Source organism: Lissotriton vulgaris, chromosome 1_1 (assembly GCF_964263255.1).
Source record: "Lissotriton vulgaris chromosome 1_1, aLisVul1.2, whole genome shotgun sequence".
In the NCBI taxonomy this organism is placed as follows: domain Eukaryota; kingdom Metazoa; phylum Chordata; class Amphibia; order Caudata; family Salamandridae; genus Lissotriton; species Lissotriton vulgaris.
In genome coordinates, this window is record NC_141685.1 from 2097064272 (window position 1) to 2097136360 (window position 72089).

Below are 72089 nucleotides of genomic sequence, written 5' to 3' on the forward strand. Positions count from 1 at the left end.
GAACCGTACGAATCGTAAACATGCCGTACAACCCGACAAGTATGATCCAGAGCGGGGAATCAGAATGCGATTCGTACGGAAAACGTCGCGTATGAGCAAGCCACACAATCAAATACAAAATGAACCCACACTGAACGAAGCGCACGCAAACCCTGTAAAAACGTCGCGCATGAGCAAGCCACAAAAGCACATACGAATCGAACCCACACTAAATGAAGCGCACGCGAAGCCCGTAAAAACGTCGCGTATGAGCAAGCCACAAAAGCAAATACGGATCGAACCCCCCTGAACGAAGCGCACGCGAACCCCGTAAAAACATCGCGTATGAGCGAGTAACAAAATCAAATACGAGACAAACCCCCCTTGAACGTAGTGCACGCGAACCCCTAAAAACAGCACAAGGATGTAGAAAACGACTTGTGTTGCACACACAAATAAACAGAAGCAAATACAAATAAACGAGCCGTACTGAACCACGCGGACACTGTAAAACCGCACAAGGAGGGTGAAAACGATCACACAACACCACAAAACATGTCTCCAGTGTACAAACCATGGACATGAATGTCCTGGCCAGATCCACACAGGCAAACGGAGGGGCTAACTCAGAAACACCCTTCATAACACACAAACCAAAAATTCAAACTAAGCCCCACCCACAAACTGAGCAATAAAAAGGGCCCACACACACAAACCATGATCCTTTGCAACAGACACAAATAGCAAGACACACTGACAACACACCACCAACTGCACACATCCACCTTCACACATACCCCCAATCACATTCTGACCCACACCGCCCCTTCACATACATACCCACAAACCCACATCCATACACACCGTCACCCCACACCATGTCCTCACAGAAGAATCCAAAGTTCACAAACGAGGAGATGGAGATCCTTGTAGATGAAGTCATCAGAGTCGAGCCACAGCTGTTTAGCACAATGGTCAGACGTACCAGCATAGCTGAGATAACACAGCTGTGGGACAGGATAGTCAATAGGGTGAATGCTGTTGTACCCATCAGATGCACAAGGAAGGAGTGCCAGGCCAGGTGGTACGATCTGCGGAGGATTATCAAGCGGAAGATGGACGTGGAGTTCCAACAGACCCAGCACACTAGAGGTGGTGGTCCCCGCAGACCAGTACAGTACCAGCCCTGGGAGGAGAAGGTGATGGCCCTACTACCGCCGGTGGGAGTACATGGAATTGAAGGAGTCGTAGAGCCTGGTGAGTACACAAACAACTCTTGTAACATGGGGGTAATGGCATCCACACCCCAAGTACAAAAGATGCCTGCACCAACCCCCAAGCACCCACCGACCCACAACTACATCCAAAAACAATGCTAATGCCACCAACATGTGTAAGCCCCATTGAGAAAGAAAACCCATGCTATATCCCATGCTACAGGAAGCACAGACCCAAAAGTGTACGTCCAGTATGCTGGGAGGGTGGGTGTCACAAAATGCATTGTGGGATTACAAATCAGACCCAATGGCATGGGCGTCCGCAGGGGGTTAAGGGAGGGCTCTTGCCGCCCCCTGGATCGCTAGTGCATCTGGTGTGGGCCCAGTCAGGGCCGGACCTAGTCCATCATCCTTTTGAAATGGTGACATTGTTCCAGGTGGCAGCCCCTCCATTGGGTGGGAAGGGTGCAAGGGGGAGGGGGAGAAGGGTGCAAGGGGGAGATGGAGCAGGGTGCAAGGGGGAAGGGGAGAAGGGTACGATGGAAAGGGGGAGAAGGGTGCAAGGCGAAGGGTAGAAGTGTGCAAGGCAGAGGGGAGAAGGGTGCAAGGGGGAGGGCGAGAAGTGTGCAAGGCAGAGGGAAGAAGGGTGCAAGGGGGAAGGGGAGAAGGGTGCAAGGGGGAGGGGGAGCAGGGTGCAAGGGGGAGGGGGAGGCAAAGCAGGGTGCAAGGGAGAGGTGGAGCAGGGTACAAGTGGGAGGTGGAGCAGGGTACCTGGGGGAGGGTGAGAAGGGTGCAAGGGGGAGGGGGAGAAGGGTGCTAGGCAGAGGGGAGAAGTGTGCAAGGCAGAGGGGAGAAGAGTGCAGGGGGAGGGCAAGAAGGGTGCAAGACAGAGGGGAGAAGGGTGAAAGGCGGAGGGGAAAAGTGTGCAAGGCAGAGGGGAGAAGGGTGCAAGGGGGAGGGCGAGAAGTGTGCAAGGCAGAGGGAAGAAGGGTGCAAGGGGAAGGGGAGAAGGGTTCAAGGGGGAGGGGGAGCAGGGTGCAAAGGGGAAGGGGAGGCGGAGCAGGGTGCCAGGGAGAGGTGGAGCAGGGTACAAGTGGGAGGTGGAGCAGGGTACCTGGGGGAGGGTGAGAAGGGTGCAAGGGGGAGGGGGAGAAGGGTGCAAGGCAAAGGGGAGAAGTGTGCAAGGCAGAGGGGAGATGGGTGCAGGGGGAGGGCAAGAAGGGTGCAAGACAGAGGGGAGAAGGGTGAAAGGCGGAGGGGAAAAGCGTGCAAGGCAGAGGGGAGAAGGGTGCAAGGGGGAGGGCGAGAAGTGTGCAAGGCAGAGGGAAGAAGGGTGCAAGGGGGAGGGGGAGGCGGAGCAGGGTGCCAGGGAGAGGTGGAGCAGGGTACAAGTGGGAGGTGGAGCAGGGTACCTGGGGGAGGGTGAGAAGGGTGCAAGGGGGAGGAGGAGAAGGGTGCAAGGGGGAGGGTGAGAAGTGTGCAAGGCAGAGGGAAGAGGGGTGCAAGGGGGAGGGTAAGAAGGGTACAAGGAGGAGGGAAGAAGGGTGCAAGGGGGAGGGGGAGAAGGGTGCAAGGCGGAAGGGAGAAGTTTGCAAGGCAGAGAGGAGAAGGGTGCAAAGGGGAGGGTGAGAAGGATACAAGGCAGAGGGGAGAAGGGTGCAAGGGGGATGGCGAGAAGTGTGCAAGGCAGAGGGAAGAAGGGTGCAAGTGGGAGGGCGAGAAGGGTGAAAGGGGGAAGATGAGAAGTGTGCAAGGCATAGGGGAGAAGGGTGCAAGGGGGATGGTGATGAAGTTAAAAATTTGCACACCCCTATAAACATATCTGTGGATGCTTATGCCCAATTTCCCTCATCCCATATGGGCCAGATACACATCCATGCACCATGCTCAATGCTCAGGGAGTGGTAAAGTATTGACAAGATAGCTGACACTGGGCCCTGGTGTAGGCAGCACAAGGCCCTCCTGTGATCAGTGCAAACACAAACACCAGGACAACAAGGTCAGATATCTTGGACAGGAACTCACAACCACTGTCACGGCAGCATGCCCCATGGGGGACAGCCACACCACAAGGGAGGCCCAGTTACAAATCAGACTCCAACTACCAGCAAGGCCTTTCACACACACCCCTTACACAAACATAGCCTCCTGGGACAGGCAATGGAGTTCCCCACTGTCACAATGGCCATGTAACACAACGAAACCAATACAGATCTGCTGAAGCATCCAAGCAAAAAATGCACGGTCCAGGTTCACAAGCCCCTTGTGCTTCTTTCACGCCGCCCTAGCGTCACGTTTGTGATGCAGCTGCCGTACAAAAGTGGCGCCATGGTGCTGGGTATTTATAAAGCACCTGCTTTATTTTATCTATTAGTGCTTCCTGTTGAAGCAAACCTTCTGCCCTCTGCCCTTCTGCCCTCTGCCCCACTCCTGTTTTATTTTAGGATGGCGCCAGCAAGCTGCCAGCGCCATCCTAAAACAGTTAGTAAGTTATCAGGAAGCACTAATAGATACAATTAAGCAGGTGCACCTGCTTTATGTGATCTATTAGTGCTTCCTGATAACTTAGTAACTGTTTTAGGATGGCGCTGGCAGCTTGCCGGCGCCATCCTAAAATAAAACAGGAGTGGGGCAGAGGGCAGAAGGGCAGAGGGCAGAAGAGAACAAAAAGTAAAACGGAAAAAAAAACCCGCGAACACGCAGAGCGCCCCGCGAACACGCAGAGTGCCCTGCGAACACGCAAAGCACCCCGCGAACACGCAAAAATAAAAGAAATCCGCAAATTCGCACAAATTCGCGAATTTTGCGGATCGGGAATTCGCAAATCCACAAATTCGCGAATCCGCAAAATTTGCCCATGCTTACAAATTTTTAACTTCATCACCATCCCCCTTGCACCCTTCTCCCCTCTGCCTTGCACACTTCTCACCCTCCCCCTTGCACCTTTCTCGCCCTCCCACTTGCACCCTTCTTCCCTCTGCCTTGCACACTTCTCGCCCTCCCCCTTGCACCCTTCTCCCCTCTGCCTTGCACACTTCCCCCCTCCACCTTGCACCCTTCTCCCCTCTGCCTTGCATCCTTCTCACACTCCCCCTTGCACCCTTCTCCTCTCTGCCTTGCACACTTCTCCCTTTTGCCTTGCACCCTTCTCCCCCTCCCCCTTGCACCCTTCTTCCCTCCTCCTTGTACCCTTCTCACCCTCCCCTTTCACCCTTCTTCCCTCTGCCTTGCACACTTCTCACCCTCCCCCTTGCACCCTTCTCCCCTCTGCCTTGCACACTTTTCCCCTCCGCCTTGCACCCTTCTCCCCTCTGTCTTGCACCCTTCTTGCCCTCCCCCTTGCACCCTTCTCCCCTCTGCCTTGCACACTTCTCCCCTCTGCCTTGCACCCTTCTCTCCCCCTTGCACCCTTCTCACCATCCCCCAGGTACCCTGCTCCACCTCCCACTCTTACCCAGCTCCACCTCCCCCTTGCACCCTGCTCCACCTCTGCCTCCCCCTCCCCCTTGCACCCTGCTGCCCCTCCCCCTTGCACCCTTCTCCCCTACCCCTTGCACCCTTCTTCCCTCTGCCTTGCACACTTCTCGCCCTCCCCCTTGCACCCTTCTCCCCTCTGCCTTGCACACTTCTACCCTTCGCCTTGCACCCTTCTCCCCCTTTCCATCGTACCCTTCTCCCCTTCCCCCTTGCACCCTGCTCCACCTCCCCCTTGCACCCTTCTCCCCCTCCCCCTTGCACCCTTCCCACCCAATGGAGTGGCTGCCACCTGGAACAATGTCACCATTTCAAAAGGATGATGGACTAGGTCCGGCCCTGACTCGGCCCACACCAGATGCAATTGCCGGGTGAGGTGAGGCTCACTCCCATAAAAAGCTGGGTGAGTACCTTAAATAGTCAAATTTATCTCATACTATCAGGCGGTTTTTATCATATGGCATTAGGACAATTCCCAATAAACATATTTTTTGTCCTTTTAGTCATTTTTATTCCGGCACAGCAACGCTTCCCAAAAGTGGCAGAGTGAAACTACAAGATTTCACTCAGTCACTTTTAAGCAAATGCTGTGTCAATACCCTGCGCATGCTTGAAGCAGGCGTAAGGATTGACGCTGAAGTGTGCAGATAGGGCCCCACAGAGCATTGTTGGAGATGCGTTGCGCTGGTGACGCAACTCCAGCAATGCTCCACTTCTACGGCACATATGCGTGACGCAGCTGTGCCTTTTTTCCCCCATGGTGCTCCGCATTTTAAATGGGTGGCAACCATGCTGGCATTGCTGTGGTGCACAATGAGTGGTGCATAATGGGTGGAAGAGGTTTGGCGCAGCGGCCAGGGTGACTGACTCCAGAACCCGGGGGCTCATAGTTTGAATCCCGGCGCCGGCGGCAGATTAGCCCAGCACCATGTGACTCTGGGCAATAGCTTGCTTAACCTTCCTGACAGCCCCCCGTGCCTAGAGAACCCGACGGGCGATTGTTCGAGCTTTGCAAATGTGGATTATTATTATTGTTATTATAATGACAGGCAAATCCCTGCTGATATGCAGGGCTGTGCCAGTGATTATAAATATGCCCCCACATGTCAATGACTCCTGAGCACAGATCAATCTGACCCCACAACATACCCATCCACAAGTGAACACTGAGTACAATCCAAAGCATAGACAACTACCAGGTGGAACAGTGCCAACTACAATGTGTATGAAAAATGAATGTTGCATTAAATGACATTAACATTGTCTGCCCCTCACACCCACAGGGCAATGTGCGGAATCTACCCCCAACAATGGGGAAGATGAATCACAGTCCCAGGCTACGCAGGAACCTGATCCCACCAACAGCAACGCCTCTCACCACTCCACGGATGACCCCGACCAACCTGGCACCTCTGGTGCCCAAACCTGTGCAGCAGCTGGATCAGGAACCTCTGTGCCAACCACCACCACCATTCCTGCCAAATCCCAGCAGACATCTTGGAGCCCTGCCCACAGTCAACAACTGAGCCAGTCTGACAATGAGGGACAAGGTTCGCCGGGCTCCCAGGAGGTGGCAGACAACACCACCACTGCCATCCTTCAGGGGTCCCGTCGACCTGTTGTGCCCACAAGGGCAGGCCAGGATCGTATGGCCAGGTGTGGTATGAGTGGCGCCAGGCAAAGGCAAGAACCTGACCAGCCAGCTGGAGGGCCCGGTATGTCTCAACTACACAACATCAAGGAGGCATACGGGCGGGAAACCAGGGAGATCAGCCAGGTAGTGGGGACCCTCACAGAGATGAAAAACCTGCAGGCCGAGCAACACACCAGTCAACAACAACACCAAGGACGGATGGAGGCAAGACGGGCTGAGCTCCTGGCGGTGCAAAGGGACATAAGCCATTCACTCCATCGGATCGCTTACAACATGGAACACCCTCCCTGTGTCACCAGGCAAGAGACTTCGAGGCGAAGACCGCCACCAGGCACAGGGAGGGGGGAAGAGGAGGAATCGTCCAACGGAGCGTCCCGAGCATCATCAAGGCCTGCATATGAGGGTCCCCCCAAGGAAGGTGGGTCGTCCACGGAAAAGACAGTGAGAGGCAGCGGGCCATACTCATCTCCCAGGTCACCTGGTCTGGCATCTTCACTTTGTGTGCAACAGGTTCACCTCATTGACTGTCCTACTCTCCCACATGGACTTGCTGGTTGCAGTCTGAACAATGATGCCAAGCACTGTGGTCTGGACTCTGTTGACTCAAACTGCAAGGCATCACATCTCCCTCTGTGAACTTTAGATTTTCGGCACTTTTGTACAGCACCTATCACTCACTCACGTTTCACTCACAAGACAGATAAAGAAACAAAACAATCACAAGTAAAATTGGTGTTGCAGTCATTTAGCATGAGTCAACAACATACGTGTGGGGATATGTCAAAGTATGCCAGAGAGTGGAACAAACTCAAGCCATCCATACACTGGGATCTGAATCTGGTCGAGGACACATATAGGTCACAATGTATCCATCAAATACATACATGGAGCACAATTCTCACCTGTGATGGTTTCAAGCTGCTGAGAGGGGGGTGGGCTTGCCATACTGCTTGGACAGACAGTTTTGGAAGAGTTTTATGAAGGCGTAGAGGTCATGGGTCATATGGAGGTGCCCAGGGAGGGAGTACCAGGTCTGTTTGGTGAGGTGGGAGAACTATCTCCTGCATGCAGTTGTTCTGTGGATGTGATGAATGGTGCCCAGGGCAAGGTTGGCTGGACGGAGTTGTGGCAATGGGGTGTTGGATGGGAGACTTCCATGTTCGTCTTTGGGGCTGGGGTTGTGGAGTGCCTCCTGAGTGTGGCTGAGGAGTCTGAAAGTGATCCTGCAGTTGGGTGGGCACTGTGTGCTAGTGCGCTGCCCAGGCCGGGGTGATACAAGGAGTTGTCCCAGCTGTAAGGAGACAATCCTCAGATGATGACCTCAGTCTTGTCCAAGTCCAGCCCCAGGTGGCTGATGTTCATCCATTTGTCAAAGCACCCCATGTCCTCTTGAAGGTTGGATCCGGGAGTGGCTGGGTCTCTGGTGAGGAGCAGCTGGGTGTCAATGGCATAGGACAGAATGATGAGGTTGTATGCGCATGTGATGGTGGAGAGGGGGGTCATGGAGACATTGAAGATTGTGACACTGAGAGATGAGCCCTGGGGCATGGGCACGATGACCCCAGTGTACTACGTGCTGAAGGGGGGAGGCGGTCTCCCTGGGACTTGCTGGTGAGGTACTTTGCGATTTCATCCTGGGCCCTCCTCTGGATCCCAGTGTTGGAGATGTGTGATCTGACAGTGTGGTAGCACAAGGTGTAGAATGCCGTTGAGAGGTCGAGGGGGTGAGGGTGGTGGTCTCACCATTGTTGAGCAGATTCCAATATGTTGGTGGTGGCAATGAGGGCTGTTGCAGTGGGGTGATGACTGTGGAAGATGGACTGGGGTGGGTTGCCTTGAGGTGTTTGTTTGGAGGGAGATGGTCAATTTCTCTTTGACTGTCTTCTTGATGACATTTGCCGGGTAGGGAAGCAGGGTGATGTTCCTGGTGATCCTGCAGTACTGCCGTCCATTGTTAAAGAAGGGCCTGGGTCTCTGCTTCCTCCAGCTCCCATGGAATGTGGCATATTCAAAGGAGACATTGATCACGTGCCGGAGGTGGGCTCCAAGGACGGGGCATGCTGTGATTGAGATGTTGTGTGGGAAGGGACCTGAAGGAGAACAAGAGTGGATTGTGTACATGAGCCGGGTGGTGTCTTTGCTGCTGACGGGAGTCCAGGAACTGAGCGGGGGTATATCCTGTGGATAATAGCAATGTCTGCCTCTGTGTGGTGAGGCTGTCATGTACGTCCATGAGCTTGCAGTGGTAGAATGTTGCGAGGGATCCCCTTGGCCTTGCAAAGGGTGGGATGTCTTTTGGATGGCAAGCTGGGGTTAGATAGTTCACACAACATTGCTGATGAGCTCCTTGATGTTGTGTTTGTTGGTGCCTATGTCCTACCTGAAGGATGTCCTCTTGTCCATGCTGATGATATGGTGATGTCTGTGGGTGGCGGGTTTCAGGGCTGAAAGGTAATTGATGGTTGTTTGTTTCGCAAGGTTTGCACGAGAGTCCGGCTAGACCTGTATGAGTCCAGTAGGTCTGCCTTGTCCCAGGTGGCTTAACTGTTGTTGTACTTCACAGGAAAGTCCGCCAATGTGGCAAGCGTGTTGGATCAGTTGCTGATCCAGTGTGTGAGGTTCCAGGGTGTGGCAGTGGCGTTGGTTGGAATGTCCTGGGCAAGGATGCCACACAGCCGTCTGTGGTGACTTAGGTCAAGCATCTCTGGGGGATCTGTTGCGGAGTGTGGGGCAGTGTGTTGCTTGATGGAGAATTTGATGCAAATGTTGATGTACCAATGAAGGATGGTGGTGTGGTTGTCCTCCAGCCAGAAGTTGCTGTCCCCCTGCCACATGTAGTCTGTGTAGGGGAGGGCCTGCGTGTTGATGTAGTTGTTGATGGCTTAGCAGAATTGTGGTTGTAGGCCTGGAGAACTATAGATGAGTGTTAGACTGAGGGTGGTCAAGGGGTTGGTGTGAAACCTGAAATGCAGGTGCTTCACAATGCTGAGTGTGTCCTTCTTGTTGTATGTGACTCTGATGGTGCACTTCTAAATGAATTGCAAATCAGCCTCCTGGATTGTTGGTGTGGTCCCTGCGGGTGATCTTGTATCAGTCTTTGGTGGCAATGTTGAAGTTGTGTGCTGAGGATGCGTTCAAACAGGTTACTGTAATGAAGGTGATGTGTGGGGCTGTTGTGTTGAGGAGATAACAGAGTTTAATGGCGTGCTGGGTGATGGAGCGGGTGTGCAGTAGGAGGCACATGACCTGCTTGTATGGACATGGTCTGTGAGGTGGGGCAGCGTGGTGTAGGCAGTAGGAGTTGCACACAGAGCATATGAAGCTGTCATGTGTGTGCTTAGGGATTGCCTGATAGCAGGTGGTTGATTCTCTGGTTTCATTGTTTGGAGTGTGGCTGGAGCATGAGTCTGTTGTGTTACAAGGGTCATGCAAGGACCAGAGGGTCTAGCACTGTGCATGTTGCAGGCACTGATGGGCGCTAACGGTCCTGCCTTTGGCACGGAGGTGGCGCAACAGTGGCACAGACAAGCCTGCATTAAGAATGTGTAGAGGGAGGAGCATCTGGGAGGCGTGTGGGTTGCAGAATCAGGGCACTCAGTTGTGCGGTGCCGCAGGGGAGGCAGCAGCAGGAATGAGTGAACACCTGTTGGCGGAAGGGGTGAGACACCAGGCAAAAAGTAGCACACAAAGACAAGGAGGTTAGAAAGGCACAGTGTAACAGGTGTATGGAAAGGAAAGTGTCTGGTTACTCATGGGTCACTCAAAGAAAATGGATGAAAAATCACCAAAAAAGACGGGCAGAGGATCAGGCACCAAAAGGCCAAGCTGTGCCCAGGACACACAACGTCAGCAGGTGTTGCCTGCCTGTTGTGGGTAGCAACCTGCACAAATACATACACAACCAAGTACTTCCTGCACAATAGGGATCATTAGCAATGAAGAACTGCATGCATGTTGGCAAAATACACATACTCCCATATGCACAATCTTTGTCAATTATTCCATAGAAAACGCATGCAAAGTGGCAAGAGATCTGCGGTGACAGTGATGAGGCACATTGTACTGTGGTGAATACATTTACTACACAAACAGATCAAGTATGTGTTGAGGCCATGCTGCATGAGCCAATCTCCATGGCCAGTGCCATTGCTCTGAATAAATTAACAGTCATGTAATGAGTTTACCTGTACTGCCGGTGAAACAATGTGCCCAGGACTGACTGTGATTGTCAGGACCTTGAATCCTCAGAAACATGCGATGCTCAAAGTGGTCCATCTCCCGATAGCCCCTTGGTCTGAGTAGAAATGACAGACTCAAAAGGGTGATAAGGCGAGGGAAGGAAAGGAAGGGAACAGCAGGGAGGGAGATCTGAAACAAAGGTAAACAAGCATAAGAATTCAACACTTCTTATCACTGAATCACAGAATACCTCAGGACCTATACTGTAACCGTTACACCTGTAAAGGAAAACAACAGCCACTGTATCCTAGTTGGGATCACAGTAATGAAAGTGCTACTAGATCTGAGGATCAAACAAGGACATAACTACACACTTACTAAGAAGGATGTTCCATACGTTTACATGTGTTTATCCAGCAGTTATCAACATACCCAAAAAAGTCATAACAGCCACGTAACTGAGAAATTTGAGCTTACTTTTGGACGATCTCTACAAGCTCCTGCTTTGAAAACAGAGATGAACAATGCGCATGAATTCATAGCACATGGAAAGGTGATGAAAACCATAACACACCAAAGATTATTTTTTACGAGTTGCAAAAGAAATGGACAATATTATGATCCTGTTCCAAAGATTTTGCAAGTAGCACAGGGATCACAGAAGACACATAAAAGGTAGCAGAGTATTGTAGCAATATGAAGGGGGTATGATGCTCTGCAGGCTGCTTCAAGGCAAGTTAAGCCATGCGGTAATCCTGAAAATAACAGTCTATGAATAAGGTCCAATAAACAGAAATTCAAATGCGCTGCAGCGCGACTTACACAAAGCCAACAATCCGTATGTATCCCAGGGAATCAGTGCGGGTCAAGAATGGAAATTACACATTCCAGCAAGAGCCTTAAGAAGCTTGTCCAACGAGGGAGGGAATTAGGTAAACACAAGGAAGCCTCGCAAGAGCCAGTCTTCGGCTCGTCCAACTGGGCTTTGAAATGCCAAACAGAACAAGCTGCTTGGCCGGAACTCAACAGAGAGAGTAATGAGGAGGAAAGGCACAAAATCACCCCTACCGTGACCAGGATATGCAGCACACCACAAGAGAATCCTGGAATTTACGGCACCTGCCTGGTGCCACGGAAGCATTTACATTTGCTACAGCGTAACATTGTGACGTTATCAGCGCAACGTTCTTGGCTTCATGGGAATAGAAATTTCTTATCAACTTACCGAGAAGGCTTGCAAAGCAGTGTTCTCCACCGGGCCTGAAGAAGCGACGTGACAGTGACATGACATACTTGCACAAAGGGCAATGCATCCATATGACAGACTCAGACTCACAGGATAGTTGACAGAACATGTGGTACATATGCTGGTCCACACCTTCACAACATGTTTGTTGGAAATCAAAATGTACTGGCACACAAGATTAAGTGGATGAGCCAAACACATCCTGCTGCACACAGCGAGGCTGCAATTCCCTATAGGGCCTGTTGTTGTGCTGTCCCACACAATGTCAACACGTGGTATCCGCAATGTGTCAGGGGCAAGATTTACACACATTGATGCCTTCACAAGAGTCCACACTCCACTACAGATGACTGTCAAGAAGGGTGACTTTCATGTCATGGGAGTGGTGCAACATGTAATTTGATCCATGCGGATGAGACATGTATGCATGGTACTACAACAAGCACAGAAACAGTTCCCACATATTCCCAAACCATACCAACACAAAAAAGCCTGTTTGGATCTCTTACCCAAACTGACATTTACACATGTCCGTGCATGGAACGCTGATTCAGCCCCAGGTGCAATCATCATGATGAATAGCGCGAGGACAAAGATGACATGAACAGACACCAGGCACAGCAACCTGGGAATGACAGACACACAGGAGTTCACCGGTAAAAATCTTTGCAAAAGACATGGGCAGTTACGAAACAGGAACTCTGAAGGACACATGCACATTTCAAGGAAAGTCATTGCGCATTACTGTGTGGCATGACATCAGCACTTGTGTGACACATCAGAACACACATCAAAGTCACTTTGCATACAGTCAGGTGGAAACACATTGCAACACATGCCACTCAATGCTACAAGCTTGCTTACTCATTCCCAGTGACTCACAATTATTAGAAGTTGCGTATGAGCTGACTCCGGAGATCATCCTCCTCGTCCTCATCACTTGCATTGTGACAAAGCCCTTGATCCTCAACGGGTGGATGTTCCTGCTCCTTAGGATCCAGGATGAGTGGCACTGCCTTCTCAACTGCCATGTTGTGCAGCATGCAGCACACGATGAAGATTTTACAGACCTTGTCCGGTGCATATGGGAGGGATCCGCCGGTCTTATCGAAGCACCGGGATCGGCTCTTCAGGAGGCCAAACGTCCTCTCAATCACTCGCCTGGTCGGCCCTTGTGCATTATTGTACCGCTGATCTGTAGCTGTTCTCGGGTTGCTGTTAGACCTGGCACCTTGGCGTGAGTCTCCCTTCCACTTTTTGCTGATGTGCCTCAGATATTTTGCTGGTGTTAGCTGCTCAGGGCACTGTGCCACTGTCAATCAGTGCCACGGTGCAAGTGCTCCCTATGAAAAGTGTACATGTAATTGATTTCCATGATTGGCTTATTTGGTTTACTATCAGTCCCCAGTAAAGTGCACCAGGAGTGCCAGGGCTTGTAAATACCAATGTTGCTGGTGGGCCTGCAGCGCTGGTTGCGCCACGACCAGAAGCAGCCTTTTAACATGTGTCTAAGGTCTGCATTGCAGAACCTGCGTGCAGTCTAGTACTGTAATGCTGGCTGGGCAAGTGTACACACTTGCCAGCCTCTAAACCTTCCCTTTACCTCATGTGAGTCACCCTTATGGCAGACCCAAGGGCAGGGTGCATTGTAAGCCTAAGGTCGGACAAGCCCTGGTGTGTGTGGCATGTCCTAATAGTGAATTACAGCCATTTTTGTTTTTCACTATTGTAAGGCTACCTGTTCTCATAGGCCAGAATGGGCTGATGGAATTATTACACTCTATAATCCCAGTAGGCTCAGGGAACATGGTAGAAAGTCAAGTTTAGTATGCCTGAACTCAGAATAATAAAATACTTCTTTCAGTAAAGTTTATTTTAATATCCTGTGTTTGCAAATGCTACTTTTAGAAAGTTAGCATTTGCTTGCCTGACTATTTCAGCCCGCCTCTGCTGTGTATCTGCTGTCTGGTTTCTGTGAGTGACAGGGCTGGGGGATTCCAGGGGACAGTCTGGGCTGCCAGGTGGTGAATAGAGGGATTACCCCCAGGATAGGTGGGAGGAGTGCCCCTTGACTCTGAATAGGCCTGTGCTCTGCCACCACAATGCTGGCTCCACCTCCTGCGGAGCGTCTGATGTCTCTGCCCTGCACCCTGAAAGAAACAGCAAGAGTCTCCAAAACAAAGTGCTCCAAAACTGGGCTAAATCAGGCTCAGGCCCCCTGGACTGCAAAGACAAAAAAACAGTGTATAAAAGTAGGAGCCCTGCTCCTAAACATTAGTTCCTTTTTTGACCACGAAGAACCTCTGCCCGACTAGAAGGACCAGGTGAAGCTGAAGGAGAAAGACTGTCCCTGACCTGGAGTACTGGCCTGCAGTTGGGGCCTTGCTGAAGGAAGGAGAGGAAAAGACCAGAAAGGACTTTGAAGACTTGTGCCTGAAACTGATCTCCAAGGGCTTGAACCAGAGCTTGCCCCCTGACCTGAGCCCCGGGACCATTGGGCTCAATCCTGCCTGTGCCCGTCTGCTGTTAGGCCTTTGCGTTCTCTTCCCTCGCCGGAGCCGTGATTTCTGGTGCCCTCGCCCCCCTCCTAAGGTCGTGACAGCCCAGAGCCTGGCCGCCCCTGCCCGCTGAGAGCCCCGCTCAAGTGCAAGCCGCTCTCTACACGCTGTGCCGGGCCGCCCGCTCCCCTGTCACCTCGCCTGCCGGAGCACGCTGTGCGCACCTCACCCCCTCCGGCCGGAATCGGCACGGAGAACATTCGATAGCCCTGGACGGCCCGTACATCAAAATGTACTCGGCCGCCCCGCTCTGCCTGCATTCAAAGGTCCGTGCCACACCTCCAGAGAGCCTCTAGTACATCCTGTACCAGAGGCCCCATGCTGCGCCTGCCTGCCCGGGAACACAACGCCCCTACAGACACACAGGTACAGTCCCTGCAACCCGTACTAAAGAAGTACGGCTCGTACGCCGCGAACCCGAAGGTACGCCGTGAAGTCCCAAGCATACGCAAGGAGTACGCCCCGTAGGCCTGAACGATGCCTCATCCCGTGAGCCACACATAGCCCCGGACCGCCCGCACCTCTCCTCACCGTCCCGCTCGTCCGCCTCTCACCTCGAGGGGTCTTCGAGCCGGATAACTACGAGGAGAACCACCGGCCCCGTCCCGGGTCCGCACAGTTCACTCTGTTTATGGAATGCTAAAGAACTCGTGAATTAAGCATTTTTAAGATCTTTCCAAGAACTCTTCTTACTCCAAAGTACTGTGGCCTCATTGTTACAATGTTAATGGTCTTGTAAGTAAGCCTGCATATGAAGTATATTTTTACATAAAGCCTACGTATTTTTCTACATAATTTATGCCCGGTGTCCATTTGTGGAGAGATCATTATTGTTACTGTATGTGGTCATAAATGCTTAACCAATCTAACGCCCTGAGGATTAGCCTTGACTGCTCGTGCCCAGCAACCTAAGGGGTGAGCAGGGGTTATTCTGAGGAGTGAGTCCCTTACCCTGACTAGAGGAGAGGGTCCTGCTTGTCACAAGTGCATACCTGTGCCAACCAGAGACCACCAATTCTAACAGTTGTGGAGAGGTGTCATTAGCCATGGCATGTGGGGATATCCTGAGTCCCCTACATAGATACATCATGTAAATAAGTGGGTCAGGAGATGCCATCAGAGCAAAAGATACTGAAACACACAGGACTAACAGAGTTAACCCACCAACAAGATATGCCCGCTCGTTGCGCAGCTGCAGCATCATTTGTGGCACCCTGCTACGCGTCATGATGAATGCATCTTATGCCGATCCTGGAAAACGTGCACAAACGGGGGAAAACAGCATGTTAGCAAGACACACCACAAGGGCATTTATTGAATGATAATGTTTACTGTTGCGGTATGACTGCTCCTGTGCCTGTGGTAAACAACAAAATATCTGCCAGTACTGCCAGATTATTCTACACTCTTTTTGAAAAGGACATATTGATATAAAACAATATGTCCCATAAACCTCTTAAACATTTACACCTTATTATATCCTAGAAAACACAATTATATTCACTCACTCTTTCTCACATTCCATTCATACAATCACCCATACATCCACCAGCATATGCAATCATTCTTATTTACAAAACAAGTTTACTTTACATGAATATTTACAAATAGCAGCCATGGGAAAACATTTTTTAGTAATTCTCTAATTCAAATTTTAAGGAACCCTCCTAAGGCTGTCTGAAGACATTGGTCTACGCGTTTCGAACTCCATCAGTTGAGGGCATTTCTCTTCGGGACCATGTAGCTCTTTTTTGTTGTGATCGCCTATTGACAATAGAGAAAGAGGTGCCTTCTAGGACTGTCTCATGTTTTTCTTAGAAGTGAAGACCAGTGGCAGTTTTATCAGCGGTCTTTGTGGCACTTGATTCGGTCGTGTGTGTTTTGTGTAGCGGGGCTCCCATATTTAATCTGGTGCTTGCCGCTTGTTGTAGTCTCTAGGTCTGGCTGTTTGGTGTCCGCGGTCTTCCAATTCTAACAGTTGCGGAGAGGTGTCATTAGCCATGGCATGTTGGGATATCGCGAGTCCCCTACATAGATACATCATGTAAATAAGTGGGGCAGGAGATTCCATCAGAGAAAAAGATACTGAAACACACAGGACAAACAGAGTTAACCCACCAACAAGACATGCCCGCTCGTTGCGCAGCTGCAGCATCATTTGTGGCACCCTGCTACGCGTCATGATGAATGCATCGTGTGCCGATCCTGGAAAACGTGCACAAACGTGGGAAATCAGCATGTTAGCAAGACACACCACAAGGGCATTTATTGAATGATAATGTGTACGGTTGCGGTATGCCTGCTCCTGTGCCTGTGGTGGCACCAAAGCCACATGTGTCCCATCAAGGGACCCAATGACATGTGGCATGCCTCGCAGGGCATAGAAATCACCCTTGAATCTCTCAACTCTTCAGGAGTCAGACATTTGATGAATTCATCAATGTGCTCCAACATGGCTGCCAAAACATCACGCAGGACACGGCTGAACATCGTCTGTGACATTCCACCTACATCAGCAATGGTTAATTGAAACGTACCGGTAGCAAAGAAATGGAGGGCTGCCATCATCTTTATCTTGGGGGTCAGCGCAGTAGGATACTTGTGTTGCGGTTGGAGATGTGGTGCCAGCTTGTTTGTCAACTCCTAAATCAACTGTTGAGTGGATCTGTAACATCGGATGCAGGCACCTTCCCTCATGGTAGCCAAGTCTGGGAATGGCCTTGGTAGAGGCAGTGCCCTGCATGTCATATTTGGGAAAAATGTAGATTGACGGTCAGCCAACATCAATGGCAATGTAGATAGCACATGCAAAACTGCTACTAGACATCAGGTCACTATGGAGTCTGGAGTGTGCAATACATCCAGGACACATATGCCAGCTTGCTGGCACTCCTACGAAAAGCAAGATACACCTGTTGATTGACAAATCAACATGACATGCCCTGAAATGAGCTGCTGGGCCGGTATGAGTGAACAGCCCGAGATATCACTGGAGTGACACACGTCACAATACCTGCAGTGGAAGTTGTCATCACATCCAGACAGCTGACTGCAAGGCACACGCACAGGTCACATGGAATGTCAAATGTACATATCAAACACATTGGGATGAAGGTGTACACATGACAACAAAACAACACAGCCATTGTCACAATGCAGACATGAATGCCTGGGGAAACATGATATCTGATGCCATCAGACCGAACAGCCGTGGGAATACACATGTGGAATGGTGTGCGTGGATTTGAAACCATTGCCATCTCAACACAGACCCATGTAATATGCACCAACAGCAGATGCAATTTACGGAGCACAAACAGCCTTGGGTCCTCTGATGCACAACTGCTTGTTTGTCCCCGTTTTAGACTCGCTACAAAAGGTGGAAGATCCTTTTCGATCTTGATCCCTAAAATATGGAACAAACTACCTGAGTCCCTCCGTAAAGAGGGAAACCTCCTTCGCTTAAGGAAGTCTCTGAAAACAATTCTGTTCAGAGAGTCTTTGAGATTAGCCTAATCACGCTCCCCCTTTGGTCATCCTGCTGAGTAAGATGTTGTTTCCTTTCGTTCAAAAGCGCCTTGAGACCTGCCGGTGAGTTGGCACTATATAAACCGGAAATACAAATACAAAATACAAATACAAATACAGCAAGCTCAATGTTACACATGACACACACCTGACATTGTCACATAGGGTCATGCTGAGCGTGACATGTCTGTTGACAAAGTGCCCCAGTCCCTGGCATCAGGAGACAGGTGCCGGTAGTGATGACTGTGCCATCCCAGTGTCGCTGTGCCTGACAAAATCGTACAAATGATGCACATGTGACAAGTGGCAAGGTGATGTGTGCCACATACTACCCCATCACACATGACATGTGTCCACAGGTAATCACACATCGATTGTGCATTAAGATTTGATGCCCTGTGCAATGTCACAGGCTGCCACATCTAGGGCCTGCAAATGAAAGTATGCAATGACAAGTACTTGATAGACATCCTTGTGTGAACCGTACCCCTGCATTGGCATCAGCGTGTGAAACGCACCGTGGGATTAGGACCGTACCCCTGCGTGTGAAACGCACCGTGTGAAATGCACTGTACCCCTGCATTGGCATCAGTGTGTGAAACGCACCGTGGAAATTGCACCGTACCCCTGCGTGTGAAACGCACAGCGGGAAACGCACGGTACCCCTGCATTGGCATCAGCGTGTGAAACGCACCGTGGGAAATGCACCATACCCCTACATTGGCATCAGCATGTGAAACGCACTGTGAGAATAGCACCGTACCCCTGCGTATGAAACACACTGTGGGAAGCGCACCGTACCCCTGCATTGGCATCAGCGTGTGAAACGCACCATGTGAAATGCACCGTACTCCTGCGTATGAAATGCAGTGTGTGAATTGTACTGTACCCCTGCATTGGCATCAGTGTGTGAAATGCACATTGAGAAACGCACCGTACCCAAGCATTGGCATCAGAATGTGGAACGCACCATGTGAAATGCACTGTACCCCTGCATTGGCATCAGCGTGTGAAACGCACCGTGGGAATAGCACCGTACCCCTGCATTGGCATCAGTGTGTGAAACGCATCGTGGGAAACGCACTGTACCCCTGCATTGGCATCAACGTGTGAGCACAGTTTAGGCTCACACTTTCATCCCCGAGTCCGGCAGCACCTCACCATACCAGCATCAGATGCTACCCACTACCTCAATAAATTTCCGTAGCCTAGCACTTTCACACCGGTAGGGATGAATACTTTGCATCGCACCCCCTCTGTACAACACCCTAAACACGCCACAGAGGTTACAGTTCTCCTACCTTCCACTTTCTTTGCCCTTTTCCCCCTTACACGCTTCAAAGGAATCACAAAATGGTGCCAACACTTCCTAGTAGCATGAGACTCTAGACCACGGGTACTTATAGTACAGCCCACGGGCCGGCGTCAGCCCGGCAAGCCTTTTACTAACGGCCCACGGACCTTTCAGACTTCTACCAATGTGACTCGGAGACTCTGCTGCTCTGTAGGGGCCAGCCATAGTCAGAGTGGAGCTGCAGCGCTAAAAGGTGCAACACAACACAGCCTCATTAACACGCAAATGATCTTTTAAAAACCTGTGAAGTGCTCGGGTGCGGCTCTGTGTGTGTGTCCGGAAGTTGTCTCAGCCCGGGCACGCACAGACAGGGTGAGATGACAGAGAGGGAGGGAGGAAAAGGGAGGGAGATAGAGGGCAAGGGAAGGAAAGGGAGACAGAGGGAGAGGTAGGGAGGAAAAGGGAGAGGGAGGGAGGGAAAGGGAGGCAGAGTGAGGGAGGGAAAGGGAGACAGAGGGTGAGTGAGGGAGAGTGAGGGAGGGAAAGGGAGACAGAGACAGAGTGAGGGAGAGTGAGGGAGGGAAAGGGAGACAGAGTGAGGGAGGGAAAGGGAGGGAAAGGGGGACAGAGGGAGAGTGAGGGAGGGAAAGGGAGGGAGAGAGAGGGAGGGAGAGGGAGGGAGGGAAAGGAAGGCAGAGAGAGGGAGGGAAAGGGAGACATAGGGAGAGTGAGGGAGGGAAAGGAAGACACAGGTAGTATGAGGGAGGGGAAGGGAGACAGAGGGGGAGTGAGGGAGGGAGGGGGAGACAGAGGGAGAGTGAGCGAGGGAAAGGAACACAGAGTGAGGGAGGGAAAGGGAGACAAAGTGAGGGAGACAGAGAGTGGAGAGCGAGAGAGAGAGAAAGAGAGCAAGAGAGAGATATGTGTATGCCGGGTCTGGTGGCTCAGTGGACGAAGGAGTCCGCTGCAGGGACCAGTAATTAACCTTATGGTCAGTTTTTTTTGTTGCTCTAGCTCTGCCCCCTCCCCCACAGACCCCGCCCCCACCGGTGTGGCCCTCGGACACAAACCACACTGTAAATTTGGCCCCCAAGAGAAAGTTTGTGAGTACTCATGCTCTAGACAATACCTTACATATTTTCCGTACCACAGGACTTTCAGACCAGTACAGGTCAGTAGTTCATCCTAGTAGGTATAAACACATGCTGACACTAATTCCACAGCTGTAATGCAGTAATAGTTAGTACAACTAACTATAACAGAGGAATTTCAATGGTTTTGTACAAGTGAAATGTCCAGCTAACTATAACACCCCTAAAACCTATGGGGCCTCATTTATGAGGTCTTGCGTCAGTTTTGCGCTTCCGATGCGTCACTTTTTGTGATGCTTCGGCGGCGTAAAACATGCCTCCTGTTGCGCATTATTTACAAAGTGACGCATCAAAGCAGATGCATCACTTTGTAAACCCCTGCACTACATTATACCTGCTTCAGGTATAATGTATGCCGGGGGCTACCCCCGTAAGAAGCCTCGTAGAAGTGACGCAGTGAAATCTATGAGATTTCACTGCGTCACTTCTAGGACGCCGTTATGTCAAAATCTTAAGCCTGCTTCACAGTAGGCGTAAGACTGACGCAGGCCCTTTCACATGGGGCTTGCCCTATCTGAAAGGACACATTGCTGGAGTTGCGTCACTTTTGTGACACAGTCCAGCAATGCGTCACTTTTGCGTCATACAGATACGTCAGAAATACTGACGTATCTGTAACTCCTTGTGACATGATGCATCATACAGTAAATATGACGCATCAGGTATGTCGCAAGGAGGGAATTTCAAAGGTTTTTTAAATGAGAATTCCTACCCATAACATGACTGAAACCTATGTTTTTTCGTGAATTTCAAGGTTTTTGTAAATTAAAATTTTTAAATGTATTAATTGTTATATTTATTTTTCTGATACTTATTTACTCACATTTTTTAACCTATTTATTTTTAGATATTTTATTTTTTAAATGATATTATAATTACATTATACATTACATTACAAAATATACTTTCTCAGAATGAATTACTTTAGTTTAAATACTTTACAAATAGGCAATAGACTTTCTTTTAGGTACAGTAGTTACAGTTACTGCAATGGGCAACACAATTTCAAACACAATGCAACATTCATCTCAATGGGAATTTCTAGTTAAATGCTATTAGTTACTTTATGGATTACTTTTCTAACCACAGGACTATATCCTAGATTCAGTCCTGGGACATCTCCTGTAAACAGTGGAGTAAAAGCGTTTTGGTTACAGTAGTGATTTTTAAGGAATATTATTGTATTTTAAAAGCTGACACTTCAAAACTTTTTCACATAGAATCCCCAATGTTGTTCATGGGAGGAAATTCACTTAGCAGGTAAGTAGTGTTATCATTACTTCTTCTTAATCAGTGGTGGATCCTGGATCCAGCACTGGTGCATCTCCTGTAAACAGTTGAAAGAATATGTTTAAGTCATGCAGGCGATTTTTAAGGAATATTTGTAGTTTGTGAAAATCGACACTTAGAAACGTTTCTGGTGAAAACAAGACAATGGATTCCTATGGAAGGAAATACGAGTTACTGGTAACTTGGAATTCGTTGTTCGGATGATTTTAAGTGAATATTTTAAAGTTCCAAAACTCCACACTTAGAAGAATTTCCAAGTGTAACCAGTCAATGTTAACCTATGAAAGAAAATTCAAGATACTGGTAAATATGGTTTTGAAATTACTTTTCAGGATCAGTACTGGGCTCAAAGATGCAGCACTGAGGTCAAAGTTCCTCCCAAGTGGAAGAAAACTAATATCTTCAGAGGATGGTCCCCTCTGAAGAATGGGAGCTGGCCCTGGGGGATAGCAGTCCCCAGGGTCATGGCTTCATGAGATGGACTGTACTACCTCTTTCCTTTCATTTTGAAGGGCCTGTCCTGGGGAGATGGCCTGGGGGGCTGAATAGTCCCTGTCCTCCTAAAACAGTAGCAATTCCCCAAGGAGGTGGTAGTCCCTGGGGCCAGAAAAAGGCCCAAGTTGAGGGCTGTGTGGGCCATCCCCCACTTTTAATTTGATTAGGGCCCGAGGGGGGGTGGTCCCCGGGGCCCTTAAGGCAATGAAGGGGGGGCCGTGTGGCCCCCTCCTTTTATTTAATTAAGCCCCGGTGAGGTGTTAGTCAACGGGGCTCACCACAGCCTCAGGAGGAGGCTGCACAGCCCTCCTTGGAAAATTTACCGACCCGCCTGCCCGGGGGAAGTGGCGGTCCCCAGAGCCAAGTCTGGCTATCATGCACCCCCTCCAATTATATAAAATACAAATAAGAGCCTAGGACCTGGCCTACCTGGTGGCCCATGTCTAAACAAGCACAGGAGGCCGAGCTTGTTTTATTTTATAAAATTTTCGCTGCAAATTCACAAATGATAATTATTTGTGCTAAATGCTTTGTGGGCCAGGCGGGGGCTCTGGGGGACACTTGCAACAGGCCTGGAGGTCAGGGTATTCCTACCCTGTCCTCTTCTCTTTTTTAAAATGTTTTTGTTTGGAACTCAGCTGAGTCCGATTCCCATGATAGCTGCCAACATTTCATGGTTGAAGTGTTGGCTGCCATTCAGATCTCTGCATAATATTGGGAGGATTAGCAGAGGGTTTGTGACTCTAGATTTACAAATTCAATTTTTTCTTTACAAATATCTCCAAAACTACTGAATAGATTTACATCCATTAACCAAAGTTGGTGAAACTCCGTTCAGGGGTTTGGGCAGTAGGTGTGTTAAAACTCCTTATGGGTTCCCTCCCTTTTTCTTGACACCCCCGTGATGAATCTCCCTGAAACTTTCAACATGAAAGCTGAACTGAGCATCATGTAATTATCAAATGGCGTAAAAGTTATTGTCATAACAGAAAATTCTTTTCCTATGGAAACTAGGTCCTAACTATAACTAACTACTGGATATATGTGTATATGTCCTAACTGTAACTTCCTACTGGACATATATTTGTATGTATACATATATATATATATATATATATATATATATTCACTGAAAAAACCATAGGTTTCACACCAGTTATAGTTAGGAATTAGCATTTAAAAAACCTATTAAATTCACTGAAAAAACCATAGGTTTCACACCAGTTATAGTTACCTGGAAATTTTACTGACATAAAACCATTGAAATTCCCACGTTATAGTTAGTTGGACTCACTATAACTTGCGCGCCTGCAATGCACTGCGGATGATGTCACATATCACATCACTCATGACATGGTCAGTGACATCACTCATGACATCACTGATGACACCATCCAGTGAATGTGTGTCTTTCTGAAAAATAAATATGTTTTATATATGTATTTGTAAAGGTGGATGGAAGAATAAATGTTTAAATAAAGGTCTAAATGGATGTTTTTTTAAAATAAAATTGATTGGTTAACTGGCTTATTAAGTGTATTTTAGTGAATACACATATTAGCGAGTAATGATTAAATATGTTAATGTTTGTAACAGTGTTTCACTTTGTGTATAAGTGGCTGCATGGGTTGGTGAGTAGCTACATGTGTGTGTATATGGGTTATTAGATGTTTTTTTTAGTATCAGTATGTCTGTATGGTTTGGTGGGGGTATTACTTAGCACATAGATGCATCAATGACTGACTCACTGTTTGTATGTGTTTTGAAGACAGCTTATGTGCAGGACTGTATGGGTGGATGAGTGTGTATATGTGTGTGTTAGTGAGTGAATGACTGTCTCACTAGTGTCTTCATCAGTAACTACATATGTTTTAATCTAGTATATGTGAGTATTGATGTATATAAGTGAGTAAATGTGAGAGTGAGAGATTGTAAGAGTTCCTGTTTAAATAAGTATGTGTTTCTATAAGTGATTGTTTAAGAGAGTAAGTATGTGTAAGTTTCCTTAGAAGTAAGGTGGTAGTGTGTGTGTAGCTGTAAATGCAAATAAATGGATGTTTAATAGTTTATTTGCATGTGTGAGTATGTGTGTGAGTAACTTTTGGATGACTGTCGCTGTGTAACAGGATGTATAGGTGTATCACTACATAAGATGAGTGAGTATATGTATGAGTGACTATATAGAACTGTTGGTGAATGAGTGGATGTGTATATAGATGGCGGAATTACTGAATTGGTTGTTGTAACTGGTACAAAGTGACGCATTGAGGTAGGTAGATGCGTCACTTTGTAAGCCCCTGCGCCACATTATACCTACGTCAGGTGTAATGTATGCAAAAGGGGCGTATTGACGCAAAAAAAGGGTCGTAGAGGTGACACAGTGAAATCTATGAGATATCACTGCGTCACTTTTGTGACACACTCCAGCAATGCATCACTTTTGTGCTTACTGATACGTCTGAAATACTGACGTATCTGTAAGTACTTCCGACATAATACGTCATATATTTAATATGACGCATGACTAGAAGACTGAAGGCCTCATTTATGAGGCCATGCATCACTTTAACGCCACCGGTGCGTCACTTTTTGTGACGCACCGTGCTGTAAAAAATCCACCGTATTCAGTCATATTTACAAAGTAACGCATTTAGGTAGATGCGTCACTTTGTAAGCTCCTGCGCCACATTATACCTATGTCAGGTGTAATGTATGCAAAAGGGGCGTATTGACGCAAAAAAGGGTCGTAGAGGTGACGCAGTGAAATCTATGAGATATCACTGCGTCACTTTTATGACGCTGTTGCGTCCAAATCTTGCGCCTGTATCACAGCAGGCGTAAGACTGATGCAGGCCCTTTCACATGGGGCCTGGCCCCATGTGAAAGGATGCATTGCTGGAATTGCATCATTTTTGTGCCACACTCCAGCAATGCATCACTTTTGTGCTTACAGATACATCTGAAATACTGACGTATCTGTAAGTACTTCCGACATAATACGTCATATATTTAATATGACGCATGACTAGAAGACTGAAGGCCTCATTTATGAGGCCATGCGTCACTTTAACGCCACCAGTGCGTCACTTTTTGTGACGCACCAGTGCTGTAAAAAATGCACCTTATTCAGTCATATTTACAAAGTGACGCATCTAGGTAGATGCGTCACTTTGTATGCCCCTGCCCCACATTATACCTAAGTCAGGTGTACTGTATGCAAAAGGGATGTATTGACGCAAGAAAGGGTCGTAGAGGTGACGCAGTGAAATCTATAAGATATCACTGCGTTACTTTTATGACGCTGTTGCGTCCAAATCTTGCGCCTGTATCACAGCAGACGTAAGGCTGATGCAGGCCATTTCACATGGGGCCTGGCCCCATGTGAAAGGATGCATTGCTGGAGTTGCATCATTTTTGTGACACTCCAGCAATGCATCACTTTTGCGCTTACAGATACGTCTGAAATACTGACGTATCTTTAAGTACTTCCGACATAATACGTCATATATTTAATATGACGCATGACTAGAAGACTGAAGGCCTCATTTATGAGGCCATGCGTCACTTTAACACCACCGGTGCGTCACTTTTTGTGACGCACCAGTGCTGTAAAAAATGCACCTTATTCAGTCATATTTACAAAGTGACGCATCTAGGTAGATGCGTCACTTTGTAAGCCCCTGCGCCACATTATACTTACGTCAGGTGTAATGTATGCAAAAGGGACATATTGACGCAAGAAAGGGTTGTAGAGGTGACGCAGTGAAATCTATGAGATATCACTGCGTCACTTTTATGACGCTGTTGCGTCCAAATCTTACGCCTGTTTCACAGCAGGCGTGCAGGCCCTTTCAGATGGGGCCTGGCCCCATGTGAAAGGATGCATTGCTGGAGTTGCATCATTTTTGTGACACTCCAGCAATGCATCACTTTTGCGCTTACAGATACGTCTGAAATACTGACGTATCTTTAAGTACTTCCGACATAATACGTCATATATTTAATATGACGCATGACTAGAAGACTGAAGGCCTCATTTATGAGGCCATGCGTCACTTTAACACCACCGGTGCGTCACTTTTTGTGACGCACCAGTGCTGTAAAAAATGCACCTTATTCAGTCATATTTACAAAGTGACGCATCTAGGTAGATGCGTCACTTTGTAAGCCCCTGCGCCACATTATACTTACGTCAGGTGTAATGTATGCAAAAGGGACATATTGACGCAAGAAAGGGTTGTAGAGGTGACGCAGTGAAATCTATGAGATATCACTGCGTCACTTTTATGACGCTGTTGCGTCCAAATCTTACGCCTGTTTCACAGCAGGCGTAAGACTGATGCAGGCCCTTTCACATGGGGCCTGGCCCCATGTGAAAGGATGCATTGCTGGAGTTGCATCATTTTTGTGACACACTCCAGCAATGCATCACTTTTGCGCTTACAGATACGTCTGAAATACTGACGTATCTGTAAGTACTTGCGACATAATACGTCATATATTTAATATGACGCATGAGTAGAAGACTGAAGGCCTCATTTATAAGGCCATGCGTCACTTTGTACGCCACCGGTACGTCACTTTTTGTGACGCATCAGCAGCATAAAACATGCACCTTATTGAGTTATATTTACAAAGTGACGCATCTAGGTAGATGCGTCACTTTGTAAACCCCTGCACCACATTACACCTGCGTCAGGTGTAATATATGCAAAAGGGGCGAATTGACGCAAGAAAGGGTCGTAGAGATGACGCAGTGAATAAACTGGGTTTTCCCCATGCTACGCTCCCCGGTCCGCTCCCCGTTGCACGTACCGGGCGCTCCCCCCGCGCAAATCAAAAAAAAATATTTTGTTTTTGCCCCGCGGGCCCTTTTATGGCCCCCACATCAAACCTAGGGGATCAGGGGGGGGTCTACCCTGCCCCCTTATGGTCATTTCCCCCTTTGTTTTTGCTACCTCTTGTGTCTCGATCCTACCGAGACACAAGATGGTGGCCGCTCCAGACTGTTTCGAATGTTTACAGACATCCGAGAGACAATCAGCTTTCCGCGCGCAAGTCGGGTAGCACGCCCGGTGCGCTCCCCGGTGCGCGTACCGGGGCGCGCCTATAGATATATATATTTTTTTGAACCTAAATTACTCAAAAACCACTGGAGCACATATCTTGAGACATAGCAAAGGCACATCGGGCTACCAGTCCCTACAATTTTGCCAAGTTTGGGGGAAATCCATTCAGCCGTTCGGGCTAAAAGTGAGGTTGACCGCCCTATGGAAATTAACATGGGGAAAACACGTTTTGGGACCACCCTTTTATCTCGGCCCCCCCTTGACGAATCCCCCCCACATTTTAAGGGAAAGAGCGGAGCGGAGAGGGCCACCTTCTTTGAGAAATTCGTGAAGATTCATCCCCCGGCGCCAAAGTTATTCCCAATAGAATGTTGCGGATATCCTATGGAAAGTAGATCCTATCTATAACTACCTACTGGCGACCGCCAGTAGGTAAAATATATATATATCAGGTAGGTAGTCAGAGATAGTATCTAGTTTCCATAGGAAGAGGCAATTTTCAGGTGCCTATATCTTTGTCACAGTTTGATGAATGGCCATTACATTTTCCGCAAAAAACTCCCCGATACTTCAGGTGGAATGTGGAAAGTTTCAGGGTGGTCCGTGAAGCAGGGGTAGAAAAAAAGGGGACTTAAAACGTGTTTTCCCCATGTTAATTCCTGTAGGACCTATGAACAATTCTATCCCCCAAACTGCTGGACGGAATTTTACCAAACTTGGCAGGAAGCTAGTTGATGGTAAGCAGATTATGCTTTTAGTAATTTGGTGTAAATCTATTTAGTATTTTTGGAGATATTAACTGGAGAACAACTTTGTATATCTGGGGACGAGAATTACTCGCGGATTCAGGTGTGGGTAATCTGCGGTTTCACCACCATTGCCGGCCTTCTGATTGGCAGGCTGCACCTTCACAGGACAGTTGTTTGCCATTTTGTTTGTCAGGGAAAAGGTACCCAGGGTTGAGAATTTCATGGCACTGCATTCAACTACGCTGACGATATCCAGCTGGTCTTTGATATTGACTCCTCCGAACAATCTATTCATAATTTCCAGTCCACCTTATGTCTCATCAGTAACTGGATGGAAAACAACCACCTAAAGCTTAACCCCGACAAGACCGAGTTGGTCTTGTTCAGAGGTACTTCCAATCCCTGGAATTCTAATGTTTGGCCCTCTGGCGTTGGTTCCCCCCCCCTGCCCTGTTAATTCAGTAAAAAGCTTAGGAGTCATCATTAGTAAGGACCTCTCTATGAAGCCTCAAATTAGTGCCGTGGTATCCTCCTGTTTTTTTATCTTCGGAAAATCCGGAAGATCTCTCGATTCCTAACTTCGGAGGCCTTGACCCTGGCTTTGCTGGCCCTGGCAGTTTCTAGGATTGATTATGCCAACTCCCTCTATGTTGGCATCCCGGCATACCAGCTGAATCGTCTTCAGCTGGTGCAAAATCAGGCCGCGAGACTAGTCTTCCATCAGCCCAGACACTGCCATGTTCGTCCCTTACTCAAATCCCTTCACTGGCTCCCAGTGGCCAAACGCAGCGAATTCAAACCTGGCTGCATTATTTTTAAAGCTCTGGCCGGCCTTGGTCCTGTTTTTATATCCTCTCTTCTCCACGGTTACTCTCCTCTGCCTCATCTTCGCTCTTCTCATTTGGCCCTTCTCACCACCCCCACATTTAACTGTAAAAAACATGTTGGTCTCAGATTTTCATTTCTCGCCCCATCTCGGTGGAATGCACTGCCCCTGGAGCTGAGACTCACGCCTTCTTATCCCCACTTTAGATCCCTTCTGAAAACTTTACTGTTCTGTCAAGCTTATACATAAAAAAAAATCCTTTCTGATCTTTCCTAAATCCACTACACTGTCTTAATGTTTTGCTCACCCTGTGCTCACAGCGCCATGAAACTTTGGTGTAAGTGCGCTATAAAAATATTTTTAACATAACATAACATAACATGGCAAACTTAATGAAGGGGTCAGGTGATAAGTTTCCTCCCTCCTTTTATAAATTATAAAAGTGGGTTTAACATGTGTCCTAGGGTCAGAAATCTGGAAATATATTTTGGCCACTCACGAAACCCATGGAATCCTTGCGGGGGTCTGCACGGACTCCCCATTTAACTTCTTGGAAGATCCACGGATGTAGCATGAGTGGGGGGACTTTATTTTATACTCAGGCTTCCTCTCACACCCGTTCAAATACCCATACAGTCACATCCAGTTACATACCTACATAGAAAGTTTCACACCCATGTACACACTGTCACACCCATTCACAAACCTATACAGTCATTGTTATACCTATTGAGAAATCCATACAATGTCAAACCCCTTCACATACTCATAGAGACACTGCCACACCCATTCTCAAACCATTTCAGCCACTGTTGCACCTATTCAGAAATTCATACATACATTGTCATACACATTCAAAAACCGAATTAGACATTAATTCATATACCTAAACAGACACTGTCACATCCATTCACATACCCATGGACTCTCTGTCAGACCCATTCACAAACCCATTGATGCACTGTCACAGCCATTCAGTTATCAATAAAGACACTGTGGAGAAGTGTGGCTCAATGATTAGAGCGGCAGACCCTGATGCAGGGGTCTAGCCCGGGACCAGGGTTCATTTCCCCGCCTCGGCAGGTCTTGGGCTCAAAATTCCACGGACCTGATAATTCTCGCCTCGGTGCCTATTCCAATCATGGAGTGCAACTCTGGGCAATAGCTTGCTTAATCTCCACAACGGCCCCCACAACACTAAGGATGCCTGGCCTCCACCTTGGGGGTGCCCAGGAGTGGACGCCTCACAGGGAAAGCCAGGATGGGTTCCACAGCGGTATTCGTACAAGCACCTTGAGACCCTTGCGGGTGATTAGTGCGCTATACAAGTATCAATTTACTGTCTCACCTATTTACAGTGTTACTCCCATTCACAAAACTATGCAGACAATGTCTCACTCATTTATAAACCTATGCAGATACTGTGACACCCATTGACATAATGAAACAAACACTCTTACATTCATTCATATACTGATAGACACACTGGCACACTTATTTACAAACGTATACATACACTGTTACATCCATTTACAAACCCATACAGACACTGTCACATCCATTTACAAATTTATGTAGACACTGTAACTTCCATTCACATACTCAAACAGATAATGTCACACCCAGTCACATCCTGATAGAGATACTGTTACACATTTTCACGACCTATACAGACACTGTTACAACCATTCATGTACCTAAACAGACACTGTAACATTCATTCACATACCCGTAGTGTCACACCCATTACAAACCTATAGAGGCACTATCACACCAGTTGAAATACCCATAAAGACAGTGCCACACCCATACGGACACTGAGACATGCTTTGACAAAGCCCTACATTCACTGTGACACTCATTCACATGCATAAACAGTTACTGTTACACCCATTTCCAAACTCATGCAGACACTCCCATTGAAGACCCCATACACACCCATTCACATACTGATAGAGATACTATAACACCCATTTACATGCCTATATAGACACTGTGAGAGCCATTTATATACTATAAAGACACACGTATTGAGAAACTGAATTATTCACTTAAACTGATACCCATTTAGACTCTGTTATCTCCACTGTGATATGCAGCAAAACCATTTACTAGTAATATTAAATGTGCTCTTTTTCATTGAATGTGCGTTTTTGGTTTGCGCATCCGCTAGGGGTCTGTGGAGTCAACAAATGTAGTTAAAAAGAGGATTTAGAGACATAAATAACAACTGCTTGAGACACGGTTGGTTCCTAGAAGAGCGGCTGTGTTCATTATGGTACACAGTCAAAATATCGATTGTGTTATTTCGACTTACACTTATATCGAGTTGCTAATATCGATGGGACAGAATATCGATGTCCAGAATATCGATGGCCAGAATATCGACTCTAAGGTAAGTAATATCGAAATTACTTATATCGATAGCATATATATCGATGTAAGTAATATCGACATTACTTATATCGATAGCATATATATCGATGTAAGTAATTTCGATTTACTAATATGTGTTAGAAATATTAGTTAAGTATTTAAATTAATTATTATAATATGTGTTTAATATGTTTTTATAAAGAAAAAATATATAAAAGTAAATAATATGTTTTACTACCAGAGCGGGTTGTGGGTTTATAGGGGAATAGGGTGGGAAGTAATTTATTTGTAATTAAATAATTATTTTTTAATGATTAATTTATTTTGCTATTCAATAGTAATTGGCAATGAATTATTTTAATTAATTAATTGATTAATTACATGCTAATTTATGTATTTTTTAAGTAAATTATATGTTTTACTACTGGAGCAGGTTGTGGGTTTTTAGGGGAATAGGGTGGAAAGTAATTTATTTGTAATTAAATAATTTTTTTTTAATGATTAATTTATTTTGCAATTCAATATTAATTGGCAATGAATTATTTTCATTGATTAATTGATTAATTAATTGCTAATATATGTATTTTTTAAGTAAATTATATGTTTTACTACTGGAGCGGGTTGTGGGTTTTTAGGGGAATAGGGTGGGAAGTAATTTATTTGTAATGAAAATAATATTTTTTTAAGATTAATTTATTTTGCTATGGAATATTAATTGGCAATGATTTTTTTTAATTGATTAATAGAATAATTAATTGATAATTTATGTATATTTTTAACTAAATTATATGTTTTACTGCTGGAGCGGGTTGTGGGTTTATAGGGGAATAGGGTGGGAAGTAATTTAATTGTAATATTAATTTATTTTGGGTAAATGAGTATTTTTAGGGTTCAGGGTCAGTTTTGGGTTTTTGGGTAAAGGGGTACTTTTAGTGTTCTGGGTCAGTTTTGGTTTTTGGGGTAAAGGGGTATTTTTTGGATTCAGGGTCAGTTTTCAGTTCTTGGGTAAAGGTGTATTTTTTGGGTTCAGGGTCAGTTTTCAGTTTGTTGGTAAAGGGGTTTTTTAAGGGTTCAGGGTCAGTTTTCAGTTTTTGGGTAAAGGGGTATTTTTAGGGTTCAGGGTCAGTTTTCAGTTTTTAGGTAAAGGGGTATTTTTGGTGTTCAGGGTCAGTTTTCAGTTTTGGGTAAAGGGGTTTTTTAAGGGTTCAGGGTCAGTTTTCAGTTTTTGGGTAAAGGGGTATCTTTAGGGTTCAGGGTCAGTTTTCAGTTTTTGGGTAAAGGGGTATTTTTAGGGTTCAGGGTCAGTTTTCAGTTTGTGGGTAAAGAAGATTTTTAAGGGTTCAGGGTCAGTTTTCAGTTCTTGGGTAAAGGTGTATTTTTTGGGTTCAGGGTCAGTTTTCAGTTTGTTGGTAAAGGGGTTTTTTAAGGGTTCAGGGTCAGTTTTCAGTTTTTGGGTAAAGGGGTATTTTTAGGGTTCAGGGTCAGTTTTCAGTTTTTGGGTAAAGGGGTATTTTTGGTGTTCAGGGTCAGTTTTCAGTTTTGGGTAAAGGGGTATTTTTAGGGTTCAGGGTCAGTTTTTAGTTTTTGGGTAAAGGGGTATTTTTAGGATTCAGGGTCAGTTTTCAGTTTTTGGGTAAAGGGGTATTTTTAGGGTTCAGGGTCAGTTTTCAGTTTTTGGGTAAAGGGGTATTTTTAGGGTTCAGGGTCAGTTTTAGGTTTTTGGGGAAAGGGGTATTTTTAGGGTTCAGGGTCAGTTTTCCCTACTGTTCCACCCACTGGAGTGGAAATAGTAATTATTGTTAAGTAATTATATATTATATATTATTTTTAATTATTATTTTTTAAATTAAATATGTATTATTATTTTTTTTCCATTATTACATATATTTAAATATGTTTAAGTAATTAATAAGTATTATTTACTGTATTTTTTATGTTATTTTAAATTTAAAAAAATCGATATATTTAACATCGATATTTTTAACATCGATATTATTTTTTCGATATTTTGGTACTTACCATGTTGTACATAGGGCGTCGATATTTTTGCTATCGATATAATCACGCCGATATTTGTGTAGGTCGAAATTCTGTCTGTCGAAATTCTGTTATAGATTCGTTCATTATGTGTATATGATGACTATTAATATGAGCGAACAGAGTTTCAAGTTGTTCAGAAACACTCTGCTGCCTTCATCTGTGAAGTGAACACCATCTCTTCTGTGTATCCATGTATTTTGAAGCACAGGTTATTATTGTAGACAAAGTCCGTGTTATGGTCTCATGCTTCCTGGCATTTTCTATCTGTGGACAAAATTCAAAAGACCAGTTTTATTTCTGCCTCTGGCATATGTTAGAAAATACCAACGCAGCTTGAAGGAAAAGTTGCATTAATTGTTCAAAGGCATTCTTCAGTAGACACTGCCTCGTCTGGCTATCCAGTTGTCCTAATCAGAATGCTGACTTTATTCAAATGTTATGGTCCTGTCCTTTATTGGGAGGTTTTTGGCCAGAGGTTATGCAGAACCTATCAGTATTAACTGAGCACTCCCTTAGGAATACTGTAGAGGCCTGCATTCTGGGTCTATTCCCTCTCCCCAAGAAGGCAAAGCTACTGCGCCGCTTTGCAGGATTAGCCATGATGCCTGCAAAAAGATTGATTACCCAGCGCTGGATATCCCAGATGGCACTACGAGAAGGTAAATGGAGGGAGGAAGTCCTTAGATGGGCAGTTGCGGAAAGGGAAGTGCTTCAATGCGAGGAGTATAGAGGCTGAGGAAAAGACCAATCTCCCTGGAATGGGCACAACTAATAGAACACTTCAAAGTAGATACAGAGGAGTTGGTGGAGGGCCCCTGGGACACTCTGGAGAACCATAATGACAATACCTGATTATTAGTACTACGGTGGCTCTGACTTTTGGGGGTAACCCTGTCCCCACCTCTTCTCTTTCCTCCCCCCACCCCTCCGCCTCCCTTATATGCCCCTTCTCTCTGCCCTTCTGTACGATATCGGACATGACTACCTTATAGCACTATACACTAGCGACAAGGTATCTAAACATTGCGGCTACGTTCGTTTATTCCTTTTGTTTTTTCTTTTTCTCTTTTCTTTTATGGGTGGGTGTTCTTAGGGGTGGCTCTATAGGGAGAACAGGTCATGTGTAGTTACAAAACAAGGCATATCACAATGGTGACGAATATTGTAATGTCATTGGTTCATAGCAATATCATATCCATAGTTGCAAATAATAAGTGTTAATGTAATATAAGGATAGAAACTAATGTTTGGAAATGTGAATAGACACTTACTCTAAGCCATAAGAAAGTTCAAAAGAAAAGTACTCCATAATATGTACTGTATATGAATAATTGGCAAAGCTCATTAAAATTTGTGTTAAAAAAAAAGTTATTCTTCATTAGGATTCCGAGTCCTACCCCAGTTAGTGTGACCAGGTCATTGCCACCACAGTGCACAATCAAGAGGTCTGGATATTGTTCTCCATGCTTTCAACCAATGGAAACAATTGATGGCACTTTCACCCTCTTTGGTCAAACCTGACACTATATCCATAATATGTAAACCTATGTCTCTGCAATACCTCTGTTTCTAGCAAACTCTCTTACCCAGAACACAAGACTGTGACCCACAATCCCCACATTAGCCATTTTGAAGGATGGAGGAGTAGAACACAGGAGAAGTCTGCAGCTCAATTAGGCAGTTTTCAACGTGATCTCAGTTACAAATAACTCTAACAAGTAAAGTTTAATACAACACATTTCAATGGGTGGTGAAAATAAGGAAATGATTAAAACTAGGCTGTACAATATATTTAAAATAGGAACATGTGTGATTGGTTATGAGGAATATGCTTGTCATTTTATACACTCAACCACACCTGTGAAACTTGCCTTTGGAAGTTGCAGTAGAGAGTTGTGAACTTCTGACCTACTGCTAACAGAGAATGTTACATTGTTGGTTACCGTGGAAACAGACCTACAGGAGTATGAGGGAAAGGAATAAGGAAAGCTGGAATATAGATGTGAGGAGACATTGTTTTTATTAGAAATATTGAATAAGATTTGTTTGGGTCTAAATTTAGAGTTTGCTATGAAGTGGTGTGTAAGTGGTAGTGTTTGGGAAAACTTTTAAAAAGTATCTTGATTTACTGAGCTGACCTGTGGATTCTCCATGAGGTTACACAGGGGGCTGCTCTGGCACTCCCAGATTCCCTTGCAAATCCACGGATCCTGCCCAAGCTCGCTACCAAATTGGGCTCTCTTTAGAGGAGTTAAACAAAAGGTCAAGAAATTTGACCATTAAGAAGAGCTGTTAATTAGTAAGGAGAGGATATAAATGGAAATCACTGTTTCTATTTCTTTGCAGTCTCTGTAAACGTGAAAGCAAAGGTGAATAGGGTGTCATTACTGCTTGCCTTGTATGTAATTGGTTTACCATGATGAATGGTACCATGGTGTTGTAGCTTGACTCATGTTATTCTTGCCCTGCCAATGGAGTCTTGTTGTAATGACTTGACATGGAATGTTGGGAGTCAAATAAGCACAGCTGGCTGAGCTGACCAGTGTTGTACCTGCTGCTCAGCCAGTGTGAATCTGGTATGGAATGTTGGTGTGGATGATGCGGTGGAATGCTGAGTGAGTGGAGATTGTCAGTTGGGAGATAGGGCTGAGCAGCAGGAGGGCTGCTCCAGGTGGGGTTCTGCTCAAGATCTTAACTTGAAATAAACGTATCTAAAGATAATATATGGAGTGGACTTACTGCTGATTACAACAAGCATCATGCTGGCTGCTCCTGGTGGGGTCTTGATATGATCTCGATGTGATCTTGTAACTATCGTGAATAAACCACTCTGAACCACCTCTACCTGTGTGGACCTCATCACTACACATGGTTTTCCAACTACTCAGTTTTTCTGTACTTTCTTGAGACCCGTTTTACAATCTGATATTGAAAGAAAAATATTCACCAGCAATCACATTTAATAGGTATGTATATTATAGCACAAAATAAGTTGATAAAGAAGGGCTGAGTGTGAGTAAGGTGGATGAAAGTGAGCAAGATGTTTAACAATAGTAAATTGAAATGTTCAGAGTGAGTAGAAAATGAAAATGAAGTAAAGTTTATTAATTAGGAACTATAAATAAAAACAGGTGTAGTAAAATAAAACAGAGGTATACACCAATGTAGGGAGTGACACAAGGAGTTAACCGCTAATGTGTACAGTGGGATTTGAAGGTTTTTTATTATGTATACAGTTATTGAATAACATATACTTACATATGTAGATTAAGATGAGCTGGTTCACACTGATGCTTTTGGTAAGGGAACAAGGTTTAGTTAAATATATTTACTTTTTACACATCATTATATACCTATGCATATAGTAACAGATGAAAAGGTACAATGAAGCATTTATTTAGAACGTCAGAAGAAAGCTGAGTGTATGCTTTCCTATTCTAACTTTGACCTTCTTTGTTCTCAGTCACATGCTTATACAGACACTGTTATACCCATTCTCATACTAATACAGGGACTCTGCCAACCTCTATAGGCCCATTCAGAGACTCTCACACCCTCTCACATACCCATCTATGCACTGCTACACCCTCTCAAATACCCAATGAGGCTTCCTTTATTCCCATTCACATATCTATACAGTCTGACACTTATTTGCCTGTGCTCAGCCTCGTTATGGGTATGTGAAAGGCTGTGACTCTGTGTAGGGCAGCCTTCCACATATCCATAAAGAGACTTTCACATATCCATGTAGATACCCTTATACCCATTTACATATGCATGCAGAGACTTTCAAACCACCTCATATAGTCAGGGAGACACTGGTATACCCATTCACATATCCCTAAAGAGGCTCTCACACCCTGTCACATACCCATACATAGACTGTCATAGTCTCTCACATACCTATATAAAGACACTTACAACTACTGGCATACCCACATAGACACCCTATATACCCATTGACATATGCATACAGAGGTTCACACATCCTGTCACATACACCTGCATATACATTCACACCCTCACACATAGGCATATTACATCCATTTATGTAGCCATACACAGACTCTCACACACTCTGGGCTGCCCATGTAGAGACCCTTTTATCCATTTAGATAACTATACACAGGCTCTTACACCCTCTCGAATATCCATTTATAGAACGTCAGATCCTCTCACATTTCTATACAGACACTGTCACAACCTTGGACCCATTGAGATATGCAAAACGGAAATTTACACACCCTGGCACACACTCTTATATACTCATATATACACTGTTATATCAATTTACCTGCTTATATACAGGCTCTTACACGCTCACAGATATCCTTTTTTTTACATTTATTTGGTCATATCATAAAATAATACATAAGACAAATTCATACAGGATAAAACATCAAAAAGAAAAAACAATAACGCATCTGAAGAGGAACAGTCAAGTAAGGGCATGTGTACCCTATTAATTCAATTGATTAATTCAGGACAGATAAATTAAGTAATTAATAAACTGGTTAAAATTGTGAATATATTACATGGACATGCACAGATCAGAAGTTAGAAAATTACTATATACAATTAACCATTATCAGCAATGATAAAATCCCATCTAAACTTTTTCTAAATCTTATCAAATTTTAGCAGAGAAGAGAAACCTTTTACTTTAGCCAAAGCAGATTCTAACTCATATATTTGATAGAGAAGAGTGCACTATTATGATTCCTTTGGGGCATTCTCTGAGATCCAAGCTCAAGCAATACAGAGTCGGGCAGATGTCAGCATGATTGTGAACAATTTCCATAAGCCTCCTTAAATTCGTATTTAACACCCATCATTATCTCCTTGACAGATAATCTTATGGGAAGGTCCAGGTTTAATGACATATAGTGTATTACCCCTTCCCAAAATGTGTGTAAACAGGGGCAGAGCGCGAACATGTGCAGGACATCAGCAGAGAAAGACTTTACACTTAGGTCATCTAGTTCTATCTGTCCCATCCATAGAAGAGGTTGGTCTCCATGTTGCAATTACATCTCTGGTATAATATAAAAGACACCGTGGGCCACTGTTGTAATTTAAGATTAACGGAGTGTACAGACCAGTCCAGCAGATCTAAAGTCAGCTGAACCTCCCTAGCTGAAACTTCAGATGTGAGAAGTCTGCTCCATTTCACCGATAATAGTGGAGTGTCATCTATAACAAGAGGGTACGCTTCAGTGTGCCTGATACATCATACTTATAGTAGGTTTAATATCAAGCTTTAAATAATATGAAAACAAATTCTGAGCTGTCGATGCCCTCGACACGCCCACGACCTATCTGTATACAATCCCTCAACTGAAGATATTTAAAGAAAGAATGATGAGACAGTTTAGAGGCATGTTGTAGGTCAAAAAAGATCGGAAACTATTTAAATCAAATTATTGGCCGATTATTGTAATCCTGCAATCTGCCCACACTCTGCAAGTTAAATTGAGAGAAATATAAGGAAAAGCAGGATTATCCCATATCGAGGTATCCTTGTTAATAAAGCCAGAGAATATTTCTTGCAGAACCCCTTTCAAATATAAATGACATCTTTGAGCACTTTGAAGCGTATCCTCTTTTAATAGTTGGGATCATCTAGCTGATAAAAGAAAAGCCTGGCTCCTGCTCCTAATGCGAGCTGATAGTACAGTGGTGTTAGATTTGGTTCACAAAAGGTCAGTAAACTACACAAGCGACCAGTGAAAGTGGCCCATTAGAAGAGCTTGAAGTCTGGGGGTGAGAGCCCTCATGTTTTATAGGGAGATTTTAAAAGATGGCTAGCACGCCTAGCCCGCCTATAGCCCCAGATAAAACTACTGATAGCACCTTCCAGCCATCTGAAAAAAGAATACAGGGCCCTCACTGGAATTGCCCCAAACAGATACATACATTAAGGGAGGATATTGATTTTAATTATATTTACTTATGCAATAATAGTGAGTGGTAGCTTAGTCCATAATTCTAATTTAATGATTGTTGCAGATAGTAAAGTTGGACTATTTTATTTTACAATATTCAAAACCACGGAGCACAGCCTAATAGCTAAATAAACTGTTAAGGTAGTAGCCCCCGTAACTGGAGAATTGAAGATAAAGTTCTGAAAAATCTGTGTTTTACCTATATTTAGTTTATAACCAGAGTATCCTCCAAAGGTACGTGCTTCAAGAAATATCTGAGTAATGGCTGTTGCAGGGCTGGAAGAAACGATAGCCACATCGTCAGCATATGCATTAAGTTTTAATTTGCCGAACAACAAAGGCCCACGGTTGAATATCTGAGCTCCTAAGAAGGGACTTTAAATAAGGTTCAATATAAAGAGCGAAGAGGAGGGGCCAGAGTGGACACCCCTGTCTTGTCCCACATTAAATACAAAAGAACCCAAAGTAATTCCCAGCATATGCAACTCAGGCACATGGAGTCATATAAAATGCCTGAATCAGTTAACAAAATTGCCCCCTATACCAAAAGCAGATAGCGTGACCCATAAGCAGTCCCAAACCACCGGGCCGAATGCCTTCTCTGCATCAAGTAGTATCATACCCATGTGCGAGAAGATTGGGCTTGAGTAGGGGACAGGAAGAAGTGGCGCTCTAGCGGGTGTGATTGTGAGTTAGATTGATTTTTGCTAAGATCAGACGGTGCAAACAAGTCAGGGCAACAAACCCAGACAGAAAACAGCCCCTGCAAAGGTAAGGGACACGTCCCATACCATATACATAAGAACAGGTTCGGTGCACAAGTATTACAGTTATGGGTTCTATTGTCAGAACCAAATGGGTTAGGCAAAAGTTCAAGTAAATATAATCGAGGTCCAGCGTTGTTTGAAACGTTTTGTTATAGTTCCATCTTGATCAGTACAAATGGAAATGCAACCAGCCGACACGTGTAAAAGATATGACTCTTCAGCGCTGTTGGTGTTCAGATATGGGATGTTGGCACGCAGGTACAGTGAATTAATAGACCGGCTGCGCTGCGGGATGAGGCGAGTACAAGTAAAAGGACCGTGGAGTTCCGCTGGGCTGTGAATGCCGGTGAGCGGAAGAGATCTGGGATGGGTACACCAGGATTAAGCAGTCCACGTACAGTTCTAGATTGTCAGGCAGAGCACGGGTACGTGCGGCAGGTAAAACACAATATTAGTTGTGTTCTAGCTATCTGGAAAGGCCCCTCTTGCCTGAATATATGGAACAACGTAGGAAAATTCCACGCTCAATATCCCTCTGAACGTCTTAAAAATCCATCTGGAGTGCATCCTCCCCTACATACTTGTCTGATGCTTGTCTGATGATAGGGCCAATAATGCATCCTCAATTTCCAGTCTTGAAACTTCTGCCTGGAGATCAAATGCCTGCTCCTCTGCGAGAGAGGGTAACAACGTTGAATATATTTCCAGCACTTCACCTGATTGAAATTCTGTGTGGCTGCAGTCAGTAGCAGCTTTTTCCCTGCAGTCAGCCGCAGCTTTTAATACCTGGCCCTGAAATTTGTTAGAAGAGAGGACAGCTACCCCCCAAATTGTAGTCTGAAATTTAGAGGCAACAATGTTGTAATCCAGCTGCCTAAGTTGGTCTCAATCCTTATATGCCAAATGTGTCTCAGTTCGCGCCACCAAATGTGGTTTATATTATCCAATCTCCTCTTAGATCAATGGTCTCCTAACCTGTGCATTAATCCCAGACACATTCAACACATACATTGAATCTGTGCCATCTTAGCCATCTATACAGTATAGAAATAACTGGATTCCCATATCTTGATATTCCAGTAGAAGCTTTTCATATCCATTCATAAACTTAGCATACATGCTACATGAAATCACTTGACTATGACCTATTTCCCCCTCAGGCTCAGTCTCCCCCTTCCCAACCCTCTGCAGATAAAGCAAACTGCCATTGAAAGGCACTCGGTAATACCCAACTTGATCTCATCTCCCACCACACCCGACAACCCACTAAGAAGAACCCACCTCTCCCCATATCCTAAGGAAGGTATTACGCCAATCTGGGGCCATTGAGGAAAAAAGGGCCCAAGGAGAACCCATCACCTGCCCACCCCAAACCCCCCACCTACCACCCATCCACCAAGTGAAAACAGTGAAGAAAAAGAGATGAAACAAAGACCAGGCAAAAATAATAAAGAAGAAGAAAAAAAGGGGGAAGAAGCTCAGGCTCTCAACTTGTCATCCAACTCCCTTATAATTGGTTAGCATAATTATTACAAACAAGTAGAAAGGGAAATAACAAACTAAACTACGCTCCATTCTATATACAATTCAAATGTTAAGTGTGCTAATTTGTCCCCTTTATCTGAGCAAGTGCCTGTGTTGCCTCTTCCTCTGAAAAACACATCTGAGTGCATCCATCAATGATAATTTTGAGGTGGGCAGGTTATTGTAGAAAAGCTTGTGCACCTGCGGCCTTCAATGGGTCAATAAACCATTGAAGCTTCCATCTCTGGTCTACTGTGGATCTACATAAGTCTGACTGAGGGACGATTGACATACTATCTAATGAAACCAGGGATTTTGGTTGAGCAGTCAGAAAGATAGCCTGCCTTAAGAGAAAGCTCCTGATATAAATCAGTAAAGGTCGGGGCTGTGAACCTTTAGAGCTGAAGGCATTGCAGTTAAGGCGGAGCCAGTGGCACATTGTATCTGCGAATCCGAGTCCCCTATCGCTCAGATCTGGAAAAGCCCTTCTAAATAATGGTACCATGTACTGTTGAGGATCAGATCCTTCTTTACCCTCTGGTATCCCAAAAATCCTTGGGTGAATCCTCCTATGCTGGTTTTCCATGTCCTCAATCATAGTTTGGAGGAATTTGTGCTGACCCTCATGTCTCTCGATAGACTTAACTGTTGTTGTCGCTGTCTCCTCATTAAAGGCCAGTCTTTGCTGCGATCACTGACATCTGTTGAAAGATTACTGATCTGGCTGGAAACCTCCTCAGCGATTTTTGCATCTTCACATTGTAAGCGCTTGCCGAGTATGTTAGGCCTGAGCCTTGGCCCAATGAGCCTGTAGGGCTAACATAATTGATCTTAAAGATGGTTCCTGCCATTTCTCCCACAAACTCCTCGATTGTAAGTGAGGGAGAGTGTCCCCGACTATTTACCTGAGGGAGAACCAATATTTGGGGTAGAGCATATATGCTGAGCCTGAATGTCAGGGTGCTGATTCTCACCTACAAACCCAGGAAGTGTGGCAGATAAACAAGAAATAATTGGTTTAACGTCTCCCTTAGAGGTCACACATTTCCTAAGTGGACTGTTCATAGCCCCCTGGCTACTTGCCTTGCCAAACTGCCACTGCATTGTAGGCTTGAATAATGGGTGAGCTGTGCCTTGATCTATGAGTATTCTTTGTTCATTTTTAGGGGCCACGCCCCCTTGATTGGAGATAGTGTCAGACAGTGACAGCTGTGGCATGCAATCCAAACTCCATGGGGCAGATAGATGATTACTTTTGCTTTGACCAGTCATTTGTACATCCGCATCTGTTGTAAAACAGTGCCTGGAGGCTCCCAGCTTTCCCTCCAAGTAATAAGCCCTCATCATCCTCTATATCCTCCCTTGGTGCAATGCACGGATGACCAACAACATCAGCCCCTCTCCTGGCTAGAATGGGAATGCCAAAAGCAGTACTTATTTTAGTTGGTTGTGTGGTACCCCACAGAGCCTCTAATGGGGAATACTGCACAGCGGGTGCTCCAGCGACCCCAGATGAGAGCTCTATTTTGGGAGGAGTTGGTGAGCCAGGGCTAGAGGATTGCAGGAAATTCACTGTTGACTTGGCACCACTATGATCGTGCCCACGATCCAGATGCTGGTCCACATCCTGACCCTTGCCTTGTACCTGGAACAGAGGAGGAGTGTTCTCACTGGTGCCTTTGCTACAGCTGCTGCCATTAAAGATTCTATCAAATAGTATGCTTCTCCCAGTACCAGCTCCTTAGATGCAGCCTCATCTGCTCTGACCCTGTATTTAGCAGCTTCAAAATAGGGCCCCTACTTGTGAGGGTGTAGTAACCAGGGGTGTGGCTGCCGGGTTAGATCCTGGGTCTTCCTCCTGCTGAATTACAAGATCTTCACCCCGATTTTTAGCAGCCCCTCATGTACCAGGGACTGCTCAAGAGACATTGGCCTTTTTGTGGGGCCATCACGCTGTGTCAGGAATCACTGGCCTAACAGTGGTGGTGGTGAGCAGGAAACCATGGAGTGGATCAGAGTTCTCTGTGGTGTCAATTCCTCATCTTTCTTCCCAACCACCCTCTCAGATATCTATTAATAGACTTTTAGACAGTGTCATTTATCTATACAGACACTGTCCCAACTATTCACATACCTATAGTCATATTCTTGCACTCTATTATGTATTCATGCATCCATCCTTATACACATTCATGTACCTATAGTCAGACTCTGACATCCTTTTAGATGATCCAACAGACCTATTATTTTGATTCACATACTTATTCAGAGTGGAATACCTATTCACATACCCATAGAGAAACGCTACTATCTCATTTACCCTTACGGATACTATAATACCTATTCACATACTAACACAGTAACTCTGACATCCTGCCATATAGCTATAGATAAGACTCTCACATACTGTCACATACCCATACATAAAGTGTGACAGCCTTTCAGATACCCACAGAGGTAGTGTTGTAACATTTCAAATACCCATACATAGACTGCCATAGCCTGTCACATACTCATAGAGAAAGTGTCATAATCATCCTTATATGTATACATAGACTTTCACATATTTTCACATACCATATACAGAGCTTTATGTCGATTGACAAACCCATACACAGGCTGTCAGACCCTATCACATATTCATTCATACACTGTGAGGCCCTGTTACATAGCCATCCAGGCACCCTTATACCCATTGATATAGCTACACAGATACTCTCACACCCTCTAACATATCAATTCAGACACCCTTATGTCCATTCACACAGCTACACACAGACTCTGAGAATCTTCCAAATACATATTCAGACCTGCTTAATTACAGTGTAACACCCCTTCACATATTCATACAGACACTCTCCCACCCTCTCCCATACCTGTAAAGTCTGTCACACGCTTACACATAAATATTGAGAATTATTTAATCGCAAAAATGCACTTACACTGTTAGATATTCATACACTTTACATCCAGTCACATACTGATACAGGGACGATGACATCCTGTCACATACCCATACATAGACTTTCACAACCTCTCACATAGTTATACAGATACTTCACAACCATTTACATAGCCATACAGAGACTCTCATATACACCAATACACCTATGTAGAGACCCATGTATTCATTTACACACCCATATACAGGTTTTTACACCCTCTCACATACCTATTCATAAACTATGAGACCCTATCACATAGCTATACAGACACTGTCATAACCATTCAAATACCTATGGAGATACTCTCACATCCTGTGAGATATCTGTACAGATACTGTTAGACCCATTCACTTAACTCTACACAGGCTCACACCCCCTCTGTTAATATGTTGTATTGTTTTATTGATAAAGTAGTTACTTAGTGAATTAATAATTAGATGATTTCATCTAGACCCAATGTATTTTTTATTACTAATCCAGGTACACAGTGTTGAAAAAAAGAACAACTACAATGACTGACAAAATGCAAAAAAAGAAAGAGACAGGGGAAACAGTATTTTCAACTTTAAAATGAGAAAGACGGGGCGTGGCCAAGATGGCGGCGGAGTAGGACGTCTTTCTTGGTCCCTCTGCCGCCGTTTCCCTACCGCGTTGTTTTAGCCTTGCAGAGGGCCCTGCCATCGCCCAGAAATCACCGCTGGTCATCCGGAGGCAGTCAGGCGACCGCCGGTGCAGTCTCCAGCTCCCACGTCCCGTGGAAACGGGCGCGATGCCTCCTGGCAGTTGGATCGGCGCATCGCCTGAAGGGCGTGGTGCACGTCGCCGGCGGGCGTCCACTGTGGGTCCCGGCTCGGGGGCCTGCCCTGGCGGTGTTTCGCGCCGGGCGCCATTGCTGTTGCGCCGCCTTGCGGCAGGGGACCGCCCACAGTCGGCGGGTGCGGCAAGCGGCCCTAGCGCCCAACGGAGGTACCTGGCGGTGTGTTGCTGTCGGTTGCGGTCTCGGCCCCCGTGCCCCCCGGAGGCCCCCGGCTCCGCGCTCACGCTGGTAGACGGAGCCATCGCCACACTGAGGACTGGTGCAACGGAGGTCGAGCTGGCAGAGCCCTTGTGGGCCCGCGTCCTGGCTGGTGTTGTCCTGTGAAGAGGTCCGCGCAGTGCCATCTTTCACCCCCTCCCCCCTCCCGCCTGGGTCGGCGGTGGTAGGGGCGCGAAAGCAGCGTGTGGGGGCAGGAGACCGGACGAGAGCGGACGACGCCCCCTCCCCCCTGCACCTTCAACTTGCGGAGTGGCTACCGGGATGATCCTGGCCGGAGCCTTCTGGTGGTGAACCCTTGCCTGGAGCAGCGAAGCTAGCGATCCATACCCCTGGCAATTGCCCTGTGGCGGGGAGCACCGGGTACCCTGCGACCGCGACCCCCTAGGCCCGCTCAGCTGACAAGAAAGGGCGCGCTTTGGTGTGTGGGGGAGACAGCGCCGCCATGACAGCCAACAGGACTAAGAAGGACAAGGAGAAGGAGAAGGCCCTGAAGGAGGGCACGCAGAGAGCCTCGCCACTGCGGACGTCTGCGGCGGCAGACAAAGCGGCGGCGCCGGAGGAGATTGAGGTACCGGCCACCAAGGCCTTCATGCGTGAACTTTTTGCAGCCATTAAGGAGGACATACAGGAGCTCCGGACGCAACTAGCCTCGGATCTCTGGGAGGTCCGCAGAGACGTCGATGCCATCGGGGAGAGGGTGGCGACCCTCGAGGAGCATGACTTAGAGACGGCTGGGGACATCCACAGGCTCCAGCAGGATGTACTCCGCCTTACTGAGCAAAATCTCGATCTACAGACTCATGCTGAGGATTTAGAGAACAGATCCAGGCGCAATAACATTCGTATTCGCGCGGTCCCTTGGAAAGGCGAGGGGTCGGACCTGCGCGAGTATGTTGATGGCCTGTTTCGCCACGTCCTGCAGGACGAAGACCTCGGCGAGATTCAATTGGATAGGGTCCACAGGGTCGGCCTGCCACGTGGAGCCAATGCACCCCCCCCGACATCCTGGTGTGCGTGCACGACTTTCAGCTCAAAGAAAGGATCTTGAAAAAAGCTTGTGAGCACAATCCCCTCATGTTCCGTGAGCATCGCCCAGTGCTCTACCAGGACTTGGCAGCCTCCACCTTGGCCAAGCGGCGGGGCTTCCGACCAGTCACTGCTTTCCTGAGGGAGCAGGGTGTCCCCTACTCTTAGGGGCACCCCTTCCGGCTGGTCTTTCGATGGAAGGGGAAGCTGGTCCAGGTGCGCTCTGTGGAGGTCGCCCGGGAGCTGTTGGGAATGGAGAGCGCAGACCCTGCCGCTGAGCCCTCATCGAGGTCTCGGTCTTCGAGGTCTCGTTGTCGGTCCGAGGAATGGCACACCGTGGGCAAACCATCTAAACCCTCGGGCCCAGACTTGTCCGTCAGCCTGCAGGAACGAGATGCAGCGGTGGCCTCCGTGGCGAAGGTTACAGTGACACCCGGAGGGTCCTGAGCGGGATGACCGACCATTTTCCCTCTGCAAGTTGTTGGCTGGCGGTGGAGGAACCTGTCCACTGGACACTGATGGGTAATGTACTGACACGTTCCCCGTGTATATTGTCCTGTATCAGGATCTGGGTGGCTGGTGGGAGTAAGTCCATGCCCCCAGCCCTTGGGACTCCACTGACGGACTCTTGTTTCCCTTTGATGTTCCTTTCATGGGGGGGCCTTGTCAGGATCTTGTTGTTGTTTGGGGGTTGGTTTTGGGGGGGTTGGGCCAGGGTGGGTCAGGGGGCAGTTGGGGGAGGGGGGGGAGGGCGCTCCGCATCAGCCGCTGGTTTCCCTTAGCGGGGGACTTGTCTTGCCCTCTTGATGGGGAAGGATTTGAAGGTTGTTAGCTTGAATATTCGTGGCCTCAACAGCCCTGTCAAGCGAGCAGCGATCCTGTCCCTACTGGAGGGGTCGGATAGCGACATCTGTCTCTTACAGGAGACACATCTCCTCGCCAAAGACACGAGACGGATGAAGGACAGGCGCTTCCCCATTCAGCCATGGTCTTCCTGTGGCACGAAGAGGCAGGGGGTGGCGATACTGATTAGCGCGAAGGCGCATTATAAGGTGCTGTCCCAGGTGGTTGACATCAAGGGTCGTTTCCTGGCGGTTAGGATTCAATGGGGTGATTCCCATTTCACGATAGGCTCCCTTTATGCCCCCAATGTGCAGCAAGAACCCTTTTTGACCTCAGCGCTTGCGGATGTGTTGGCCTCTCCTGATCCATGGGTCCTGGTGGGGGGTGATCTGAACATGGTGATGGACCCGGCGCTTGACAGGTCCGAAGCGCGCTCCCACTCGTCTGGCGCTATTTCTAAGGGGGGCCTGCTTTGGCTACAGGAGGGGGGACTTCATGATGTGTGGCGCCACTTGCACCCGGGAGAGCGCAATTTTACTTATTACTCTGCAGCACACAAGTCCTACGCGCGCCTTGATCACTTCCTTGCTTCCACCTCCCTGCTTCCCCAGCTTTCTTCCGCGGAGATTGCGCCGCGCTCCCTCTCTGACCACGCGCTCATTTCGGTTGTGCTGTCGGGGGGGTCCGGAAAGCAGGCACGCGGGGGCTGGCGCTTGCGCGATTCCTTGCTTAACTCTGCCTCTGTTGTAGACCGCTTGCAGGACACTATCAAGCAGTACTTTGCCACCAACGATACCGACGGTATGCCCCTTAGCTCGGTGTGGGAGGCGCTTAAGCTGGTTGTACGGGGTGAATGAATCGCGATCTCGGCTTCTTTGGCGAAGATGCGCAAGGAGAAACGCGAGGGACTCGAGCGTGACGTTCGCGGGCTGGAAGCGATACACAAACGGACGGGGGCGGAGAGGGTCTGGAGGGAGCTGGAGACGAAGAGGCGCATGCTAAAACACCTAGACCTTGATAGGGCTGAATACGCGCTCTTACGCCTGCACCACAAATTTTATCTTAGTGGCGATAAAGGGGGCAGGATGCTAGCGCATCGTCTGAGAGCCCAGACACAACAGACGATGGTCTCGGCCATCAGGGACGAACACGGGGTGGTCCAGGTCGCCGACGCGCACATCGCGGACAGCTTCCAGCGTTTCTATCATGCACTTTATTCCTCTGACCCCCCGGAGCAGGGCAGGGTCCAGGCATACCTGGAGTCTTGTGACATTACTCCCTTTTCCCAGAGTTCGGCAGCGTCTCTCGACGCGGAGATACGCGTCGAAGAGGTCATCTCGGCGATTGCGCGCCTGAAGGTGGCTAAATCGCCGGGCCCTGATGGCTTCACAGCCGCCTTCTACAAGAAGTTCTGTGGTGCCCTGGCCCCCTTCCTGATGCGTCTCTTTAACTCTTTTCGGGACTCGGGGAACGTGACCCCGTCCATGGCCGAGGCTGTGTTCACTGTTATTCATAAGGCAGGCAAGGACGCCCAGGAGTGCGGCTCGTACCGCCCCATTTCACTTCTTAACATTGATATGAAGTTGTTTTCTGGCATCCTGGCTGCCCGCCTCAGCCCGTTTATGGACGGTATCATCGCGCCTGACCAGGTGGGCTTCGTGCCGACGCGCCAGGGTGGCGAGAACACCAAGAGGCTCATGCACCTGATACAAGCGTGCTTTCTCTCCATCGATGCCGAGAAGGCATTCGACCGGGTCGATTGGTCGTATATGTTCGCGGTCTTACGTAAGTTCGGTCTGGGAGACCCGTTTGTCAGCTGGGTCCGCTGCCTCTACGCCTCCCCTCGGGCCACTGTCCGAGTGAACGGTAGCAGGTCTGCGTATTTCCCGATCACGTGGAGGACTCGACAGGGTTGCCCTCTCTCGCCCCTGTTATTTGCGCTCTATATGGAGCCTTTCGCGCAGCGCCTCCGGGACAACGCAGACGTGCAGTGGGTGCGCTTTGGGGTGGAGGAGCATAAGGTGAGCCTTTATGCGGACGATGTCATTCTGTCCCTCACACATCCGCGCTCCTCTCTGAGACATCTCTCCCGGGAGTTGGAGGAATTCGGATTGGTGGCCGGCTTCAAGGTCAACTACTCGAAGTCCCAAATCCTGAATCTCTCGGTACCGGAGGAGGAGGTTCGAGACCTCAGGGCTGATTTCGCGTTCCAATGGGTCCAGACGGCCATCCCATACCTGGGGATCCAGTTGGCGCCCACGCTCGCCCAAACGGTTGCTCTCAACTACAGGCTCCTCCTTGACCAAACGGCTAAGTCTGTCTCGGACTGGTCCCGGCTGCAGCTGGCCTGGTTTGGCCGCCTTGCTGCGATAAAGATGACGATCCTCCCTCGCATCCTTTATCTATTCCAGATGCTACCTTTGCGTCCCCCCCCCGAGGTCCTTGCGAAAGCTCCAGCGGTTGCTGACCACGTTTTTGTGGAACTACAAGCGCCCCCGAATCGCTATCGACCGACTTATGGCACCGCGTGATGAAGGCGGGCTTAACTTCCCGTGCGTGGAGGCGTACTACCAGGCCGCGTGCCTGCGCTTCATTCTGGAATGGAACAGACCCATGTCCAGCAAGCACTGGCTCTTCATGGATCAAACGGTAGCGGGGCGCAACATCTGGCGCGAGCTCTGGCTCCCGCGTAAACACAGGTCCTGGGGCCTTTATTCTTCCCCGGTGTCCTCGCCGACGCTGGCGGTGTGGGACCGTCTGGCGTACAGGCGCGGTTGGACCACTTTCCCATCTCCTCTGACGCCTATAGTTGACAATCCTGACTTCCCCCCGGGATGCGCCTCGCCGGTTTTCCAGCGCTGGAGGGAGCTAGGCTGTAAGAGGGTGGGTCACCTCTTCCAACCGGAGGGGTTGATACCGTTTTCCACTCTTCGCCGGGAGTACTTTGAGCTGACCGCTGCCGACGCCTTCCACTACTCGCAGGTCGTTCATTGGGTGACACTTCCTGACAATATAGCTGACATGTCCCGTCCGATGACGCCCTTGGAGCGCTGGGTGGCCTTCAAGAAGGATGATCGCAGACTTATCTCCGAACTCTATGCCTTCATTATGAAATGCTAACACCCGCAGCGCTCCAGAGCGCAAGTTAGATGGGAGACAGAGTTGGGCCGCCCCCTGACGAGTAAGGAATGGGGCAAGATACACTATCGCGCGCACCACACTGCAGCCAATGTGGCGGGAGCTGAAGCGGCCTTTAAAATTGTTACTTACTGGTACCACACACCGGCGAGGCTCCATGGGTGGGACCCCAAGTGCTCGAGTCTTTGCTGGAGGGGCTGCGGCGCGACAGGCACTCTATCCCATCTGCTCTGGCATTGTCCCAAATTGGTGCGTTACTGGCGGGAAGTTCTAGATGACATAGACAATGCTTTTGGTATCACCTTCCCCAGGGCCCCGGAGCATGTGTTGCTGGGCCTGCCTCACCCTAAGGCGTTTCCCTTGCGCTCCCCACGGGGTAGACAGATTGCTCTGGCTCTCCTGGCGGCGTGCCTGGTGATTCTCTCGCGGTGGCGCTCGCCAGATGCCCCTGACCCGAGGGACTGGATTAGGCGCCTTTGGCTGCTGCTGGGCATGGAGCGGCTTTCCCTGTGTGTGGATGGTAAGGGGAACACGTATGCTAAGCTTTGGGCACCCTTCATACACTTGTTATCTTGGGACTTACGAGAGGTTACATGCCGCAAATTCCTTCAGATATTGCAACTCATTCCCTTGGAACCACCGGGGGCAACATTATGAGTGATCCTGGCTTGCTCGCGGAGGGTGGTGGGGTCCCTGGACACTTGGACTTTGTTGGCTGCCCGAACTATGCTGATGCGGAGAGGGTGGGGGGGCGGGTGGGAGGTGGGTCAGGGTCGGTTAGGTGTTGGGTGGGGCGGGAGGGCTTTGGTTTCCTTTGGACTGTTTTCTTTTCTCTGGTTTGATAAAAAGCAGCATCGACTCCCTACATGGTTGCACCGCCTGGCTGTTAGCCCACCATCGCCGGGTCGCTCTCCGGGTTGTAGACCCTATGGCTGTGTTTTTGTGCTATTTTACCACGCTCTGCCGGCCAGTGGATGTAGGCAGCCTGGCTGTGTTCACTGCTATATGTCTGCTGAATAAAATTGTTTGATTCTAAAATGAGAAAGACACAGAAAATAAGGTGAACAATGTGCAGAGGGAAAAAAGAGACCATGGTAAGAGTGCTCAGGAGTTTGTCAAAAATTATATGGCAAAATGCAGATTGAGGGTAAAGTAGTATCTAAAAATGGAAGTTGCACATTAAGTGGCAAAAACTAAAGAAGTACGTGTTTCACAAACCAGGAAACGTTTTAAAAAATCTGTAGCAAAAAAGGTGAAAAATTAACAAAAGAGACTGTTCTATACCTTCGCAAACACAAGGAGATGATGGACGGAGTGAGGAAACGTTTCAGACTACCTTGAATCCATTGGCAAATTGAGCAAGGGGCCTACGTCTTGCCATACCCTACCAACTTAGTGCAAACAAAGCAAACACAAGGAGATGATGGCAGGAGCGCTGAAACTTTTTAGACTCTCACTCACAGTCACAGATCTGGGTTGAGTCCATCATCATTCTTTAGCTCACTTCGCCATCCCAGTTCATACCCAGCTAAATGCAAATCAGTCTTGACCATTGGCCTCATGGGAACGGTCCAGCCCAAACTGCCAAGCCTGGTCCTGTCTGAACCATAAACAAGCATTCTGAGACCGGTTTCTGGCTAACACCCCTCATCAGCCAGGCTTACTTGAATCCACTGGCAAAGTGAGCAAGGGACCCACGTCTGCGCATACCCTGCCAACTTAGTGTGAACAAAGCCAACACAAGAAGATGATGAAAGGATCACTGATATTCATGCATCCATCCAGAGACTCATCCTCAGACACAGATCTGGGTTGAATCCATCATCATTCTTTAGCTCACTTCCCCATCCCAGGTCAGACACTGCTATATGCAAATCAATCTTTACCCTCTGCATCACGGGAACAGTCTAGCCAGAACTGCCGAACCAGGTCTTCACTGGGGCAGAAACAAGCGTCCTGGATCCAGTTTCGGGGTAATCACCCTCATCAGCCAGCCTAGCTTGAATCTAATGGCAAAGTGAGTAAGGGACCAACGTCTGGGGATACGTTGCCAATTTACTTCAAACAAAGCAAACACAAGGAGATGATGGATGGTACGCTGAAACTTTTTGGTCACTCACCCCAGTCACAGATCTTGAATGAATCCATCATACTTCTTTATCTTACTGCACCATCCCAGTTCAGACACAGGTATGTGCAAATCAGTCTAGACCCTGTGCCTCGTGGGAACAGTCCAGCCTGAACTGCAAAGCCAGGTCTTCCCTGGACCAGAAACATGCATCCTGGGACTAGTTTAGGGGTAACACCCCTCATCAGCCTGGCGAGCTTGAATAGAGTTGCAAAGTCTGCTTCCACAATGAGGATGTGCCATACCAATCCTTTTTCATAGTACCTCTGGAAAGCTGCTTCCCACACAACTTGCATTCCACATTCCTGGGTGTGGTTTTCTTTTCCCCAGGAGGCCTCAAGGAACCAGACCAGACTTCACCTTTCTTCCAGCAGGCAGTAACTACTTCTTCCACTATTCCCTCTTCATCTTCTGGAGCTACAGCAGGTGATGTATTTTCTTCTGCCATAACGAAAGGCACCAACCAGCTTTCAACATTTCCTCACTAACAGCCAAGATCAAAGTGACTGTTTTGGGTGATGTTTTAGCAAAATGTGGGTCCAGCTCAAGAGAAACAAATAAAAATGAAAGGTTGGTTATTATTATCAAGCGACTCCATGGATTCTGCTGCAGAACCTTGGATTTGCATAATGATAAAAAATGTCATTTGAGCAGGAAATTGAAAAGGAACATAAAAAATAGTTTCAAATATCTTCGACCTAATACAATAATGTCATTATACAGTTCCTATACCCCTAACATAATTATTTCGTATTTCGCCAAATCCGCAGATTGAAATTGCATGCTCATTGCTATCATGTGATCACAATGAAAAACTATAGAGTTTGAACCGGAGATGCCTGGCGGTTCATTTCCTGTGTATTCCAAATTGTACTTAAAAAAAATTACGCATTTATAATACTTAGATATTAAACATTAACAATGTTCAAAAGTTTTTTTACCCAAAAAATAGTATCATTGTGTACACGTTACTATGATCATCAGCCATCTGACATCTATTTTTGAACTCTATGTAGTATATTCTTTTCAACCTATTTACATTATTGTCACAGGTTTCAACTTATTATTTCTGCGTCATTTAGAGTACTTTCTCATTCTATTTTACTGCAAAAATAAAACTTTCACCTCTTTTTGTCATATTCTGCATCTGCATATTCTTTCTTTTTTATTCTGTGTAAACAAATATTAATCAATGGGATTGGTGAAAGACTGTGTTTGTAGCAGACATCCTGTAAACAATCTACTACAATATGAAAAAACAAGAAAACTGAATTTCAAAAAAAGTAGAGAGACATTATACTTAGTAAACGTAATTAAAATAGCTTTAGTAATTTAGTAAAAAAACAAAGGTTTGAACACTGTTGTACAAACCAAATTTAAATTCAGCGAACTGTAGAAATTCATTGAAAAAAACAAATGTTACAGGGACATCATGGTTATGAAATGAATTGTTTTAAAGTACAAATTCACTGAAAAAACCAAAGGTTACAGGGACGGTATACTTAGGCTTACATTTTACTCAAACAAACCCAGAAAAATTCAGCAGTTATAGTTAGATGGGCTAACAATAACCTACGTCCCTGCAATGCACTGCTTATGACCTCACATATTACATCACTGATGATGTGGTCAGTGACATCAGTCATGACATCAATGAGGACATCTTAAATTACATCACTGATAACATCAGAAGTCCACATAGGATATGTTTGTTAATGTGTGAATCCTAGATTGTTAGTTTGCTGTTTTTAAACATGGTGAATATAAGTTCAGGAATAATTTTGTACTATTTTTATTGTTGTAGATTTTCTGGAGGCCATCAGATAAAGAAATGAATGCAAGAGAGCTAAAATATATCTTTGTAGGTTCATGAAGTCCTGGGGACCATTGTGGTATTTTGTTTGTCAAGTTTATTGGGTGATCTTTTCAGTTTACAGAGAGGGAGAAATAATGTACAATGGATGTAGTATGAATAAGATAATTGTCCACTTGGGCTGAATTGTCTGCACCACCCTTGCTTATAGAATATAATGCTAAACCATCAGTTCTGTTATTAATCGCTATACAAGTATCCTATACAACTGGTGCTGAACTGAGGGAATATACTTGCATATCGGTGATATGAGGTGCAATCAAACAGAAGAATTATTGTTTTGGTGCAAATAATATTTTTAACCTCCCTGATACTTTTCTTTATTTACTGTATTGTATTAGAATTGTATAGAAGTGCCTAATGAGGTGTGTAAAGTAACAATCCGCTAGTTTACAGCATGAACTGCAATGTTTTAAGAAGGCTGCTGCATTTAATATCACTGAACTGGTTCCATGCAGCCCCACTTTTATTTTTGGGGTTGGAATCTAAAGTATATACATACAGAGCATGCAAACGTCACTGACCTGTGATTAATGAGCTACGGGCTCCGAAACGCTTCAGGCGTTCATCCGCTTCACTGCGGTCGGAATTCCCCTGCGGTGCTGGAGAATTCCACGTGTGGTCGGTTTGGACACCCCCGGCAGTCCTCCGCACATGTCCACCGTGATGTCAGAATGCCGGGGGCCGTCCGACGCATGGAAGAGTTTATGCTGCCTAAATAAAATTGTCACACTTAAAGGAATTGAGCTGCGGCCCCTCTCTTCTTTTATATCACCCCCATATTCGAGGAAGGGAGTGTTGTAATATATTACCTACTGGCGTTTGCCAGTAGGTAGTTATAGTTAGCACCTAGTTTCCATAGGAAAAGCATTTTTTGATTTGCCAATAACTTTGGCGTAGTTTGATGAATCTTCGCGAAATTCTCAAAAAAAAAGTCTATCCAGGGCAGCTCTTATCTGGAAAGTTTGGGGGTGATTCATCAAGCAGGGGCTGAGAAAAAAGGGGGGTCCCAAAACATGTTTTCCCCCATGTTAATTTCCATAGGAAATTTTGCGATGGGCTAAAGCCAGAACTACTGAACAGAATTACCCCAAATTTGGAAAAAAGGTAGAAGTTGGTTCAGAAAATGACCTTTTTTTTTTAAATGGTGTAAATCCGTTCAGTAGTTTTTGAGAAAATCAAAAAATAAGAGCCAAAAAATCTATTTCCCATAGGAAACTTTGGGCAAGTCTAAAGCCCAAACTACTGAACGAAATTGCCCCAATTTTGGCAAAATGGTAGTGTAAATACGTTCAGCAGTTGCCGAGAAATTCGAAAAATAAAAGTTTCGATATCTGGGTGAAGTCTATATCCCAAGCAGGAGCTTCACTGTGATTGGCTGCCAACACTCCATACCAGGAATTGTGCGCAGCCATCTTGTGACTCGGTAGAAGCTGGTCACCAGAAAACAGAGAAACAAAGATATAAAACAAGAAAAGGGGGCAGGGTAGAAACACTCTGACCCTCTAGGCCTGTTCAGGGGGTCCCAGAAGGACCCCCAGGGCCAAAAAAAGCATTTAAAAAAAAGAATAATTGCCGCAATTTGCACTCGGGTCGCGTTTTATTTTAATGAGGCCCCTGGGTGGGCAAGGTTCTGGGGGCATTTCTTAAAAAATAATAGCGGGGGCTTGCTGGGGATGCAGGGCCGCTGGGGACTACATAGCCCCAAAGCTTCACTCATGTTGGGAGGGGTGTTGTGCAGTACTCCTCCTGGAGCCTTCCATGTGCTTATAACTTTGGCGTCGTTTGACAAATCTGTATGAAATGTTCCCAAAAGTTTCTCTTTTTTGATCAGCTGCTATCTTGAAAGTTTGGGGGTGATGGTCAAGGGGGGGGCAGAGAAAAAAGGGGTCCTAAAATGTGTTTTCTCAATGCAATTTCCATTGGAAACTTTAAACAAGGCTACAGGTCAAACTGTTGAACGGAATTATGCCAAATTTAGCAGGGAGAAAGGTCTTGGTCCAGAAAGCACGCTTTTGTTTAAATGGTGTAAATCTGATTAGTAGTTTTGTAGACATATCCAATTTTACAGATATCGATATTTGAGAATTCTGACATCTGATTGGCTGAGGGGTTACGCCACGAGCTTGCGGTTCATTGGCTGTGAACTGTTGAAAACTAGGAAGTGATGGCAGGCATTTTGTGATTTAGTCCGTCAGCTCACAACTCTTCCTCTACAAGCCATCGGGTCCGTAGTTCTACCTGTGTGAGGCCACACTGAAAATATTCTGCCTCTGTGTCTATGTGAGATACCCCTTTCACACTGCCTCTCGCCACATCAACGGGTCGCGGCTATGCCTTTAGGAGCTAGTCCGTCGCTCGGAGGTCTGAGAGTCGGTTCGCCGGCATGACCTCCTACTCTACCCAAACACCACTGCACTACCCTAAACACTAAAACTACTCCCAGCACTACCTCCTACACTACACAAACACCACTGCACTATCCTAAACACTAAAACACTACTCCCAGCATGACCCCTCACACTACCCAAACACCACAGCATTCTTGTACACTCCAAAACACTGCCCCCAGCACATCCCTCTACACTACACAAACACCACTGCACTACCCTTAACCCTAACACTCTATCCCCAGCATGACCCCCTACATTACACAAAGACCACTGCACTACCCTAAACTCTAAAACACTACCCCCAGCACAACCCCCAAACACTACACAAACACCACTGCACTTTCCTAAAACAGTACTCCCAGCATGACCACACAAACACCACTGCGTTACTCTAAACCTTAAAACACGATTCCCAGCATGAACCTCCAAACACCACACAAACACCACTGCACTACTCTAAATCCTAAAACACTACCCAGCACGATCCCCTACATTAACCGAACACAACTGCACAACCCTAAACCTTACAACACTACCCCAGCATGACCCCATACAATAGCCAAACACCACTGCACTACCCTAAGCACTAAAACACTAATCCCAGTATGACCCCCTCTAAACATCTAGTTGCTAGTCAACAAGCTACATACTATTGATACACTGCTGTAAATACACAGTTATTACCCATGCAGTCTTGGAATCCTCCTGTTAGTCCCATGCACTTCTCCAATCACCCATCCAGCAAATACATAAGCACTTATAAATTCACCATGCACTCTGCTTGCAGCACTGTAATTATTCCAGTTACTAGTCATGTACTTATGGAATGGCCTAGCTAGTAACACAAGTACCCGCTATTATTATTATTATTAGGTTTCTGAGAGGGTATACTTAGTATTTAAAAAAAACTTTCAAATTCACTGAAAATAACATAGGTTTTAGAGACGTTATAGTTAGAAATTAGCAATTAAAAAACAAATAAATTTACTGAAAAAATCATAGGTTTCAGGCACGTTATAGTTAGTTGGACATTTCCACTCGTACAAAACCATAGAATTTACGGCGTTATAGTTAGTTGAGCTAACTATAACTCGCGCCCCCGCAATGCACTGCTGATGGCGTCACATATTACATCATTCATGACATGGTCAGTGACCTCACTGATGACATCTCAAATTACATCACTGATGATATTACTGATACATCATCCATGTGACAATCTGATTCACCTTCTCCCACCCTAATATAACCATTGATAAACCCACTCAAAAAAACTGAATACCATTTTTATAACCATAGATACACCTACACCAGTTACTACATATTTAGTCACTGGTTCTTAGGTATACACACACATCCGCTTATTCACCCATAGAATCACTCATACAAGCAGTCACTCATCAATACAACACATGCACTCATCACCTACACAGACACTCACACACCAGCTGTCATCCAGAGTTACTCCACACCCAGCCAGTCATGCAAAGAATCAATCACACTTTCATTTACTGATCTAAACAGTTATAAACACAACACATCACTTATTCAAACAGAAAGAAATGCATAATTACTCCGTTATACAATAATTGATACAAGTACATACTTATCCATACAGACACTCTCACAATCACCGACTCTCACGTATAGTCATTTATGGACTCCAACTCTCACATACACTGCCTTTTACATATGTAGTTAATTATTTAATTAATTGTGGGTTTGTAATGCGCTAGAATTGACTCCCGAAGGAGTATCTCTGCGCAGTAGACCGCTGGGGAACCCGTCCTGGCTTTCCCTGTGAGATGGTCTCCACTGGGTATCTCCAAAGTGAAACCAGGCATCCCCGGCGTATGTGGGGGGCCGTTGTGGAGATGAGGCAAGCTAATGCCCAGAGTTGCCAAGTGTGATCCCTGGTTAGAGTAGGCACAGAGGTGAGAATTATCGAGTCCGCTGACCCTGGTCCGCGACCCTGCCGCGTCGGGAATTGAACCCTGGTCTCGGGCCGTCCTCTGCTCCCGGGTCTGCCTCCTCTAACCAGTGAGACACAGTGAGTTACTTGAGCATGCACCACTGAGACATCCATTCACTTATGAACACACCCATACACACACTCAACCACCCATACAGCTGTTTCCACATGCACTCTGGAACCAATACACCCAGTGAATCAACCACTCACACATCTATGCACAGCCACATACCGCCCACCCACACACACTGAGTCTGCCATACAAATATTCAGGCAACCAATCAATAACCCATTTACACACTCATGTAGCTACTTACCAACCCATACAGCAGCTTACACAACAACAGACAGACTGATACAGACATTCACAAAGTTTAGTCACTAATAAGACACATGTAATAACTCACTTAAATAATCAGTCACACAGCTACTAAATCCTCCAATCAGTCACTTATACACCCACTCATTCTTCAATACACCTTGGCATATATATAATAGAGATTTAGACTATATAGAATCACGCATTCACTGAATGATGTCATTAGCGCTCTAGTAGTAGCATCCCCAGGACTATTTAGGTGGACTCTGATCGTCGGCGAGCTACGGTAGGGAAGACTATGGCAGTGTCTTCCCCGACCCGCTTGTTCGCCTCAGGTGAAAGAACTGTGCTTTTATGCCTATGTTGCAATTTTAAAAAACACTTGTTTATTTTAAAATTGGAATATTTAAATTAATTTGTGCTAGCCTGCAGTCAGGATACACTATTGGTGCCACTTTAACTTCAATCTAATTGCAAGGGGGGCTTGGCACTTACAGTGTAATTTCTTAAGCCTGGACTCGATCACCACTCATGCCCACCCTGGTCCGACGTGGTAGCTAGTACCGTTGCGTGGAGGGCGGGTCAGGGAGAGCCAGGCACATCCAGTCAATCACTGGAGCGGTTAGCGCTCTAGTAGTAGCATCCCCAGGACTATTTAGCTCTCACCTGACCTCTAGCACGCAATCAGTGCGTTTAGTGGGCTGTGCTCGGGACTCCTGGCCATGCCTGGAAGACCCTTTTGCGTGTATTTATTGTCGATTTCAGGCATCTCATACTACTATTTCTATTGGGCGCAATAGTGGGGAACTACCGGTGTCGACTGGTTCTTAACATTCGCTCCTTACCCAAACACCACCTGAACTATGGGACCTTATCTCCACTGTAAAACCCGAAATTTGCTTTTTGAGCGAAACTTGGTTAAAACCACATACGGTCCCTGATATTACTTTGGGCGTCCCTGCAGGATATAAAATATTAAGGCTTGACCGACGGTATTACCATTGTTTATAATGAAGGGCTGAATGTATCTATAGTGGAACAAAGGAGTAGCTCCTTGTTGGAAGTCATGATCTTCAGGATCAGTTCTGCATCCAAAACCCATTGGAAGGGGGCACTGGTTTATCATCCGCCATGGCCAAGTGCCGGTTTTACACTTTCCCTTACTGAACTACTGGCCCCTGACTTTAAAGCCAGAGAGGACTTCCTTCTTCTGGGGGATTTTAGTATACATGGCGATCTTCCCAATCATTCTGAGACCTTATCTTTGTTTTCAGACATTTCCTTATTAGGGCTTACAAAACAAAACAATGGCCCTACCCATGTGGCAGGCCATACTTTGGATATGATCTTTTCTAACTGCTCTAAGATACTATGCCGACCCTCAACTCAAGTAAATTGGTCAGACCACTTCATAATTGAATTTTCACTTCTTGGTTTGGAAAAACCTAACAAACAACTTTCCCCTCCTTCCTTTTGGCGCAGACAGTGGCACAAAGTGACATTGGACGAACTCCAGAAAGTATTGGTGGAACACGTCATCTTAGCATCTGACAATGTGGTGTCTGCTCTATCCAAGTTCAATTCTGCTCTTTTAGCTGCGGTTGACTCACTAGCCCCTATGAAACTGTTCAAACAGCGTCCTGCATTCCGTCAGAGGGCATGGTACACTGAGCAACTTAGATTGGAGAAGCAGGGCTTCAGGAAACTGGAAAAAACTTGGAGGAAAACACACTCCGAGGAAAGTAGGAAAAATCACTCTGACGCCTTGTCTCTATATCACAAAAATATTAGGCTGGCCAGGAAGAACTACCTTACCTCTCAGTTGGCGGAAGCCGGCAACTCCTCCAAGGCACTATATCAGATCTTGCAGGCTTTTATTAAACATATGGCCTGTGAAAGTCCAGATGATTCCTCTCAATCCTTGTGTGATAACATCTCTTTTTTCTTTAAAAACAAAATAGAGTTGATTTATGACAAAATTGTAAAGTCTACAAACCTTAAGGGTAGTTTCTTCATCACCCTTCCTTCCTCTCCCATACTTGTTACTGGCACATTTACCGCCTTTCCGGCGGTCAGTCAGAGTGACATTCATCGATGGGCCAAATTAAAACAGGGTCCCCTCTAGATCTTCTGCCTGCTAAAATGGTTGCCTCTTTAGGCACCTTACTTTGCCCTATGATTCAGACGCTGATGAACCTTTCTATTGGGGAGGGCCGGGTACCACAAGAATGGAAGAAAGTTTTAGTAAATCCCATTCGTAAGAATTCTGCCCTGCCATTGACAGACCTGTCCAACCTCTGCCCCATTTCCCTTCTGCCGTATTTGAGCAAGATGACTGAGAAGCATGTGAACACCCATCTGTCGAATTTCATCGAGGCATCGGGAGGTTTAGATCATTCCCAATCGGGATTCAGATCCAACTACGGTACAGAATCAGCCCTCCTCTCTGTGACTGATATCATCAGGATGCCACAGGATAAAGGGGGCTCTATGATTCTGGTGTTGTTGGATCTGTCCGCAGCCTTCAACATGATATCACATGATATACTTCTCAGTCGTCTGCAGGAGATGGGGGTAGGAGGTCTGGCTCTGTCCTGGCTAGAGAGCTTTCTTTCAGGCCGCTCACAAAGTGTCAGCCTGGGCTCCTTTCATTCTACATCTACGGAGCTCACTAAGGGGTTCCCACAAGGCTCGTGCCAAAGCCCTACATTATTCAATGTGTATGTGGCCCCCCTAGCTGACCTTGTGAGAGCGCATGGATTTACTCCGGTGTCGTATGCTGCTGACACTCAGCTTTTATTTCCCTTCCAGACCCTCACTCCTGCAAATAAACACTCTTTTGCTGAAGGTATGAGAGCCGTCTCCTGCTGCATGACCTCCAATTTCCTGCAATGTAATGTAGGGAAAACCGAAGTCATGCTATTTGGGGAGGCTCCTCTTCTGTGGTTGCAAGATTGTTGGCCACTGGACCTGGGGCCTGTCCCCAGTCCCAAACAGACAGTAAAAAACCTAGGCGTGTGGCTGGACCAAGGACTATTGTTTAAGGAACACGTGAATCAGGTGACTGGGTCCTGCTTTCAGGTAATCGGACTCCTGAGACGCGCTTTCCCTTTTCTGCCAGACATCTTCAGAAAGACCCTTGTCCAAGCCCTTGTAGGTAGCCGTTTGGATTATTGTAACGGTCTTCTCTTAGTTGCTAATGACAATCTTCTGAGCAGGCTACAAGTGGCTCAAAACACTGCGGCAAGGTTGGTTCTTAATGCCCCGCCCAGAACTCCATCCTGCCCCCTCTTGGAGAAACTTTATTGGTTGGCCGTTCGGCAACGGGTCAAGTTTAAAACCTGCTGTGTCATCCATAAAAGCATTTTTGACTCAGGCCTTCAGTACCTGACTGAAAAGCTCATCCCTTATAAACCTGGACGTACCCTCCGATCCAGTAATCAATCTCTGTTACAGGTCCAGCCTATCAGAAAGGCACGACTGGGACGCCGAGCGCTTTCGTTCTTGGGCCCCAGTCTCTGGAATAAACTTCCTCTTAATCTGAGACAAAACACTAACTATCTTGCCTTCAGGAAAGCTCTGAAGATGTTTTTGTTTCAGACAGCATGATTCTTTGCATACCCATGAGAACGCGGTCCTTAGCACATAGGGTGAACCAAGCGCGGAGATACCCCTTCGGGGGTCGAGTCCTGCGCTATATAAGCCTTTAAATAAACAAAATAAATAAAATCAGTGATGTCATTTGAGATGTCATCAGTGATGTTACTGACCATGTCATGAATGATGTAATATGTGACGTCATCAGCAGTGCATTACGGGGGCGTGAGTTATAGTTAGCTCAACTAACTATAACGCCAGAATTTCTATGGTTTTGTACGAGTGAAATGTCCAACTAAGTATAATGTGCACTATCTACCTGCTTCCCACAGCCCCTGGCTCAGACTGAGACTAAGCTGAAAACAACCAAGTTTTCAGATATTTCCTGAATGACAGAGCTCCGTGGCAGTCCTAAGATATAACCGAAGCTTGTTCCAAGCATTGGTGGCTCTTAGAACAAAGCTCCTTCCACCCCAGTTAGCCTTTTTAGCTCTGGGAACGATCACCCGCTTTGCTTCCTTTAAGCGCAGCGTTCTCCCGGGCACATACCCTTGAATGCGCTTTTTTAGGTCTTATGGGCGCTCCACATCGGGGACTTAAAGACCGTACAGAGAGCCTTGATTTGAGCTTGTTGTTTTATCGGCAGTCAATGAAGGCAGTGTAGGCCATTTCTGACCGACATAAACCTTGGAGTGCCTGTAAGCAGCCTGGCCACCGCATTTTGCACCATCTATAATCTGTTAAGATGTTTAGATGGTTCTCTCAAATAAGCAATTTGTCTGTTAAAATGTCATTACATCAATCGTTTGTATAATACTGCTGATCATACCCATAAACCAATGGGTGCACTCTCTTATTTCGGATGACAAAATAGCTTTCAAGTGTCAAGCCAAGAATAATATACTTTGCATAGCTAACCACAACTCTTTCAATAACTTTTTAAACAATACTTGTAAGTTAAATTTACCATAAAACCCAATCCCTGTCCCATGTTTCCGGTGAGTATGATGGCTCACAATATGTCTTTAGTCCAGTGAAGTGTTCCCAAGGGAAATGGGGGATGGAACCAAACACCCAGTTTAAAAAATCTTACAAATTAACATCACTTGACATTACCTCGTTTCATCAAATGGGTGTGATACTCGTCCGCCATCTTTAAACAGTCACTATTTGTAGTGATGTACACCTAGGAAACTTTATAAGGCTCCTAATCCCAATTTTCAACATGGAATTTTATGTTTATATGTTGTGTTTTTTGATGAACCAGTAATTTGGAATACAATCACTTTATGATTCCTAGTGTGCAGAAAGTAAATGAGATGACATGCGCAGTAAGACGTATGCAAGTTTTGACGGTCGCCATCTTAGACTGTCTCGACGGGGGAACATCACTTACAACACATTTTTTACAACGCACTACCATTACATCACAACCATTACAACACATACCATTACAACGCATTGCGCTGGGGGGCGCTCTAGGATAGGGAATATATTTAATTTACTATCCAACACCTTCCCTGCTATCCACGGGGACTGGAGTTGGAATAGTAAATTAAATAATTCACTATCCAGCGCCTAAAAGCATTATGCGTTGTAATGGACTGCGTGGTAAAAACCGCGTTGTAAAGGCATGCGATGTAAAAGCATGCGTTGTAGTGACACCAATCCGTCTCGACGTAGTTGTGTTTTCATGTATAAGAGCAACGTATTATGTTTTGATGCTCTCCTTTCACGCCATCAGTTATTTCATCAGGCTCAATGTCTAACATGGACTTTTCTACATGTGGTACACAAAATATGTTTCTCACTATGTCACTTATTATGAAGAATATGGATTTATGAGTCTGAGTCTATAAAAAATAAAAAAGTTGCCAATCTGACATGCACAATGGGTTGTATACAAAAAGTAGACAGTCGCTCTATTAGACCGTTCAAGGTATTATTTAATCACTTCACAACAAGACACATCATAAATCACAGTGTCCTCGTTTGGTGATGTCAATGATGTTATAAGCACCGATGTTCTTAACTTTAAAGAAGATTCAAAGCAATTTATAACCATATATTACGCTTTTAGTATAAATGTACATAATGTAATTGCCAAACGGACAGGTACACTGGCCCATATCTTGGCTTACTTCTAATGCATGTATAAATGGCCGCCATCTTGGACCATACAGACAATAGTATCATCTTCTTCCTCTCCTACATGAGGTTGATTCAGAAATGTATAATCACCTTTTAATATGTATGAAAAACCTGGGGATATAGTTCAATCAATGAATCAATCAGGGTTTGTTTAGAGCGCACTACTCACCCGTGAGCGTGAGAGTCTTAAGGCACTAGGGGGAGGGTGTGAGCAGCTCGGTTAGGGTCATTCGAAGAGCCAGGTCTTGAGGATCTTTCTGAATTGGTGCAGTGTCAGGCTTCATCGGATGTGAAAGGGAAGTTTATTGCAGGTCCTGGCTACGAGGTAGAAGGATCTTCCACTCTACTCCTGTGGAAATGAGGGAAGGGGGCTAGGGGGAAGTCTGCTGTGGGGAGGTTTCTCTTGTGGGTGTGGAAGGAGATTTGCTCATTGAGGTACTGGGGTCCGGTGTTGTGGAGGGCTTTGAAGGTGTGTGTGAGCAGCTGGAAGGTTATTCTGCTTTTGACGGGTAGTCAGTGGAAGTCGTGGAGGTGTTGGGTGATGTGTTCATATTGTGGGATGGCTCTAGCATTCTGGAAGGTTTGGAGTTGCAGAGGAGTTTTTCATTGATTACGGCATAGGGCCATTGCCGTAGTCCAGTCTGCTGGTGATGAGTGCATGGGTGAATGTTTTCCTGGAATTGGAGGGTATCCACTTGAACGTCTTGCGAAGTATGCAGAGGGTGTGAAGAATGCATAGGATATGGCATTGATCTGGAGTTGAGAATGATGCTGAGGTTGCATGCATGGTCTGTTGGGAAGGGTGGGTTTCCGAGGGCCACCAGGTGTTTTCCAATGCGGAAGGGGTGGAGCCTGGGATGAGGACTTCAGTTGTTTCCGAGTTGAGCTGCAAGCAGCTAATGTTCATCCAGGTCACAACAGCTTTCCTCCCTTCCTGGAAGTTGCACCTGGTGTTGTTTGGTTCCTTGGTGAGGGAGAGGATGAGCTGGGTGTTATCGGCATAGGAGACATTGATGAGCCCGTGGTTTTTGACAATGGTTGAGAGGGGGGCCATGTAGACATTGTAGAGGGTGGGGCTGAGGGAGGATTCTTGGGGTACTCTGCATCTGATCTCTGTCGGTTCTGAGAGGAACGGTAGGAGTCTTGTTCTCTACGTTCTGCCTGAGAGGAAAGATCGTTTCCAGTCTAAGGTTTTTCCTTGAGTCATGTGAGGTGGGAGATAGTGTCAAAGGCTGCCAATAGGTTCAGAAGGATGAGGGCTGCTGTGTGGCCTTGGTCGAGGAGGGCATGGATGTCATTTGTGGCGAGGAGGGTGGTCTCAGTGCTGTGGTTGCGACGGAATCCAGATTGAGAGGTGTCTAGAATGCTGCTGGTTTCTATGACGTGTGCTATCTAGGTATTGACAGCATTTTCAATGACTTAGGCGGCAAAAGGAAGCAGTGAGATGGGCCTGAAGTTCTCGAGGTCCTTTGGGTCTGTGGAGGGCTTCTTTAGGAGGGGCTTGACTTCGGCGTCCTTCCAGTTGTCGGGGAATGTGGCATTCTCGAGGGAGCAGCTGATAGTTCAGCGTAGCTCAGGTGCGATGGCCGTGACGGCCCTGTGGAAGAGGTGTGGCAGACAGGGGTCAGAAGATGCTCTTCATTGTCTTTAAGGTATCTTCTATGGTGACAGGGGTCCAGGTAAGAAGGGTCTGTTGGATGGAATTGTTGAGGGAGGGAGTTCCAGCATTTCTGTGGTCTTGGTCGTCAAAGTTGGCGTAGAGCGTCTTGATCTTGAAGTGTAAGAAGGGGTGAGTTTGTTGCAGAGATGTTGGAAGGGGGAGGCCAGTTGTTTTGTTGTTGGGTTTGGTGAAATCCTGAATGATGGCAAAGAGTTCCTTGGAGTTGTGGGCATTGGAGAGGATTCTGCCTTGGATGAAGTTTTTCTTTATTGATTTGATGAGTTGGTGGTGCACTGTGACAGCTGTTTTGTAGTTAGAGCAGCCTTCAGGGGTTGTGCTATTTCTTCACGTTTTCTCCAGTTGTTGGTAGGAGCGCTTGGATTCTTGAAGATCTGCAATGAGCTAGTTGACTTTCTTGTTGTGTCATCTTGTGGTCTTCTGGAGGGGGGCAAGAGTGGTGGTGCAGCTGGCGATCCATTGGTGGAGGTTGCTTGCTGCTGTGTTGGCATCTGTTGTATTTGGGGGAGGAGTGCAGGTGAGGGCAGAGGCGAGGTGTGTTTCTGAAACTTTGTTCCAGCTTCTGTGTGGGAGGCGGTGCATGTGCTTCTGTACAGTGGGTTTTGTGAAGGAGAAGTGGATGCAGTGGTGGTCTGTCCAGAGTTTTGTGTTGTGGCTGAAGGAAATGCTGTTGCCAACGGCAAAGATGGGGTCGAGAGTGTGTCCTGCTGTGTGAGTGGGGGTGGAGACCAGTTTCTTCAGTCCTATGTTGGTGAGGTTCTCTAGGAGGGCGTTAGTGTTGGGATAACTGTGGTTGTCCAGGTGAAAGTTTGGCGGGTTGGGGTAGCTACCTGGGTCCGGAAGTGGGTGAAGGTACGACAACAGTGTTGGCAGGAGGTTGGGCCTTGGGTGTTGCTCGGCGTCTATAGTTGGCAGTTGTTGTTGCATCCGGGGTTGAGTGCGTGGCGAGTGCTGGGTTCGTACTGGTTGAGGGTCGGGGGACCAGGGTCCTTAGCGCTGTTCTGGTCACGGACGGATGCATATGGGCTTGCCATTGGCGTGCAAACAGCATTCCCGCTGCATGCGTCCACTGCACGGCCACTGTGCAGCCACCATTAAGTAGTGGACAGGGTAGGGTGAACAGCTGGGAGGCAGGAGGGCCACACTGAGGGGAGGGGCTGCGGGGTCAGCATTGGTGAGGAGCACCTGGGAAAAGGAGACAGAGGAAAAAGGGCATGAGACAGGAAAAAGCCGAGAAAAGTAAGGCAAACAGTTAAAAGGCACAGAGAAAAAGATGACACACACAGAGCTGACTAGCAGAAGAGTAAGCTCTTCCACTAGACCACCAGGGATGAGGCACAGGCAGGCCTTCAATGGTGAACCTGCCTGGGGGGGAGTAGTGACTCCAACCAGGAGGTCAGAGGTCTTGCTCCTCTGCAACAAGGTATTAAAACTGTCACTACAACAATCAAGAGTACTGGCAAATCAAGCATGTAACCAGGTATTCAATATGTCACCACATTAATCATGAGAACTGAAAAATCAAGCATGTATCATGTATCATGTATCATGTATCACACGGTCACCACATTAATCATGGGCTGTAAACATGAAAGGCTCAACATGTGTTTACCCAGAATCAACAAATGGAATCAGGTGCTGCAAAAGAAACTGGTCAACCAACTGGTAGAGTTACCCCACATCCCGGGTGTTGACAATCCCTGTGCTGCGACCTGCCAGCACGAGGGGAAAATGAAGGTAACGGCCCCCTCTGGTGGGGGGAGGCCTTGCCTCAAAAGGGACTTCAGTCGGGTGGAGGCACAAGGGGCAGAGAGTGGCTGGTTATGGCAGGATATGGTGGGGGATCCTGTTGTGATGCGGTCAGCAGTACCAAATTGCCAAAGTGGCTCTGGGGCTCTCAGAAAGGCAGAGGTGCGGGGTGGATGAGGGAGGAATCCCCCGCCTGGCTGTGGATTGGAGCCCTGGAGGTTCGGGTTGGTTCGATAGGCGGCCCACCAAACCCCGTAACTCAACCGATATGCAACCCGGTTACTCATCACCCTAGAGCCCTCCTGGGCGGTCCCCTCTTACACAGTGAATGAATCTTGGTTCCACTTGCGACTGTAGTGCACCAAGTCCTACTGGCAGTGTGCTGCTCAGGCTGGAGACAAGGGCGTGACTTCTGATGACAAGGAAGTCCGTTCATTGCTTTGGATCAAGTGCTAATCCACAAGTGAAGTGATGATAAAAACAACGTTACCCATCACTGCACGAAAAAGGTAGTTTAAGTGTTTCATATGTAAAGCGTGATTGGCGACCTGCCCGTCCCTACTTCACTCATTAAGAGTTATATGTTCGATTGGATGATACCATATTTTTATTTCAGCAGGATAGACAGAATGTATGTGGATGGTTACTGGATATCTGTCATCTATGTGTTTAATTGCCATAACATGTTCTTTTATTCAAGTTTTCAGATACTGAATAGTACTGCCATCATAGATTTTCTGCCATGCACATCCCACTGCATAAACTGTAAAAGTACTGTTACATATAACTCCTAAAGAGGTAGGTGGGGACAGGGAGTTGGCTTTGAGACAGGAAGAAGCCAGATGGATCTGTCATTTAAGAACAGTCTCAAATGAACTCAACACAAATAAGTAATTTCATTACTTTTCATAAGAAAATCTCAGTGGTAACATTGTTGTTTTTCTCATTACTTCACATACAGATTAATACTTAACCAGGCATCTTTATCCCCGGGTTTTACAAAAAACATTAAAAGGTGATTGTCAATTTCTGGATTAACCTAATCTATGAGGGGAACGAGAGTGTGATAGTATTGCCTGAATGGTCCAAGATGGTGGCCTTTTATATGTGCATTAGAAGAAGATCATGATATGGTCCAGTGTACATGTCCTTTTGACGATAATATTATGCTGTTTTTACTAAAAGTGTATGTGCGGTTATAAGTTGCTTTGGATCTTCCTAAATGATAAGAATATTTGTGCTTATAACATCATTGACAACATCAAAGGAGGACTTTGTGATTTATGATGTGTCTTGTGGTGATGTAATTAGATAATACCTAAGATGGTGGCTGTCTAAATTTTGTATACGTCCCATTGCGTATGTCAGATTGTCAACTTTTTTTTATTTTATATGGATTCATAAATCCATGTTTTATATAACTGTTTCAGTGAGAAACTGTTTGTACAACATGTAGAAAAGCCCATGTTAGACATCGATTCTGTCTGATGAAATTACTGATGGCTGCAAAGGAGAGCGTCATAACATATAATACGTTCCTCGGAGACATAAAAATAACATTTTGTCGAGACAGTCTAAGATGGCAACCATCAAAACCTGAATACATCTTACTGCGCATGTCAGATTGAAAATCTCATTTACTTTATCCATACTCTGAATCAAAGCGCCCGATTCACAAAAGTAATTTGAGACTAAATTCTAACTTTACGACTTTCGGTATTCACAACTTTAAGTATTCACAAAGGTCATTTAGAGGTAGTAAAGTTATGATTTCGTCTCAGTTAAACTTAAGTTGTGGTCTTAAGTTTAATTTAAGTAAAGCTAAAAGTTTAACTGAGACAAAAGGTTATTGAAAGAGTCGCGATTAGCTCGACAACATATATTATTCTTGGCTTGGAGCACTCAAACAGGTATTATGTCATGCCAAACAGGATATTGCATTAACATGTGTTGGTTTAGGGGTACGATTAGGAGTATTATGCAAACAATTGATGTAATGGCATTTTGACTGACAAACTGCTTAATTGAGAGAACTTTGCTTGGATAGTTCAAGATGGCTGTGGTCCGAAACTTATATTGAAAAGGAAGTGAGACTTGATCGCTTTTATTAGTGTAATAACTGTTGTCGAATTCATGCTATCCCACACATCTGAATGGTGTAGTAGCAATGCAATAGGTGAATCTCACAATTAAGAGAAGTAATGGTAGAAGATTTAAGGTGGTGGTGATCTCAAGCACACATTTTAAAGAAAACAAGACTTGGCAACTGGCATTGGTACTATGACTAGTGTAGGTTATTAGGAGTGCATGTCACAATGATGTACTCTAACATTACCACTGGACAGATGTTTTTAAATAAGAATAATTGGATGATATGTGTTGTGGGGATATGTTATATTTGAGCTGTGCTTGGGAGATATTATTGTATTGTCACGGATATATGAATCTATCATCGAATTACATTTGGACCTCTGAACATGGCGCCAGCCCTTCCCACAAATTGTTGAAAGCGCGATATAACTCAGTGGAATGACTAATGTCAAAAACGATATGTTGCACCCACAATATATGCATGAATTAAGGACTTGAGTCACATTTATTGAATTAGAGAATTGACATATTTGCCAATTATCAGATAATGATTTCATAAGAAATATAAATTAATATAATTTATAATTAATATAAATTAATACCATATACTATCTGATTTTTTTGTTTAGCGGGGTGGAATCTACAGAAAGGACAGTAAGGTAATGTCAGCCACTATATTCTGTAATTCTCTTCCCAAGATGAATGATCAGAAAGATTATTTGAGACCTCATTTTTAGAGGTATGATTTGTGTTTATTCATTTGATTGGATTGGTGACAACACACATTTTACAATGCTCTAGAATCTTCATATTTTGGTAAAGTATGCTTCTCCATCTACCTCAGGTTGAGATTGATTTCAATGATGCAAAGAATATCTAATAAACAAAAGACAAAACCAAATTGTTTGAATCAGAAGAACTCGTATATCAAGGTAGGAAAGCTCATACCATGTTATAATGAAACTTGTTCTTAGAGTTAATTTCGCTTTGCAATAATATATGTAAATCTTTTGGTAAAAGGTGATACATAATTAATGAAAATTCTATATGGATAGTTAGGAATAGCAAACCAAAATTGGCAATAGTGCTGGCCACATGATGTAAATACATGAATTTGCACCCAATATGTATTGCTTTATGGTGATCTTTTTATGCACAGTGAACCTTTTAATAATAAATAGATTTGGTATAATCATCGATCAAATAATATAATAAATATCCAGAAGCACAGGAGCATGTTGGTATATGAGGTGTGTTATATTCACGTGTAATATCAAAATGGCGTTTAAAATGTTCTTTTGCCACTTTTCTTTTACTGTACATTTAAGGAAAGAAGTTCCATGTACAGATTAAAAAAATATATATTATATGTATGTTGTTGTAGCCCTGAAGATGGCTTCGTGACAAAACGTGTTGGCTACATTTGAATCGAAGAAAAAAATTGTTTTATCCAAATTAAGAAGATAAATAAATAAATAGATTTCTGTGGAATAAATCTATGGAGTCTGTGCATCGGATTAAATAACAGAGTTGAATTGTGGGTAATTGTATAATTTTTACACTGAAATGTTGTGCTGGACCATAGAAGATTCCCATTTGTTTGAGGAAACGGCTAGTTGTTCTTAAAGGGTGGCGAAGAGGTTGGCTCTCCCGGTCAATACACCACTGTTCTTTATTGCAACTTGTTAACCACCAAGGTGGTAGGTGAGATGGTAATTGCCTCAGCCATCTTCAATATGCGTTGTTTTTTTTGCTCTATTTGTGCCTTGAATAAAAGTTAATTTTGGAG